The 72,089-nt window shown below is 46.5% G+C and overlaps 1 protein-coding gene across 1 annotated transcript; it reads left to right on the top strand.

Moving 5' to 3' along the window:
- The first annotated feature begins 31,634 nt into the window (after positions 1-31,634).
- On the top strand, positions 31,635-34,328 carry LOC123065452 (cytochrome P450 72A397). Its single transcript, XM_044488724.1, has 4 exons — positions 31,635-32,162; positions 32,269-32,513; positions 33,280-33,664; positions 33,748-34,328. Exons 1-4 carry the CDS (start codon positions 31,635-31,637, stop codon positions 34,171-34,173), a joined length of 1,584 nt encoding a protein of 527 aa, XP_044344659.1. The 3' UTR covers positions 34,174-34,328.
- Positions 34,329-72,089: the final 37,761 nt, after the last annotated feature.

Raw genomic sequence — 72,089 nt, 5'->3', positions numbered from 1 at the left:
CCACCGTAGAATACTTATGCTCTTGAGAGAAGCCACTAGTGAAACCTATGGCCCCCGGGTCTATTCTCATCATATCAATCTCTATCATTTTATTTACTTGCTTTGTTTTACTTTGCATTTTACTTTTTACTTTGCATCTATCTATCAAAAATATCAAAAATATTATCTCTATCAGATCTCACTCTCGTAAGTGACCGTGAAGGGATTGACAACCCCTAAGCGTTGGTTGCGAGTTGCTATTGTTTTGTGTAGGTACGAGGGACCTGTGCGTGGTCTCCTACTGGATTGATACCTTGGTTCTCAAAAACTAAGGGAAATACTTACGCTACTTTGCTGCATCATCCTCTCCTCTTCGGGGAAATCCAACGCAGTGCTCAAGAGGTAGCACCTCTCTTCGATGGAGAAGAAGAGTGCTTGGGCACTAGGGCTCGAGCAAAGGGGAATGGACTAGCGGAAGGGAAAAGCATGGGTAAAGAGGAAGAGACCTTATCTCTTTATAGAGGCGGTAGAAGTTTCTTGTGCCTCCCCACTTGCCTGGTGGAATCCGCTGTAGGATCGAAAGTATGTCTAGAGGGGGGTGATTAGACTACTTGACCAAATAAAAACTTATCCTTTTCCCATTTTTAGTCTTTGGCAGATTTTAGCTATCTTAGCACAAGTCAAGCAATCTTAACATAATTCTAGCAAGCATGCAAAGAGTACATGAGCAGCGGAAAGTAAAGCATGCAACTTGCAAGAATGTAAAGGGAGGGGTTTGGAGAATTCAAACACAATTGGAGACACGGATGTTTTTGTCGTGGTTCTGATAGGTGGTGCTATCATACATCCACGTTGATGGAGACTTCAACCCACGAAGGGTAATGGTTGCGCGAGTCCACGGAGGGCTCCACCCACGAAGGGTCCACGAAGAAGCAACCTTGTCTATCCCACCATGGCCGTCGCCCACGAAGGACTTGCCTCACTAGCGGTAGATCTTCACAAAGTAGGTGATCTCCTTGCCCTTACAAACTCCTTGGTTCAACTCGACAATCTTGTCGGAGGCTCCCAAGTGACACCTAGCTAATCTAGAAGACACCACTCTCCAAGAAGTAACAAATGGTGTGTTGATGATGAACTCCTTGCTCTTGTGCTTCAAATGATAGTCTCCCCAACACTCAACTCTCTCTCACAGGATTTGGATTTGGTGGAAAGAAGATTTGAGTGGAAAGCAACTTGGGGAAGGCTAGAGATCAAGATTCATATGGTAGGAATGGAATATCTTGGCCTCAACACATGAGTAGGTGGTTCTCTCTCAGAAACAGCAAGTTGGAAGTGTAGGTTTGTTCTGATGGCTCTCTCCACGAATGAAGAGGAGGTGGAGGGGTATATATAGCCTCCACACAAAATCTAACCGTTACACACAACTTGCCAAACTCGGTGAGACCGAATTGAGAAACTCGGTCGGACCGATTCAGCAAATCTAGTGACCGTTAGGATTTTCGGTGGGACCGACATGCAACTCGGTAGGACTGATATGGTTAGGGTTAGGGCTTAACGTAATCTCGGTGAGACCGATTAGACAAACTCGGTGGGACCGATTTTGGTAATAAGCTAACCAGAGAGTTGGTCAGGTAAACTTGGCAGGACCGATTCGCTCATTTCGGTGGGACCGAAATGTTACAAAAAGGAAATAGGGAGTTTACATTGCAATCTCGGTGGGACCGATCGCTCATCTTGGTGGTACCGAAATGGGAGAAGTGCTTAGCTTTGGGTTCAATCTTGCGGTGTCCTTACCTAGTGACAGAAAGGGTTGCAAGGCACGTATTGTATTGTTGCCATCGAGGATAACAAGATGGGGTTTTTATCATATTGCATGAATTTATCCCTCTACATCATATCATCTTGCTTAATGCGTTACTCAGTTTTTAACTTAATACTCTAGATGCATGCTGGATAGCGGTCGATGAGTGGAGTAATAGTAGTAGATGCAGAATCGTTTCGATCTACTTGTCTCGGACGTGATGCCTATATACATGATCATTGCCTAGATATACTCATAACTATGCTCAATTCTGTCAATTGCTCAACGGTAATTTGTTCACCCACCGTAGAATACTTATGCTCTTGAGAGAAGCCACTAGTGAAACCTATGCCCCCCGGGTCTATTATCATCATATCAATCTCTATCATTTTATTTAATTGCTTTGTTTTACTTTGCCTTTTACTTTTTACTTTGCATCTATCTATCAAAAATACCAAAAATATTATCTCTATCAGATCTCACTCTCGTAAGTGACCGTGAAGGGATTGACAACCCCTAAGCGTTGGTTGCGAGTTGCTATCGTTTTGTGTAGGTACGAGGGACTTGTGCGTGGTCTCCTACTGGATTGATACCTTGGTTCTCAAAAACTGAGGGAAATACTTATGCTACTTTGCTGCATCATCCTCTCCTCTTCGGGGAAATCCAATGCAGTGCTCAAGAGGTAGCAAGAAGAATTTCTAGCGCCGTTGCTGGGGAGGCTCACGCAAGCAAGTCAACCATACCAAGTACCCATCGCAATCCCTATCTCTCGCATTACATTATTTGCCATTTGCCTGTCATTTTCCTCTCCCCCACTTCACCCTTGCCATTTTATTTGTCCTCTCTTTCCCAATCTCCTCCTCTCTTTCCCGTTTGCCTTTTTCTCGTCGCCTTTCTGTTTGCTTGTGTGTTGGATTACTTGTTGCCATGGCGCAAGATAATACCAAATTGTGTGATTTCTCGAATACCAATAATAATGATTTCCTTAGTACTCCGATTGCTCCTCTTAATAATGATGAGTCTTGTGAAATCAATACCGCTTTGTTGAATCTTGTTATGAAAGATCAATTCGCCGGCCTTCCTAGTGAAGATGACGCTACTCATCTAAACAATTTTGTTGATTTGTGTGATATGCAAAAGAAGAAAGATACGGATAAAAATATTGTCAAATTGAAGTTATTTCCGTTTTCACTTAGAGATCGTGCTAAAGTTTGGTTTTCATCTTTGCCTAAAAATAGTATTGATTTTTGGAACAAGTGCAAAGATGCTTTTATCTCTAAGTATTTTCCTCCCGCTAAGATCATCACTCTTAGGAATGATATCATGAATTTTAAACAAATTGGTCATGAGCATGTTGCCCAATCTTGGGAAAGAATGAAATTAATGCTTCGCAATTGCCCTACTCATGGTTTGAATTTATGGATGATCATACAAATTTTTTATGCCGGATTGAATTTTGCTTCTAGAAATCTTTTAGATTCGGCCGTGGGAGGCACTTTTATGGAAATTACGTTAGGGGATGCTACCAAATTGCTTGATAATATTATGGCTAATTATTCTCAATGGCACACCGAAAGATCTTCTAGTAAAAAAGTGCATGCTATAGAAGAAATCAATGTTTTGAGTGAAAAGATGGATGAACTTATGAAGATCTTTGCTCCTAAAAATACTCCTCTTGATCCCAATGATATGCCTTTATCTACTTTGCTTGAGAATAATATTGAATCTATGGATGTGAATTTTGTTGGTAGGAATAGTTTTGGAAATAACGCTTATAGAGGGAATTTTAATCCTAGGCCTTATCCTAGTAATCCTTCGAATAATCATGGAAATTCCTACAACAACTCTTATGGAAATTTTAATAAGATGCCCTCTGAATTTGAGAGTAGTGTTAAAGAGTTTATGAATTCACAAAAGAATTTAATGCTTTGCTTGAAGAGAAATTGCTTAAAGTTGATGATTTGGCTAGGAACGTTGATAGAATTTCTCTTGAAATTGATTCTTTAAAGCTTAGATCTATTCCTCCTAAGAATGATATCAATTAGTCTCTCAAAGCCATGAGAATTTCCATTGATGAGTGCAAGGAAAGAACCGCTTGGATGCGTGCTTCCAAAGATGCCTTTATTAAAGTGTGTTCTTCCAATTCCTATGAAAATCAAGATGAAGATCTAAAAGTTATTGATGTGTCCCCCATCAAATCTTTGCTTTGCAATATGAATCTTGATGAATCTAAAGATTATCTTCCTTTACCTAGAAGGCGTTCTAAGAATTCGGAGTTTCTAGATCTTGATGATGAATTTGATGATAGTGGGATTGAAATAAATAAAAACCGTGATGTTGCTAAACCCACTATTTTGGATCTCAAGGAATTTAATTATGAAAATTGCTCTTTGATTGGTTGTATTTCCTTGTTGCAATCCGTGCTAGATTCTCCTCATGCTTATAGTCAAAATAAGGCCTTTATCGAACACATTGTTGATGCCTTGATGCAATCTTATGAAGAAAAATTTGAGTTGAAAGTTTCTATCCCTAGAAAACTCTATGATGAGTGGGAACCTACAATAAAAATTAAAATTAAAGATGATGAGTTTCATGCTTTGTGTGATTTGGGTGCTAGTGTCTCTACTATTCCCAAAACTTTATGTGATTTGCTAGATTTCTGTGATTTTGATGATTGCTCTCTAAACTTGCATCTTGCGGATTCCACTATTAAAAAGCCTATGGGAAGAATCAATGATGTTCTTATTGTTGCAAATAGGAATTATGTGCCCATAGATTTTATCGTTCTTGATATAGATTGCAATCCTTCATGTCCTATTATTCTTGGTAGACCTTTCCTTAGAACGATTGGTGCAATTATTGATATGAAGGAAGGGAATATTCGATTCCAATTTCCCTTAAAGAAGTGCATGGAACACTTCCCTAGAAAGAAAATAAAATTACCATATGAATCTATCATGAGATCCATTTATGGATTGCCTACCAAAGATGGCAATACCTAGATCTATCCTTGCTTTTATGCCTAGCTAGGGGCGTTAAACGGTAGCGCTTGTTGGGAGGCAACCCAATTTTATTTGTATTTTTTGTTTTTGCTTCTGTTTAGGAATAAATAATACATCTACCTTCTGTTTAGATGCGGTTCTATGTTTCAATTAGTGTTTGTGCCAAGTAGAACCTATAGGATAACCTACGATGACAGTTGATTTGATTCTGCTGAAAAACAGAAACTTTGCGCACACGAATTTAGTTATGATAAATCACAAGAACGTGCTTTTGCGTTGATTCTTTTAGCTGCTGTTCCATAAACAAATTTTCCAGGACTTCCTATTTTGGTAGAATTTTTAGAGTTCCAGAAGTTTGTGTTAGTTACAGATTGATACATACTATTCTGTTTTTGACAGATTCTGTTTTTCGTGTGTTGTTTGCTTATTTTGATGAATCTATGGCTAGTAAAATAGTTTATAAACCATAGAGAAGTTGTAATACAGTAGGTTTAACACCAATATAAATAAAGAATGAGTTAATTACAGTACCTTGAAGTAGTCGTTTGTTTTCTTTCTCTAACGGAGCTCACGAGATTTCTGTTGAGTTTTGTGTTGTGAAGTTTTCAAGTTTTGGGTGAATTCTTTTGATGGATTATGGAACAAGGAGTGGCAAGAGCCTAAGCTTGGGGATGCCCATGGCACCCCCAAGATAATCCAAGGACATCAAAAAGTTAAAGCTTGGGGATGCCCCAGAAGGCATCCCCTCTTTCGTCCACTTCCATCGGTAATTTACTTGGAGCTATATTTTTATTCACCAACATGATATGTGTTTTGCTTGGAGCGTCTTGTATTATTTGTGCCTTTGCTTGTTAGTCTACCACAATCATCCTTGCTGTACACACCTTTTGAGAGAGCCATATATGAATTGGAATTTATTAGAATACTCTATGTGCTTCACTTATATCTTTTGAGCTTGATAGTTTTGCCCTGTGTGCTTCACTTATATCTTTTGAGCGTGATAATTTTTGCTCTAGTGCTTCACTTATATCTTTTAGAGCACGGTGGTGGATTTGTTTTAAAGAAACTATTGATCTCTCATGCTTCACTTAGATTATTTTGAGAGTCATTAATAGCATGGTAATTTGCTTAATGATAATATACTTGGTGTTCAAGATATGTGAACCTTTCTTTTGAGTGCGTTGAATACTAGGATAAGTTTGATGCTTGATAATTGTTTTGAGATATGGAGGTGATAATATCAAAGTCGTGCTAGTTGGGTGATTATGAATTTGAGAAATACTTGTGTTGAAGTTTGCAAGTCTCGTAGCATGCACGTATGGTTAAAGTTGTGTAACAAATTTGAAACATGAAGTGTACCTGGCTTGTGCATCCTTATGAGTGGCGGTCGGGGACGAGCGATGGTCTTTTCCTATCAATCTATCCCCCTAGGAGCATGCGCGTAGTACTTGATTTTTGATGACTTCTAATTTTTTGCAATAAGTATATGAATTCTTTTGACTAATGTTGAGTCCATGGATTATACGCACTCTCACCTTTCCACCTTTGCTAGCCTCTTCGGTACCGTGCATTGCCCTTTCTCACCTTGAGAGTTGGTGCAAACTTTGCCGGTGCATCCCAACCCCGTGATACGATACGCTCTATCACACATAAACCTCCTTATATCTTCCTCAAAACAGCCACCATACCTACCTATCATGGCATTTCCATAGCCATTCCGAGATATATTGCCATGCAACTTCCACCATCATCATCATCATGACATACATTACTTTTGTCATATTGCCATTGCATGATCATGTAGTTGACATCGTTTTTGTGGCAAAGCCACCATGCATTATTTTCCATGCATGTCACTCTTGATTCATTGCACCATCCCGGTACACCGCCGGAGGCATTCATATAGAGTCATATCTTGTTCTAAGTTTCGAGTTGTAATCCTTATGTTGTAATCGATAGAAGTTGATGATCATCATTATTAGAGCATTGCCCAAATAAAAAAAGAAAGGCCCAAAAAAATAAAAAAATAAAAAGGGCAATGCTACTATCTTTTTCGACACTTGTGCTTCAAAGTAGCACCTTGTTCCTCATGTAGTGAGTCTCGTATATTGTGCTTCAAAGTAGCACCTTGTTCCTCATGTAGCGAGTCTCATAAAGTTGTCCTTTTCATACTAGTGGGAATTTTTCATTATATAACTTGGCTTGTATATTCCTATGATGGGATTCCTCAAATGCCCTAGGTCTTCATGAGCAAGCGAGTTGGATGCACACCCACTAGTTTTCTTTTGTTGAGCATTCATAGCTCTAGTGCATCCGTTGCATGGCAATCCCTACTCACTCACATCGATATCTATTGATGGGCATCCCCATAGCCCGTTGAATGCCTAGTTGATGTGAGACTTTCTCCTTTTTTGTCTTCTCCACACAATCCCCATCATCATATTCTATTCCACCCATAGTGCTATATCCATGGCTTACGCTCATGTATTGCGTGAAAGTTGAAAAAGTTTGAGATTATTTAAGTATGAAACAATTGTTTGGCTTGTCATCGGGGGTATAGAAGTTGGGAACATCTTTGTGTGACGAAAATGAAACATAGCCTAACTATATGATTTTGTAGGGATGAACTTTCTTTTGCCATGTTATTTTGAGAAGACATGATTGCTTTGATTAGTATGCTTGAAGTATTATTATTTTTGTGTCAATATGAACTTTCGTCTTGAATCTTTTGGATTTGAATATTTACATTGAAATTATGCCAAAGTATCACTCCGCATCAAAAATTCTTTTTTATCATTTACCTACTCGAGGACGAGCAGGAATTAAGCTTGGGGATGCCTGATACGTCTCCAACGTATCTATAATTTTTGATTGCTCCATGCTACTTTATCTACTGTTTGGACTATATTGGGATTTATTTTCCACTTTTATATTACTTTGGGACTAACCTATTAACCGGTGGCCCAGCCTAGAATTGCTGTTTTTTGCCTATTTCAGTGTTTCGGAGAAACGGAATATCAAACGGAGTCCAAACGGAATGAAACCTTCGGGAACGTGATTTTCCAACCGAACGTGATCCAGGAGACTTGGACCCTACTCCAAGAAGTGCCAGAGGCGGTCACGAGGGTGGAGGGCGCCCCCCTAGGCGCGCCCCCTACCTCGTGGCCCCCCTGACGCTCCACTGACGTACTCCTTACTCCTATATATACATGATGTCGCGAACAAAGGGGTGAAGGGGAAACCCGAGCCCGTGGACAAAATGAGAAAAGGAACATGACCCTCTCGTGGGGCTCAGGAGTGGGGACGATTTGTCCCGCCGGTGGAAGACGGTGGCCGATTTTCTTGGCCAAGTACCTGGCCTCTCGGAGCTTTTTGATATCGCTCTCCCGGACAGTGGAGGCCATCCATTTGCCTCCTGCTTCGGATCCGGACTTCTTCGGAGAACCTCTTGATACGTCTCCAACGTATCTATAAATTTTGATTGCTCCATGCTACTTTATCTACTGTTTTGGACTATATTGGGCTTTAATTTCCACTTTTATATTACTTTGGGACAAACCAATTAACCGGAGGCCCGACCCAGAATTGCTATTTTTTGCCTATTTCAGTGTTTCGAAGAAACGGAATATCAAACGGAGTCCAAACGGAATGAAACCTTCGGGAACGTGATTTTCCAACCGAACGTGATCCAGGAGACTTGAACCCTACTCCAAGAAGTGCCAGAGGCGGTCACGAGGGTGGAGAGCACCCCCCTGGGCATGCCCCCCTACCTCGTGGGCCCCCTGACGCTCCACCGACGTACTCCTTCCTCCTATATATACCTAGATATCCCCATACGATCGGGACCGGAGCCAAAAACCTAATTCCACCGCCGCAACCTTCTGTATCCACGAGATCCCATCTTGGGGCCTGTTCCGGAGCTCCGCCGAAGGGGGCATCCATCACGGAGGGCTTCTACATCATCACCATAGCCCCTCCGATGAAGTGTGAGTAGTTTACTTCAGACCTTCGGGTCCATAGCTAGTAGCTAGATGGCTTCTTCTCTCTTTTTGGATCTCAATACAATGTTCTCCCCCTCTCTCGTGGAGATCTATTCGATGTAATCTTCTCTTTGCGGTGTGTTTGTTGAGACTGATGAATTTTGGGTTTATGATCCAGTATTATCTATGGAAAATATTTGATTCTTCTCTGAATTCTTTTATGTATGATTGAGTTATCTTTGCAAGTCTCTTCGAATTATCCTTTTTGGTTTGGCCAACTAGATTGGTAGTTCTTGCAATGGGAGAAGTGCTTAGCTTTGGGTTCAATCTTGCGGTGTCCTTACCTAGTGACAGAAAGGGTTGCAAGGCACGTATTGTATTGTTGCCATCGAGGATAACAAGATGGGGTTTTTATCATATTGCATGAATTTATCCCTCTACATCATATCATCTTGCTTAAGGCGTTACTCAGTTTTTAACTTAATACTCTAGATGCATGCTGGATAGTGGTCGATGAGTGGAGTAATAGTAGTAGATGCAGAATCATTTCGATCTACTTGTCTCGGACGTGATGCCTATATACATGATCATTGCCTAGATATACTCATAACTATGCTCAATTCTGTCAATTGCTCAACGGTAATTTGTTCACCCACCGTAGAATACTTATGCTCTTGAGAGAAGCCACTAGTGAAACCTATGGCCCCCGGGTCTATTCTCATCATATCAATCTCTATCATTTTATTTACTTGCTTTGTTTTACTTTGCATTTTACTTTTTACTTTGCATCTATCTATCAAAAATATCAAAAATATTATCTCTATCAGATCTCACTCTCGTAAGTGACCGTGAAGGGATTGACAACCCCTAAGCGTTGGTTGCGAGTTGCTATTGTTTTGTGTAGGTACGAGGGACCTGTGCGTGGTCTCCTACTGGATTGATACCTTGGTTCTCAAAAACTAAGGGAAATACTTACGCTACTTTGCTGCATCATCCTCTCCTCTTCGGGGAAATCCAACGCAGTGCTCAAGAGGTAGCACCTCTCTTCGATGGAGAAGAAGAGTGCTTGGGCACTAGGGCTCGAGCAAAGGGGAATGGACTAGCGGAAGGGAAAAGCATGGGTAAAGAGGAAGAGACCTTATCTCTTTATAGAGGCGGTAGAAGTTTTTTGTGCCTCCCCACTTGCCTGGTGGAATCCGCTGTAGGATCGAAAGTATGTCTAGAGGGGGGTGATTAGACTACTTGACCAAATAAAAACTTATCCTTTTCCCATTTTTAGTCTTTGGCAGATTTTAGCTATCTTAGCACAAGTCAAGCAATCTTAACATAATTCTAGCAAGCATGGAAAGAGTACATGAGCAGCGGAAAGTAAAGCATGCAACTTGCAAGAATGTAAAGGGAGGGGTTTGGAGAATTCAAACGCAATTGGAGACACGGATGTTTTTGTCGTGGTTCTGATAGGTGGTGCTATCATACATCCACGTTGATGGAGACTTCAACCCACGAAGGGTAATGGTTGCGCGAGTCCACGGAGGGCTCCACCCACGAAGGGTCCACGAAGAAGCAACCTTGTCTATCCCACCATGGCCGTCGCCCACGAAGGACTTGCCTCACTAGCGGTAGATCTTCACAAAGTAGGTGATCTCCTTGCCCTTACAAACTCCTTGGTTCAACTCGACAATCTTGTCGGAGGCTCCCAAGTGACACCTAGCTAATCTAGAAGACACCACTCTCCAAGAAGTAACAAATGGTGTGTTGATGATGAACTCCTTGCTCTTGTGCTTCAAATGATAGTCTCCCCAACACTCAACTCTCTCTCACAGGATTTGGATTTGGTGGAAAGAAGATTTGAGTGGAAAGCAACTTGGGGAAGGCTAGAGATCAAGATTCATATGGTAGGAATGGAATATCTTGGCCTCAACACATGAGTAGGTGGTTCTCTCTCAGAAACAGCAAGTTGGAAGTGTAGGTTTGTTCTGATGGCTCTCTCCACGAATGAAGAGGAGGTGGAGGGGTATATATAGCCTCCACACAAAATCTAACCGTTACACACAACTTGCCAAACTCGGTGAGACCGAATTGAGAAACTCGGTCGGACCGATTCAGCAAATCTAGTGACCGTTAGGATTTTCGGTGGGACCGACATGCAACTCGGTAGGACTGATATGGTTAGGGTTAGGGCTTAACGTAATCTCGGTGAGATCAATTAGACAAACTCGGTGGGACCGATTTTGGTAATAAGCTAACCAGAGAGTTGGTCAGGTAAACTTGGCAGGACAGATTCGCTCATTTCGGTGGGACCGAAATGTTACAAAAAGGAAACAGGGAGTTTACATTGCAATCTCGGTGGGACCGATCGCTCATCTTGGTGGTACCGAAATGTTACGAAGGGAAACAGAGAGATTACAATCCCATCTCGGTGAGACCGAGATCCCTATCGGTGAGACCAATTTGCCTAGGGTTTGTGGCAGTGGCTATGACATCTGAACTCGGTGGTGCCGGATAGAAAGAATTGGTAGGGCCGAGTTTGACTTTTGGTTTAGGTCATATGTGGATGTGAGAAAGTAGTTGAGGGCTTTGGAGCATATCACTAAGCACTATGGAGCAAGAAACTCATAAAGCAACACCTCATCCCTCCTTGATAGTATTGGCTTTTCCTATAGACTCAATGTGATCTTGGATCACTAAAATATAAAATGTAGAGTCTTGAGCTTTTGAGCTTGAGCCAATCCTTTTGTCCTTAGCATTTTGAGGGGTCCACTTTTCTCATCCATGCCATGCCATTCATTGAGCTTTTCCAGAAATATTCATCTTGGAATGATGTTAGCTCAATGAACTTTTATCAAAACCACCTAGGGATAGTTCCACTTTCAATCTCCCCCTTTTTGGTAATTGATGATAACATATAGATCAAAGCTTCGACAAATGATAATAAGAGTGAAAAACATTGTCGCTTTGAGAAGTATGTGATAAGCAAGAGCTCCCCCTAAATTTGTGCATAGGTTAAGATTTGCTTTGGACTGCAAATGCACAAGAAGTTAGGCTCATGGGTTACTCTTCCATGTCACATACATCTTGGTGGAGCGCTCAAAAAGATAATGATTGAATACATGCACTCATCACCAAGCAAAGTGAATGATCATATAGAGATAAAAGGATAATGTCATCCAACAAGCATAAATGTAGCCTATGATCAAACACTTGATCAACCAAGTATCACACAGACATAAAGTATCTCAAACAAGCAAATAAAGTTCAACCAACCAAAGCAAGAGAGAATAAAAAGCAACACTCTCTCTCGAAGCCTATGATCTATACATTTTTCTCCCCCTTTGGCAACAAGTTACCAAAAAGTTCATAAAAAATGCATAGCACTAAATCATCTCTCAGGCTTGATCTTCAGGTGGTGGTGTAGAGATGGCTCCTTGGACGAAGACTTCAGCAGATGTGGATGGAGCTGGAGGAGTAGGTGCTGGAGCTGGTTGCACTGGAGCTGTAGCTGGTGCAGATGAAGTGGCTCGGGTGTCTATCACTGGCACTGTAGCTGATCTCTGAGCTCTAGGCACTCTGGCAAATGCATAAGTGGTTGTCTTGCCCTTCCTCTCCTGCATATCATCCTGAAGCTGTTCAACAACAAACTGGATCTCAGTTACCTTGACATACAAGTCATAGAACTTCTGCTCCATGATCCTCTCCAAAGTACTGAGATGCCTCTTCCATTGTTGGCATCTTGGTAGCCTTCTCTGTCCTTGCCTTCTCCTTCTTTGCTTGAGCTTGCACAGAAGATGGTTCATCTTCATCCATAACCACTTGGTTGTCCTCAAAGTCTGGATAGATAGGCATGTGATCCTTGTCCAACAAGTATGTGCTAGTGCCCATCTTGGAGTTAATCAGCTCCTGGATTTGTGGGGCATACCCACAACTTCTCTTTTGGTCAGCTGTTGTCCTCTTGATAGTTTCAACTATAAGGCTCATGACCTTGAACTTCCGTGGCACATCAAATAAGTGTAGCAGATTTATTGCATGGCCTCTAATCATGTTGTGATCACCTAACTTGGGCAAGAGAGTGTGCCTGAGGATCCAGTTGATGGTTGGCAGTCCTGACAGAAGGTAATGTACTGATCCAAACTTGTGTGTTTCAATAGCAGCATTTGGGATCTCCTTGTACATATGTGCCATAGAATTGTGATCCATCTTCTTCTTGGCATAGACATCCAAGTCATCCTCTTTCTCCTTAGGTGCATTGATCAGATTAGCCCATTCTTCAATTGTTGATTGGTACCTAGTACCTTCAGACATCCATACTATCCTGCCATCTGGATAGAAGTGTGCTGTGGAGTAGAATTGCATTATGAGCTCATCATTCCACTTTGTGAGCTTCTGCCAAACAAAGTCTGCCACTCCACAAGCACTGAAACTGTCATACACACTAGGATAGTGTTCTTCATTCTCCTTCATGTAGGTCCAGTCAACCCACCTCATGTCACACACTATTGGCTTCTTGTCCAGCAGCACTGTCTCATAGAAATCATGTTGTTCCTTTGTATGGAACCTGTAGTCAACAGCAGTCCTCCTCCTGACTGCATAAGGATCAGACAACCTCCACTGTCTGAGGACTGCATCCTTTCTCAGCTTCATGTTCTCAGCCACAGGATGAACATCATTGGAATTTTTGGCTTCAATTTTCTCAAGACATGCTCTTCATCATCTTCCTCTTCAGCAACGGTTTCAGGAACTGGGGCCTTGTTCTTCTCAGCAGCAGATATGTTCCTGGTATTCCTCTTAGGTGCAGTCTGGGGCTTGGAGGCAGCTTTGGGTGCTTCTTTGGGCTTTGATGAAGCAGCCCCTGACCTGATAGCATCACCCATAAGCTTCTGAGCCTTGGGTGCTGGTGCAGCAACCTCTTCTTCTTCCTCCTCTTCCATCATGGAAGGCTTTCCAACAACTCTGGCCATGGTCTTCTTAACCCTTTCCTTCCTCTTCTTCCCTTCTGCAGCAGCCTCTTTGGGTTCATACTCCAAAGGTACTTGAGTAGAGGCTCTGGCTTTAGACATGGGAGTTCTCTTTGCAGGTACTTTGGTCTTCATACCAGGCTTAATGGCAGCAGCTATGCCATACTCCTTTTTGAGCACCTTCTTCTTGGAAGTGGCCTCATCCTCAATTGCCACATAGTCTTCATCCTCAGATTCTGAGGTTTTCTTCTTTCTGGCCCTGGTGGCAGCTTTGGGTAAGTTGCTTGGGATGCTCCTGCTACCCTCATCAGAGCTGCTAGAGGGACTAGTGCCCTCACTCATTTGAACCTGCTCCTCTTCCCTGTTCTGGCTGTCACTTTGATCAGACATATTGCAAACACTGACTGCAGACCCTATGAATAGATATAGATGAGATAGAGTGGATGAGCATCACAAAATACAGAGGTGTTTGCAAAAGAATGAGTCAAAAACTTAGTTATAGTTTTCCACAGAAAGCATTTCGGATTAACCGATTTGTAAACTCGGTGATACGAAGCAGCTTTTGGAACCTAAACTAGTGAACTCGGTCATACCGAGTCACAGTTCGGTGGCACCGAGACTGCTAGGGTTTCACAAAGTCCTGAACTCGATCACACCGATTTGCAATTCTCGGTCAGACTGAGAATCACATGTGCAATGGCCTTAGCCGAATCGGTGGAACCGAGTTCTACAACTCGGTGGGTCCGAGATGGTTTCGGCGGAAACCTAACCCTAAATTTTCAATTCATCTCTAATCTACGGAGTGTTTTGACTAGATAGGATAGTTTCAATCGTGGCAAGATTCATGGCGAACATAATGTGCTAGGAATCAGACGGGGATAGCACAGTGATCGAGTCCATACCCTAGTTCGATGATGAACTCGCTACGGAGGCAACGGCGGGGTTGATTTCCGTTGACGGCAGCGGAGACCAACGACTGGAGGCAGCTGGCGATGAGGAGGACGATCCGGAGACCCTGGAGGCAGAGCGGGCTACGCGCGGGCGAAAGAGTTTGGAGAAAGTTTCCAAATTTTTCCCGTGGGTATATATAGTCCAACCCTGTCGGTGAGACTGAGTGGAACAACTCGATGGCACCGAGATGCGTAACTACTCACAGTTACAGCAACTCGGTGTGACCGAAAAGTTCAAATCAGTTGCACCGAGATTGAAAACCTATATCGACTTAGTGATCTCGGTATGACCGAAATGGAAGAATCGGTCAGACCGAAACACACAAATAAGTTTTGGAAGTTTAAGTCTATGACAAATCGGGGACTCCGAGTGCTCCTTACACAGAGTGGTTCGAATCTGACTTGATCAAATTTTGTGATGTGGCATGAATAGCGTTTGAGACAAGAAAAGCATAGATAGCTAGAGAAGTTTCTTAGGCATTCTTGTCCATCCACTTGGCAAAAGAAAAAGAATCCAATCAATCAAAGCAACAAGTGGATGTCCTCGAATGAGTAAATTATGCAACCAACATGCTCACACAATAAAATGGCAAATGAAATATGTGGCAAAGCATGCACAACCAATTCTAGCATCTATCAAGCAATTGGCGATGACTAGGTCATCTATATATGAGTATATTGACTTAGGAGTCAAATGAGAACATTTGATCATAGGTCATACTCATCATTTAAGCTCAAGTGGGGTTACCACTTTTACATAATGCATTGATGTGTTCACACCATTAGAGTTGCTTTGACTCAATTCTTAGAGTAAAGCTCCCCCTAGATGTGAGATCCCCCCTTAGAGGGATGAACTAACCTTGGGTTTTGTCGATGGTGACTTCGTGTAGGTGTTGAAGATGTGGATGCTCAATGTTGATGAAGATCATTTGGAGCAATCCTTTAGAGTGAGTTGCACTTTCAATACCTACACGGATTAGTCACACAAGGAACAAACAAGGATATCCATAGACATAGAGTGATGCACACATAAGATGATGTCTATGAAAACATTAGGTTACGTTGTCCCTTGTCTTACCAACAAGAGGGTTTGTGACTCCTTGAACTAGTGCAAGATGTGAAAGTTGATTGCACTTTTTGTTGCCAAAATGATGTGAGTGAAATATGTTGGCGGAGTCACCCTCAAGAACTCTCTAGTTCTTCTTCTGCGGGATCCACATCATCTTGATGGGAATCCTTGGTGTTGTAGTCGTACTTGATGAAGTAGAGCTTGATGTAGTCTTGGGAACCCACTTGACCAAGGCCTTAGGAGCTTCTTCAAATGCATCAATCTCCTCTTGAAGCTTATCCTTGCCTTTTTGCTTGTGGTCTTGTGGTGGAAGATCATCTTGAGCTTGTGTCCCCTTGAAGGAAGTAGGATCATACTTCTCTTGTTGAGGAACAAACTTCGTCTTGGGGTATTGATCTTCTTCCCACTCAACTCCATTGGCATTGAACTTTCGTTCAAAACCAACACCTTGGTTCTTCCGGTGCCTTCCTTGCTTGCGTACAATTTCCTCAAATTGCTTACTCTCGGCAAGGCTTTTGTAAACACCTTTCTTTATAATTCCCTTCAATAAGCTATTTTCTTGCTCAAGTGTAACTTGGCTAAGAGAATCATTAGTGGAATCAAGAGAACTACTAGAAGCAACAACATTGGATTTAGCATGATTATTGTTACTACTAGAGGAAGAATACTTCTTGTTCTTGTTAATAGACTTGACTTGAGGCATGTAAGTAGATAAGAGTAAATGATTGGCAATGTAAGAAGAACTTTTCTTACGTAGATCATCATTGATTGCCTTTAAGAACTCATGCTCTTGCTCAAGGTTGAGCTTTTCAAAGCGTAACTTCTCATGAGTCCTTAAAAGTTCTCGATGATCTTCTAAGATAGTTTCGTGAGCTAACTTAAGAGTGTTTAGTTCTTTAGTTAGAAGCTCAATCTTCTCCTTATCATTGTCATTCGTTTTATCTTGATTAGCATGATTAATTGACGTTTCATCATAGTATTCATCACTAGAGTTGTCAACATGTAAATCATCATCACCTAACAAGTCATCTTCATCACTATTGAAATCAACATACTCGGGGTGCATTACCTTTGGGCCTTTAGCCATGAAGCATCTTCCAAGTCCTTCATTTGGTGAATCAAATATGTCGTAGGAGTTGGTTGACACAAGTGCTAGACCGGCAACACCTTCATCTTGAGTATATTCGGAGTCGGAGTGATAGCTTCTCTCGGAGTAATTGTTGGAGTCGGAGCCGGATACCCATTCACCAACATGAGCTTGATGTCTTCGTTTTGTGTAGCTCCTTGATGATTTGTCCTTCCTTTCCGAATCCTTGCTTCTCCGGGATGTTCTTCGTTCATAACGATCATCTCTACTCCTCCTCTCTCTTGGTGGTGATTCTTCTCTTCTACTTCTTCTCTTGGGTGATTCTTCTCTTCTTTTGTAGGGTGTCGTACACTCATTGGAATAGTGTTCGGGTCTCCCACAATTGTAGAAGTTTCGCTCTTGACTAGAAGATCTTTTGCCATTGTAGGACCTTGACTTGGAGCTTCTCTCTTTACTTCTATTCTTGTAGAACTTGTTGAAGTTCTTCACCATTAAGCTCAATTCTTCATTGAAGGTTTGTTTCTCACTTGATGATGTGGGGGCTTCACATGAGGCTTTGTAAGCACCACTTGACTTGTTGTGAAGTTCCTCCTTATCCTTGAGTGACATCTCATGAGCAACAATTCTTCCAATGACTTCCGTTGGCTTGAGATCTTTGTAATTGGGCATCATTTGGATCAATGTGCACATGGTATCATATTTTCCGTCCAAAGCTCTTAGGATCTTCTTGATGATGAATTTGTCGGTCATCTCTTCACTACCTAAGCCGGCAATCTCATTTGTGATAAGAGCAAGCCTAGAGTGCATTTCAGCAACACCTTCACCATCCTTCATTTTGAACTTGTCAAGTTGACTTTGAAGCACATCCAACTTGGATTCCTTGACGGAGTCGGTACCTTCATGCATATCAGTCAAAGTATCCCAAATTTCCTTTGCATTCTCAAGACGCTGATTTTGTTGAATTCTTCGGGGCACAATCCGTTGAAGAGGATATCACAAGCTTGAGCGTTGTATTGTAGCATCTTCAACTCTTCCGCGCTAGCTTCACGGTCCGGTTCTCTCCCATCAAAGAATTCACCTTGCAAGCCAATACACACAATAGCCCAAACGGCGAGGTTATGTCCAAGAATATGCATTTTCATCTTATGCTTCCAACTAGCAAAATTAGTACCATCAAAGTAAGGACCTCTACGGTGATAATTTCCCTCACTAGATGCCATACTCTCCTAGGTTGTGAAGCCAAGGCTATGACCACCAAAAGCTATGGAAATCAAAGAAAATGGAGCCCAAAGCTCTGATACCACTTGTAGGATCGAAAGTATGTCTAGAGGGGGGTGATTAGACTACTTGACCAAATAAAAACTTATCCTTTTCCCAATTTTAGTCTTTGGAAGATTTTAGCTATCTTAGCACAAGTCAAGCAATCTTAACATAATTCTAGCAAGCATGCAAAGAGTATATGAGCAGCGGAAAGTAAAGCATGCAACTTGCAAGAATGTAAAGGAAGGGGTTTGGAGAATTCAAACGCAATTGGAGACACGTATGTTTTTGTCGTGGTTTCGATAGGTGGTGTTATCGTACATCCACGTTGATGGAGAGATCAACCCACGAAGGGTAACGGTTGCGCGAGTCCATGGAGGGCTCCACCCACGAAGGGTCCACGAAGAAGCAACCTTGTCTATCCCACCTGGCCATCGCCCACAAAGGACTTGCCTCACTAGTGGTAGATCTTCACGAAGTAGGCGATCTCCTTGCCCTTACAAACTCCTTGGTTCAACTCCACAATCTTGTTGGAGGCTCCCAAGTGACACCTAGCCAATCTAGGAGACACCACTCTCCAATAAGTAACAAATGGTGTGTTGATGATGAACTCCTTGCTCTTGTGCTTCAAATGATAGTCTCCCCAACACTCAACTCTCTCTCACAGGATTTGGATTTGATGGAAAGAAGATTTGAGTGGAAAGCAACTTGGGGAAGGCTAGAGATCAAGATTCATATGGTAGGAATGGAATATCTTGGCCTCAACACATGAGTAGGTGGTTCTCTCTCAGAAACAGCAAGTTGGAAGTGTAGGTTTGTTCTGATGGCTCTCTCCACGAATGAAGAGGAGGTGGATGGGTATATATAGCCTCCACATAAAATCTAACCGTTACACACAACTTGCCAAACTCGATGAGACCGAATTGAGAAACTCGGTCGGACCGATTCAGCAAATCTAGTGACCGTTAGGATTTTCGGTGGGACCGCATGCAACTCGGTAGGACCGATATGGTTAGGGTTAGGGCTTAACGTAATATCGGTGAGACTGATTACACAAACTCGGTGGGACCGATTTTGGTAATAAGCTAACCAGAGAGTTGGTATGGTAAACTCGGCGGGACCGATTCGCTCATTTCGGTGGGACTGAAATGTTACGGAAAGGAAACAGGGAGTTTACATTGCAATCTCGGTGGGACCGATCGCTCATCTCGATGGTACCGAAATGTTACGAAGGGAAACAGAGAGATTACAATCCCATCTCGGTGAGACCGAGATCCCTATCGGTGAGACCGATTTGCCTAGGGTTTGTGGCAGTGGCTATGACATCTGAACTCGGTGGCGCCGGATAGAAAGAATCGGTAGGGCCGAGTTTGACTTTTGGTTTAGGTCATATGTGGATGTGAGAAAGTAGTTGAGGGCTTTGGAGCATATCACTAAGCACTATGGAGCAAGAAACTCATTAAGCAACACCTCATCCCTCCTTGATAGTATTGGCTTTTCCTATAGACTCAATGTGATCTTGGATCACTAAAATATAAAATGTAGAGTCTTGAGTCCCTCGAACCGTAGATGAACTATCCCACAAACTACCCATGAATGATTCCTTGAACGTAAGACCGAAAATACGACCTCTCTACTTGGTTACAAACGTACGGTCTTCACGATCCGGCAGAGCTTCGCCGTCCAGAAATAATAGTCGTTGGAGAATTAGGGGGGAGATTAGAACCACTGTGGGATTCTAATTATGAGGATTAGAGGATCTTGGTCATGCTCTAATTGATCAACTAGGACAACTAGAACAGAACTAGAGGAACTAGAGGAGGCTCCAGAACTTGTGTATTTCCTCCATTTTTATATACAAGGGCACAAACTTATATTACAGATATGGAGATAAAAATTTATGCTTGCTTTGCAAGCCAACTTTTTTTGTTTACGGGGATCATTATACACCACATGCATGAAAAAAAGAATAGGAAACTGATTGGACGTTGTCGCTGAGTATCATTATGACTGCATGCACACAAGCATTAAACAGGTTGCTAGTATGAGGAAATATCATTAACTTTTGTCTCGATTACTATTGATGGCTTTGTATAGATGTAAATGTATTTTTCATAGTGGCCTTGTATAAGTAAATGGAGGGAGTATCCAAAAGCACCTTGAACATCTAGTATATATAGGTTGAGGGGAGAGGAAAGGGGCGCCACAAGGATGGGAAGGACTCCCTTCCTTGTGCCGGTCAAAGGGGGGAAGGAGTCCTTCCCCCACCCCAATTCAGCCTCCCTCAAGGGGGGAAGGGGTGCCTCCCCTACATGGGCCCTTGTGGCCCAATTCTCTCGCCACCATTTGGTATTTTAAGACCTGTTGATATTAAATTAAATATAAAGCCTTCTAACAATTACTAGAGCCTTTTATTATTAATTTAACATCAACAGAAACATTTTCCATCTATATATATTATTTATCGGTAATACCTATTATTACCCGATAAACTCTGAAACCCTTCTAGTGATCCCAAAATGCTTCCGGTTTCTCAATACTCTCGTCCTAGTAACACTCAGCAGATCGTGATTACCTTAAGCCTGTGACCCCGTAGGTTCGGTAAATCATATACATGAATGAAACTCCTTTGTTTAATGACCAATAGTAGAACCGTGGACATCCATATCAATCCCTATGATTACACGAATGGTATTCGAGTGAACCTTTGGATACGATGTGATGTTCCCTTTGCTTCACAATAATTAAAAAAATCTGAGATGCATCGGTATCCTCCTGAGCATACACATGCTCACTATATCTTCATCCTCGTAACTGGTTTTGTTCTTCTTTGTCGTTGATATGTTCCGACATCCCCGTGAGATAGTCACATGTATCTGGTCAGACAATGATGGATGGCGTCACACCGATAGGGCTCTAAGAATATTTCTCCATCGTCGGAGGAGCTAATCCCACTCTCGAGCTATCTAGTCCCTTGTCAAACTTTCGGATGAACGTGTAAGTTGTCGTTCGATCATTGTGTTATAGATGACGTTTGAGCAACCCCAAAGCCCAACATATGATAGGAAGTAACTACAATACTCTCATGGTCTATTATATTATGCGGGAAGTGGTTCACTGACGAGGAGATCCCACACGGCAACGAGAGGGCTCATTTCTAAGGGGAAACTACTGGCGTGACCAACTGAGCTAGCGCCAGCACTATCGCTCTAGCGGCATCTGGTCGTACGCCATCACCACTAGATTGAACCAACGTACAAACGAATTTAAATGCAGATTGTATAAACATCCCTAACTATATTGCCAGGGGTCATCAATAACCTCCTATGCGTATCTTAACTGTAGAGAAAATTGGAATTCCTAATCACAAGGAAAATCTATTAGTTTGCATTGAGGCATCGATCACACGTTTCCTAGGAATCTCAATCGTGTAGACGATATCGAAGGAATGTATGTCGGTTTTGCAAGCAACGTACATCACAAACTATGTGTAACACTTGTATTTAAACCAAAAACTATTAAGTTCTTAGCAACACGCATGCAATGTTTCAACATAGTTTTACTTCATTAACATACATCTTTTAATGGAAACCAAAACCTCCCAAATATACCAGGGGCACCTGGTGTTTGGCCAACGTTGTTGATACATAACATAACCCCGGTTGTGTTGGTTCTGCGGGCAATGCCAGTGATCCATTTTATATTTCCAAATCACCGTCGCCGACGAATCTTTTGGATTATGGAATTGTGAAGTAAAAGAAATCATTTTATCCACTAATAGTACCAAATTGGCGTATTACCAAACCACACCCCTATTAACACAATAGTAGATATGAGCCATTTGAGAATATGCCTCCTCAAGATGAATGGTTAGGGCGGTTCTGTGGAGCGGTTTTGCGAGAATAGTTAATAATGAGATCATCATCTTAGGAAATGATGCAAAACTGGGTAGTGATACGGTCGACGATGACACTATGATTTCAATTCGATTGATTCTTAACAAATTAGTATTTTCAATTTGTGAGGGTCGTTCTCTCTATATAAAAAATCGTTGGTTAAGAATATATAGTGAATTCTTGGGCAACTATGTAGATTTATGGAATCACTTACTATATCTTTTTTTAGCATTGAAAAAAATAAGGGGAATATTTATATACAATGGAGGGAATTGATATATATTATGATCTGATGTGCTTCCTATTCCCCAAAGTGAGAGACCGCATGCGTGGATTAGGGTTTGGGAGGCGCATCCTTTTCTGGAAAAAATGCGCCTCCCAAACCCTAATCCCCTACGTTGTAGCTCCCCCCACTTCCACCCAACCCCTAATCGAATCTGCAGCGGCTCCACAACGGCGTCCGTGCTCGCCCTCCTCGACGGTGGGGCGATTATGTGCCGCCCTCTTCTTCCCCACCGGCGTCCACGCCCACCCTTCCCCGACGGGGCGGCGAGTGCTCGTCGGCCCTCCCCCTAGCAGTTGGCGCGTGTCAACGGTGCCATCAACGGCCTCCCGGCAACATCTCCCTGGGCGGCGTGATCTCCATACTGCCGGCAGGTTATAAACCCCCCTCCCTGCCCCAAAACACACACACACACACACACACACACACACACACACACACACACACACACACACACACATGAATTATTTAAGACAGATCTGTATATTTTGTAAGATGGATCATGCATTTGTGATAGATCCCTACATTAATTTTTGATATTCCATCCGTGATATGTAATGCATATGTGATTTAGATCCATCACCTAAATATTTAAAAGATTTTTTTAGACTTCTATATTTGCGTTGACTGATGATGATTATTTGTAACATTATTTATCGGTCTTCTTTATGTACAACAAGTTGGAATGAGTTGTTTTAATTGCCTAATTATGTTGTACTGGTAAGAATATTAATGATCAGCACTACTTTAGACCTACAAGACCTGCTAAATGTTTTCCTATCTTTCGATTAAGTAGGAATAAGTTGAACTCCTAACTAAGTGTCGAAAGTTGGGCAAACATTTTTGGGTACGACATAAGATCCATAATACTTCGTGAGGTCAACTTGTAATTGTTTTGTAATAGATTTCTATTAATCGTTGTGCACCGCCGATGATGAAAAGTTGATAACCAGTAGCTCTATATATTTCAGTAGTTGTGCACCGCAGATGGGCAGTTCCGAGTCATTGTTACATTTTTGTTGAGACTTTTTTAAGTTCTCACATTCGAGTTGCTCTCCCGACTAACATGAATAGGCCGGTTTCAAACAATTCGCACGAATCATCAGTGGCTCTTCATTCTTTTAAATATGAATAACATAAAGTTGTTCCAAGTTAATTAAAAGTACGTCAGGCTGGGTACTTACGGTACTGGTTGTGGATTAATTCTTTTTAATATAGAACGAACGCACAACCCCCGTGTCGTCCTCCCCCTGGGGCGACTCGGGCGGAGCCCGAAACCTAGCCACCGCCGCCAAGTCCCTCCTCCTCTCCCTCCGCCCGGGGGCCGACGGCAGTGGCGGAGGATCTCCTCTCTCGTGCGTCTCCGGGGTGGGGCGGACCCCAAGGCGTGTGGTGGCACGACCGATCTGGGATCTGCGGCGCGGCCGATGGCTGCAGGCGGCGGGAGGCCGGCCCGTCCTCGGACAGCGACGGCTTGGCGCGGCGGAGACCAGGGTTGCGGGCGCTGCAGATGGCCCTTCGGGCGGCAGCGGCCGGCTTGGCTGCGGTGGCGTGCATGCTGCCTTCAGATCGGCGACAGCGGCGTCGAGGGCCTGGTGGTCTCATCGACGGCACCTCCAATCAGATCTGTTCTGACTGGTGCAGCCGGCGGTGGTGGTCATCTCTTTCGTCAGAGGTGGTCGGCCTGAGGCTGGGTGTTCGGATCTCGGGATCCGTCATCTGGCACCAGCTGTGAGTCGGGGAGACGTAGTTGCCGGTGAAAACCGAGCCGACGGCACGCAATGGCGGCGTTCCATGTCGTTACCTTGATGAAGGCATCGTCATGTGACTACCGTCGACCTACTCGTATTGCTCCGGGGGAAACCCTAGGATCTGGTGTTCCAGACCAGACGATGGCGGCACTGCGGTGTCGTTCTCTCTTGGGAGCATCGTTTTGTGGAGCAGCGCTGGAAGTCAGAGGTAGGAGGTGGAGCGGCTTCGTCTTGCACGGAGCTTCGGTGGAGATGTCAAGTCATGCCTGACCGACAGGTGCTACGCTTGGTCATGCCTGGTCGGCAGGTGCTACGCACGACAGATCCACCAAGGGCTTCAAGCTGTGTCGGCTGGTGGTACTTGGCAGCATGGCGCTGAGGTGTATCAGTGGCGACCGCGACGTGTTCAGCTGTTTGCGCGCAGGGAGGAGGTGTCGTTGGGCGCCGTGGTGACGTCGACGATAGTTGGACTTAGCAAGGTTGATGCATCAGTACAGTTCTAAAGATGGAGCGGCGACAGTTGGCGGCGGCGGCCTCTGCGAGCACGCCGGACCAGTGTGTGCCCCAGACCCAGCAAGTGGCTAGGTTAGGGTCTCAGGTCTTAGATGTTAGGCTTGGCTGCGATGTCTGTTTGGTATTAGGCCCAGGCTATCTGCGCCCCTTCATCAACTCGATAGGTGTAGCGATAGTTTGTTGCTTAGACGGCGGCTTTAGTCTTACTGTTTTATGACTTTGTAATGTCCTGTGAGAATAATTAATAAAGTGGCCGTATGCATCGCCCAGATACAAAGGCCGGGGCTAAAAAAAGTTAATTAACTATGTTTAGAAGAACCATGAGTCTCTTACGATCCGAGCGACTGTGGCAACGGCAAGTTCAGGTGGGTGCAGCGAGATGGGTACAGTGGCTGAGCAAATATAGTTCGCAGCCATGCGTGACGACTATATTTGGTCCGAATGAATGCATTTTAGGGAGTCAATTATTTTAAAGGATTATATCTTTTCTGAACCACGCATCGCCCCTTTTCATTACTTGCATAATGGAAATACATCAGTTCTAGCCCATTCCGTCTCGGAAAAAAAAATTCTGACCCAGCACAACAACAAAGAAAACGGGAAAGAGAAGAGCGAGCTCAGCACCACTGGGGTACCAGTGTGAGGCCAACTCCACCGTACGATCCCAAACGGACGTTTGATTTGACCGGATTTTGTCCCTTTGGGCGGCGATGGGTTCGTCCGTATCCGGTCTTGTCCGTTGGATCGTGCGTGCGCCCACCGCGCGGCCGCACCCCAAATCACGTCCGCGTTGGATATGATTTAAAAAAACAGAAAAAGTAAATAAAATGGCTAAAATAAATAAATAAGCGCAGTTTGAAAAACATAAGGTTAGGGGGGTTACAGCCACAAAACGGCCCAGTTTAGCAGTTCACTTAACGGCCCAGTGCCATAATTAACATAAAAAGAAAATAAAAAATGCCTCCGCGCGCTCCTGCCGCGCCCATCGATGCCATGGCCCTCGCCGTCTTCAGTGGCCGCCGGTGTTGTCGTTGTCGGTTCGTCGTCGCTGACGAGATCGACATAGGCCGGCGGCGTCCAGAGGTGGGACGGCGGCGTGTGGTACACGGGGGCGGCCTGGAAGGCCGGAGGTGCCTGCACCACCTCCTCCCGTGGCGAGGCCTCCCGCTCCGATGACCGCGGCGGCGTGGGGCACCAGTTCACTGTGACGCCCGGATAATTAAGCTACAGTAATTTCCCCTGCTAATGATGCAACGTCATCATGATTACTGTTGTTAAACTCGCAATGGTTCGAATCCGGTCCAATTTCAATTTTAAATTAAAGTAAAAAAAAGCTTTCACATGTCTAAAATAAATTGTTCATCATGTGGCAATTTTTCCAGTTGTTAATATTCGTGGTGAACCAACAATTTGCAAAGTGGCTCGATGCCTTAGTCTAAATAAAACAGAAAATGTAAAAAAATTAAAGAATAGAAATTGCAAGATTAAAAAAAGGGGAGAAAGGCCTCCCCTGACCCCTGGGCCTCGGCCCATCTCATTGAGCCGGCCCGACCCAACTCCCCCTCGGTCGCCTTCCACCTCGCTACAGGCTTCGTCAGCTCCCCCCACCAGATATTTTAACCACTCCCTCGCTCTCTCCGCCTCTCCCCTCCTCAGACCCCCTTCGCCGAACAACACCATCGCCATCACCGAGCTTGTTCTCGCGGCCACCGCGCCCTTCGCGCGGCTTCTCCGTGCCCGTCCGCCTCGCCGCAGACCGCCTCGTCCACTGGTGCAACCCGTTGGAGACGGGGAGCACTGCAGCGCCGGAACGCCGTCGTCGTCCTCCTCGGACCACCGCGGCTCCGCCACCCCGATCCGTCCTCTGCGCTCCTAAGCCCTCGCCGAGCCACCCGTGAGCTCCCCGGTGAGCACCGCGTCCTTCCCCTCTCTTTCCCGCTCGCATCCGTGCCCGTAGATGCATCGCCGTCGCGACTGAAGCGCGTCGTCGCTCGCTACCGCGACCCCGTGCCCGCACTCGCCTCGCTCTCTGCGTCCTGCTCGCGTCGCTGGGCCCCTGTCCTCGCGCCCACGGACGCGTCCGGCTGGGCGCGGCCGCGTTCCCCCGCACACACCCAACCCCCGCGGCGAGCCCGACCGCGGCCTCCGCTCGCTCGCCGCCATCCCGTACCGCTGTTGCTGCCCCGCTCGGCGTCGACGCCTCGCACTCACGCCGCTCGCGACCAACGCGCCCGCCGCTCCCTTCTACACGCCATCCCCGCTCGCCCCTGTCCGTCGCGGGCGCAACCCGCCTGCCGACGCTGCTGTCGGCCGCTGCTGCTTCGTATTGCTGTCGCTACTGCCTCCTGTTGCTTGCTTTTACTATGCTGATGCTTTGCTTGCTACCGCCGTCGCTCGTTGTCGTTGCTACCTGCTGCTACTACCTCAACGCCCCTGCCGCTGCTGATGCTCGTTGACTGCTGCTGCTCTTGCTTCCTACTGCTGCTTATTGCTGCTGTACCCGCTAGTTGCCGCCGCTGCTGCTCCGTGCTTATGCCGCTGCTCGGTTGCTGGTGCTACTGCAGCCTGCTACCTTCGGCTGCGGCTGCTACGCCATGGCCAAGGCCTTGGTATGTGTGAGTGTTCTGTGTGTGTATGCAGCGTGGTGTGTGTGAGTGTGCTATGTGAGTGCACGTGTGTGTGAGTGTGTGTGGTGCTGGCCCAAACTAGTTTAGGTCGGTTTAGCTAGATTAGTTCTAGGATTAATTCTGCTGTTTAGATAGTATCAGTTTAGTGCTAGATTAGCCTAATAGCTTATGACATGTGGCCCTTTGTTTTAAATTAGTTTAGTTAATTCTCTTTTTGCACAAGGGCAAATGACAAATGGGCCCCGCTTTGACCCTGTTGACTGGTCAACCCTGACTGGTCAACTATTGACTTTGACCCAGGCCCCACTGTCATACACATGGCTAGCCCAAAGTAGGTGTAAAAGGGATTATGCCTTTTTAGTATAAACGAATTAGATTAATAAAAGAAATGTAGACAATGCTTAAAACTTTGATCATTCATAGAAAGACAATGGTAACTCGGATGAAAATACTTTGTACGTGAAAGTTGCTCAGAAGGACGAGACGAATCTGAATACGCAGTCCGTTCGTCTGCCACACGTCCCTAGCATAGCGAACACGTAACTTTCCCCTCCGGTTCATCTGTCCGAAAACATCAAACACCGGGGATACTTTCTCGGATGTTTCCCCCTTTCACCAGTATCGCTTACTACCGCGTTAGGTCACCCCTAGCACCGCGTATTGCCATGTTACGCTTTGTGATGATTTGATTGCTCTGTTATTTATTGTGTTCTCCCTCTTCTCTTCGGTAGACCTCGAGACCGATGCTGCCGCTATGATCGACTACGTCGACGACGACCCCTTCTTGCCAAAGCAACCAGGCAAGCCCCCCCTTTGATCATCCCGATATCGCTCATTCCATTCTCTCATGCTTGCATTAGATTTTGCTATTGTTATTGTTTGCTCCTATTCTGATGCATAGCCTGCTTTTGTAACATGCTTATTGTTATCTTACCTGCTTATCCTAAACTGCTTAGTATAGGTTAATTAGTGATCCATCAGTGACCCCCACCTTGTCCTTGTTGCCCCTGCTTCATCATTGAAGACCCGATCAACGGGATTGAAGACCAGGCCACGGCACCGCACATCACTTTCCCCTTAGTTGCTCGACACTGCTGGGTAACTATCGAGTGCCGAGGGTGAGACCTCTACAGCACTTTTGATGTTAACCATGTAGTGTAGCTATTCGGTTGTGGTCATCGAGGATGATTCCGCCTTAACCACTTCCGATACGACTCTGTCGTGCAACCCCTCAAGTGTGAACCTTGGGGGTGATTCCTCTTACGTTCATCTTGATGATTACATCGAGTGGAATTCACCGGGGGTGATTCCTCGGGTTTTCTCCTTGATGTTTAGACACACAGTTACTATGATTACTATGACTTTACACTAAACCATGTTACTAAAGACGGGTCGACCCTGAGGGGTACCCGCGCGAGCATAATTGCGAGTGATGTGGAGTCGGGTTGACCTGGAAGGTGCCCGAGAGATAATTACGAGGCGTGGCCGGGCATTCTTAGCCCTTGCTGCAAGTGCTCGAGACGGGGCAACGAGGTCACATCTTTCGTGAGTCTCTGCTTGTTACCGCGCGTTCCTAATCCACTATGATTTGGATATTTGATCCGAGGGGTCTCTGGCCTGATAGCACTAACCATCACGTGGGCATAGTATGGGCGTTTTGCGTCATAGGTTGGACTGGTAAGCACCTGCCTTTTTTAAGGAGGTAGCTAGGTCTGCTCACCGGCCGCGTACGCAACGTGCAGGAATTTTCGGGGAGATGGCCCATGACCCCTGGGGGCATAGGTTTAGTCCGGCGTGCTGATCTCTCTATTAAGCCTAGGTCGGGTTGCGGCGTATTGTTTGGCCGAGGCTGGGCATGACCCAGGAAAGTGTGTCCGGCCGGAGTTAATCGAGCGTGGTGGGTAAGTTGGTGCACCCCTGTAGGGAAGAAAACATCTATCAATAGCCTATCCTATGGTAACGGACACTTGGAGTTGTATCCCGATCGATACAATTAGAACTGGATACTTGTGATGAGAATTGGATTGTGATGACAATTGGATAGTATGGCTCTGGGATTGCTTTCTCACAGGGAGTCGAGAAAGGATCTCTGGCCGAGGTTGACAACACTACTACTACTTTACTTTATGCTACTCTACTTCCTCCTGTTTGCTGCAAGATGGTGGTTTCCAGAAGATGCTAGTCTTCGATAGGACTAGGCCTTCTCTTTATTCTAGCATTTCTGCAGCCCAGTCCACATATACAGTCTTCCTTTGATAATGTTGCATATGTAGTGTAGATCCTTGCTTGCGAGTACTTTGGATGAGTACGCAAGGTTGCTTTGCTCCCTCTTTTCCCCCTTTTCCATTCTTCTCGGACGACGCAACCAGATGACGAAGTCCAGGAGCCAGATGAAACCTTTGACGACTGCTACTACCCCGAGGGTGCCTACTACCACGTGACGGACGCCGACGACCAGGAGTAGTTAGGAGGCTCCTAGGCAGGAGGCCTTGCCTTTTCGATCGATGTTGCTTTTGTGCTAGCCTTCTTAAGGCATACTTGTTTAACTCATGTCTGTACTCAGATATTGTTGCTTCCGCTGACTCGTTTGTATTCGAGCTGATGTATTCGAGCCCTCGAGGCTCCTGGCTTGTAATATAAAGTTTGTATTATTTTAATTTGTGTCTAGAGTTGTGTTGTGATATCTTCCCGTGGGTCCTTGATCTTGATCGTACACATTTGCGTGCATGATTAGTGTATGATTGAATCAAGGGCGTCACATTCACACCCCCCACGGCGTCGGGCATCTCCGGCGCGGTGCACGACCAGCTCCATTGCTGGCCCACCAGGCCGGGGTGGAACGTGGCCACCGGCTCCTCCTTCGCCTTTTCCCTCCTCTCCTCCTCCTTGATGGCCACCATCTCCAGCTCGGGGAAGGCGACGTCACCGGCGGCAGAGAGTGCCAACGCCTCCTCCAAGCTGTCCCATTGGCGCTCGTCGTGCGTGTTCATGGAGTCCTCCATGACATGCTGCATGAGCCGGGCCTCCTCCTCCGCTGTCATGCGAGGAGGTGGAGGTGGAGGTGGTGACGGAGACGGGGAAGGCGACGACGTGGGTGTGAGGCCGCGCACCCGCGTACGCCCGCGCACCTCTCGACGTGGCCGTCGCGGCCCCGACACCGTGCCGACGAAGTAGGACGCGCGGCGCGTGTCGTGCTTGTCCTGGAGCCACGTGTCCCAGAGCACGGAATCGGGGGTGTACCTGTCGTCGTAGTACAGGTCGTCGGGGAGGAGGCGGCGACGACGCTCGATCTCATCGCGGCGCGCACGGCCGCCCATCGGCACCAGCGGGATCAGGACCCAGTCGGCGCTGAGGTGCCAGTTGTTGGAGGGGGGGGGGGGTGGACGTCACTCCACGGGACCGGCGTCCTCGTCTCCCAGTAGCGTCGGCACACGTCCGCGCTGAGGTACTGCCGTCGCGCTCACCGGCGGGCCTAGGGGCGATGGTGAAGGGGGCCGGCGCGGGGGCTCGACGGGAGGAGCGCGGCGGTGACGCGGGCTCCTCCTTCTTCACGGAGCCGCGGCGGCGGTCCGAGGAGGATCCGGCCTCGCGGTCGTGCTTTCCCTTGCGGCCATAGTTCCATAGCTCTGCGGCCGGCCGGCGAGTTCGAGGACGGGGAGCGGCTAGGGTTTGGGCGTGTCGGCTTTCGAGGGGGCAGAGAGGGGCCAGAGTGGGAACTGATGAGGACGACGACCGGTCCACGGATCCCATTTAAGAAGGACGGCGACCATTCAATGGCCGGATGACAGGTGGGGCCACCTGCCTGTGCGCATTGATGTTGACAGATGGGAGGTAGGTGGCCGACTGCCACGCGGCCCCGACGCGGACGAGCGCACATCCGTTTGCCGTCCGCCGCGATTCAAACCAGGCGCGAGTTTGCGCTCGAAATGGGTCGATCCGGATACAAAACGGATAAGATGGGTCAGGGCCGTCGCGCGCTGGGCCACCCGGTTCGTTCCATTTACCCCAAACAAACGGGGCCGAACAAAATGGGGTCGCGCGGTGGAGTTGGCCCGAATGCAGGTCATGGACACATCCACTACGGGAGATATGTTTCAGTGATCCGCTAGCTAATGCTTAACTCTATCAACTCATCTTAAAAAAAAATGAGACCAACTTATCAAATATAGATTTGCTAGAGATCCCCTTATTATACATCCAGTGGTATTGTCCTTGTCTTGGCAGACCGTTGACTGGCCCTTGAGGCCATGAGTGCCCATGCCGCGTCACCGCGCTCACTTTAATTTAACTAATAATAATCAGATCTCCATCTCAGTTTCTTTTCTGCCAAGTTCCTTCGGAGAGAGGCATGGACCAGAGTTCCCCACAGCCATGATTTCTCTCCATATATATTGTGATGCATTCATCTCTACCATACTCATTCAATCGAATCAGTCATCCAACCAATCTTCCCCCAATCAAGAGAGAGAGAGAGAGAGAGAGACATGGTTCTTAGAGCGTTGATTAGTCCAGCTTTAGTGCAATGGAGCTTCCTGGTATGCGGCAGCCTGGGCTTTGTGCTTCTCTGGCAAGCTGCCAAGCTAATAGACCGGCTGTGGTGGCACCCGCGGCGGCTGGAGCGGGCACTGCGCGCCGAGGGTCTCCGCGGCACCTCGTACCGCTTCCTCGTCGGCGACGTCATTGACTATGAGCGGCGGAGCAAGGAGGCGCGTTCAAGGTCGATGCCGCTGCGCTGCCACAACATAGCCCCTCTCGTCGCGCCGCTGCTCCACGACATTGTCCGGGAGCACGGCAAGGCGTGCATATGTTGGTTTGGTCCGTACCCCAAGGTGACCATCAGCGACCCTGAGCAGACCAAGGAGGTGATGTCCAACAAGTTCGGCCACTTCGAGAAGCTCAAGTTTCCGGCGCTGTCCAGGCTGCTCGCCGGAGGCGTGGCGACGTACGAGGGCGAGCAATGGGTCAAGCACAGGAGGATCCTCAACCCTGCATTCCATCTCGAGAAGCTTAAGGTACGTGCACTGCTCCTAATTTTTTATTGTTCCATGTGTAGTAGTACTTCAATCAAATGCTGGCGAAATTATAAATTTAATGGAATCGTGTGTATTAAATTTGCAGCTCATGATGCCAGCGTTTTCTACTTGCTGCCAAGAACTTGTGAGCAGATGGACGCAATCTCTTGGTTCTGATGGTACATATGAGGTGGATGTATGTCCGGAGTTCCAGAGACTCACTGGAGATGTCATTTCTCGCACCGCATTTGGCAGTAACTACGCTGAAGGTGCCAGGATATTCCAGTTGCAGTCCGAGCAAACTGCACGCATCCTGGCCAGGGTTAAGAAGATTATCATTCCCGGCTACTTGTGAGTACTCTTTACTACGTAATCATCTTTCCGGCTAATATTTGTGTCTACGGCATACTCTATCTGTTTTCTTTGTGTTATGGTACACGAGCTCAAGTTCCAAAATACAAACTTTCTACCCCAAAACTATTCTGCCAATATTTATTAAAAAAAAAACATGGCCTAGCAAATCGGCTTACCCAAAATGACTTATGCATAGCTGGTCCTGATTAATAAACCAACATCAATCATAGGGATCATGCTGATCTTTAATATTTAAATAGCTAGCCCCCACTAATATATTTGTTTCAACATACGAGCATGACACCTAAGCATGCAACATGCATGAAAATGACCCACCTTAACATGCAACCATTCAAATCAAAAGGTCCACCTCAACATGGGAACATGCATGATAATTTACATTCTTTTATTCTATTTATATATAATAAATATTTTACAACTATAGAGTAGAGACACAACAAATCATATGTATTTTTAATTTTAGTTTCTATATTACTATTTCAAATGTTCATGTCCCATAAAACTAAATATTATTCAAATATATTGCAAAATATTTCCACTGCAACGTGTGTGTGTGTGTGTGTGTGGTGGTGGTGGGGGGGGGGGGTCCAGTTTAGACTAACACCAGAGACCATGTTTTGTCAATTCGCGTTATATTATATTATGCGTATCACGAGATTTAGTAGCGCATAGACAAATTAATTAATTAAGTATAGTTAGTTTGTACGTGCTAATAGTAATTTGTTGGGGTGTCATTTTTCAGGTCCTTGCCAACCAGAAACAATAGAAGGATGAGTGAAATTAATAACGAAATTGAATCAATTCTGCTCAATCTAATCGGAGAAAGAATGCAAGCTATGCAAGAAGGAGAAAATACCAAAAATGACTTGCTCGGTTTGATGCTTGAGTCCAACATGAGGGGCACAGATGAGAATGGCCAATGCATCTCAGGAATGACTATTGATGAGGTCGTGGAGGAATGCAAGTTGTTCTATTTTGCAGGAACAGAAACAACATCAATATTACTCACATGGACAATGGTCATACTAAGTATGCACCCCGAGTGGCAAGATCGTGCAAGGGAGGAGGTCCTCGGCCTATTTGGAAAGAATAAAATTGAGTACGAAGGCTTTGGCCGGCTAAAAACGGTGAGTAGTGTTTTATTTACTTGATTTCGTTGTTCTTATGAAATATATATTCGGAAGCATAAGTTGTTTTGTCTACAGTGTAGGTGACCATGATTCTTTATGAGGTGCTCCGATTATACCCACCGGCTGTCGCTTTCATCCGAAAAACATACAACGAAATGGAGATTGGAGGTATCACATACCCTGCTGGTGTGCTCATCGAGCTTCCTGTGTTGTTAATGCACCATGACCTAGACATATGGGGAAGCGACGTGCATGAGTTCAAACCGGAGAGGTTTGCCGACGGGATATCCAAGGCATCCAAGAATCCATGTGCGTTCCTACCATTTGGTTGGGGGCCACGTATTTGCATTGGCCAACAGTTTGCAATGCTTGAGGCCAAGATTTCCTTGTGCATGATCCTTCAATGCTTTGAGTTCGAGCTTGCGCCGTCATACACTCATGCTCTAGATAACACGAAAATGCTACTTCCTATGCATGGTGCGCAAATTAAGCTCAGGGTAATTTAATCGTTACACACGAAAGTATGCATGTTCACTATTTACCGTCATCTGGCTCATTATGTAATCAGGCATAAAATTACGACAAGGATGGGCCTTTTCATATGACCCTTCCATTTTATTCTCGTAGACAGAGACTGCCACATCTGACCTCTGTCACATGGTGCCACTTCATCTCAACTATTGTTTCAAGAATCTTATAAATTAGTTGCACCAATCTTCCCTTTAATGCGGTGAGCTCCAATGCTTTATTCTCAAAATAATAGGCTCTCTATAGAAAACCAAAGCGTGAACAAATATCAATCTTTAATTTAATTATTACTGCTATGGTTCAGAATTGATGTTTTTTCATGTATGATTATATTATGAAAGAAGTATGTGTTTTGGTCCCCACAACTATTGTCAACCACTACTGGAATTGTTGCAATTGTCGAATTCCTAGGGAGCTCAGCAAAGCCCAGAAAAAACTCGGCATTGTGTTTGCCAAGTTTCATTCTCGGTAAACAACACTCGGCTGAACAAGGGTCGGCAATCATTAACTTTGCCGAGTTTCTATTATCGGGCACTCACCAAACATTTAAAAATCCATTGCCGAGTTTCAAAAACGAGAACTCGGCAAAGTACCATGTTTGGTGAAACGATCATTAATGGCGGTGCCATGTGGCTAGCAACCTTTGTCGAGCGTGGAACTTGGCAGTCCAATGATGACTAGGGGTAATATGTGTGGCACATTTTCTGTCGAGTTCCCTTTTGCTGAAACTCGTCATACCTTTGACGACTGTGAAACTCGGCAGACCTTCGACAAGTATGTGCGGGCCACGTGTCATATGTGCTTGCTTAGTCTTTTCTTTGCCGAGCTCCGCACTCAACAAAGCCAGCCTGGTGATGCTAGTTGATGAGTTGGTTTTGTTTTGCCCATAGAGTATATCCTGGTGCTAAAACCCATCACATCATGTATGGCCGATAATTCTTTGGGGTAAACATTCTTGGTTCGGTTGCCTCGGAAAAAATCATTAATGACATTTTTTTGCTAAGTACACATGAAGACACAAACAAAGTTAATGAGTGATATTATGTTCATCCCCTATTTTACAAAAAAAAGTCTCACAAAAAATTATTTTATTTCGAATAAATAACAAGAGGGGCCAAACTCTCAAACCTTGAAAAACTTTGAATCCTCTAGCTTAAAGGTGGCCAGTTGGAAGATGTTCATCCTCGTCGATGAAGACGACGGAGCTACGCCGCCCGTTGTTTTCCATGGAGAAAGGTGGTCGATGGACGACCTCCACATCAGTGGAGCTACGCTGCCCCATGATTTTCTTGAACAATGATGGTAGATGGGAGGTCTTTTTTGATTCGTCGATGAATTTTCTGGTCAAAGCGAGGCCAATCCCATGGACTGGGACGGTCTCGTGAAGGAGGAATCCGATGAGGAGGAGCTTGCACTCTGGATCGCAATCCAGTGCTCGCACGTGAACACCGACGAGAGCCCGAGCTCTGTCGCATTCGCAACAAGCTCCTTCATGCCCGACGGCCAAATGTTGGCTGCACCCGCCCTTCTAGCTCCACGACGCTCTATATATGGAGCAGGGTCTCCGCTTCCCCTCCGATTTCAGCCCGCCCAGGCAGTGGTAGGCGCTCGTGTTGGGGAACGTTGCAGAAAATTAAAATTTTTCCTACGGTTTCATCAAGATCCATCTATGAGTTCATCTAAGCAACGAGTCAAGGGAGAGAGTTTGCATCTACATACCACTTGTAGATCACGAGCGGAAGCTAGCCAAGGGGATGGTGATGATGGAGTCGTACTCGAACGTGATTCGGATCACCGATGTCCAAGTGCTGAATGGACAGCACCTCCGCGTTCAACACACGTACGGGACGGGAGACGTCTCCTCCTTCTTGATCCAGCAAGGGGGAAGGAGAGGTTGAGGAAGATTGCTCCAACGGCAGCACGACGGCGTGGTGTAGTTGGTGCAGCAGTACTCCGACAGGGCTTCGCCAAGCATATACGGAGGAGGAGAGGTGTTGGGGAGGGGAGGGGCTGCGCCTTGGCTTGTGTTAAGCTCCCATGCGCCTCCCCACTATATATAGGGGTGGAGGGGCTGGTTTCTTGCCCTCCAAGTCCATTGGGGCGTTGGCCAAGGTGGGAGGAAAGAAATCCCATCATTTCCTTCCCCACCGATTGTTATCCCCCCTTTTTAGGGATCTTGATCTTATCCCTTCGGGATATGATCTTATTCCTTCTAAGGGGGGATCTTGGTGCGCCTTGACCAGGGGTGTGGGGCCTTTCCCCCACTACTCACGTTCATGTGGGTCCCCCCATGCAGGTGGGCCCCACTCCGGAACCTTCTAGAACCTTCCCGGTACAATACCGAAAAATCCCGAACATTTTCCGGTGGCCAAAATAGGACTTCCCATATATAAATCTTTACCTCCGGACCATTCCGGAACTCCTCGTGACGTCCGGGATCTCATCCGGGACTCCGAACAACATTCGGTAACCACATACAAACTTCCTTTATAACCCTAGCGTCATCGAACCTTAAGTGTGTAGACCCTACGGGTTCGGGAGACATGTAGACATGACCGAGACGTTCTCCGGTCAATAACCAACAGCGGGATCTGGATACCCATGTTGGCTCCCACATGCTTCTCGATGTTGTCATCGGATGAACCACGATGTCGAGGATTCGATCAAACCCTGTATACAATTCCCTTTGTCAATCGGTACGTTACTTGCCCGAGACTCGATCGTCGGTATCCCAATACCTTGTTCAGTCTCGTTACCGGCAAGTCACTTTACTCGTACCGTAATGCATGATCTCGTGGCCAACACTTTGGTCACCTTGAGCTCATTATGATGATGCATTACCGAGTGGGCCCAGAGATACCTCTCCGTCATACGGAGTGACAAATCCCAGTCTCGATCCGTGTCAACCCAACAGCTACTTTCGGAGATACCTGTAATGCACCTTTATAGTCACCCAGTTACGTTGTGACGTTTGATACACCCAAGGCACTCCTACGGTATCCGGGAGTTACACGATCTCATGGTCTAAGGAAGAGATACTTGACATTGGCAAAGCTCTAGCAAACGAACTAAACGACCTTTGTGCTATGCTTAGGATTGGGTCTTGTCCATCACATCATTCTCCTAATGATGTGATCCCGTTATCAACGACATCCAATGTCCATAGCCAGGAAATCATGACTATCTGTTGATCACAACGAGCTAGTCAACTAGAGGCTCACTAGGGACATATTGAGGTCTATGTATTCACACGTGTATTACGATTTCCGGATAATACAGTTATAGCATGAATAAAAGACAATTATCATGAACAATGAAATATAATAATACTTTTATTATTGCCTCTAGGGCATATTTCCAACAGTCTCCCACTTGCACTAGAGTCACCAATCTAGTTACATTGTGATGAATCGAACACCCATAGAGTTCTGGTGTTGATCATGTTTAGCTCGCGAGAGAGGTTTAGTCAACGGATCTGCGACATTCAGATCCGTATGTACTTTGCAAATTTCTATGTCTCCATCTTGAACATTTTCACGGATGGAGTTGAAACGACGCTTGATGTGCCTGGTCTTCTTGTGAAACCTGGGCTCCTTGGCAAGGGCAATAGCTCCAGTGTTGTCACAGAAGAGTTTGATTGGCCCCGACGCATTGGGTATGACTCCTAGGTCGGTGATGAACTCCTTCACCCAAATCGCTTCATGCGCTGCCTCCGAGGCTGCCATGTACTCCGCTTCACACGTAGATCCCGCCACGACGCTCTGCTTGCAGCTGCACCAGCTTACTGCTCCACCATTCAACATATACACGTATCCGGTTTGTGACTTAGAGTCATCCGGATCTGAGTCGAAGCTAGCGTCGACGTAACCCTTTACGACAAGCTCTTCGTCTCCTCCATAAACGAGAAACATGTCCTTTGTCCTTTTCAGGTACTTCAGGATATTCTTGACTGCTGTCCAGTGTTCCTTGCCGGGATTACTTTGGTATCTAGCTACCAAACTCACGGCAAGGTTTACATCAGGTCTGGTACACAGCATGGCATACATAATAGATCCTATGGCTGAAGCATAGGGGATGACACTCATCTCTTCTTTATCTTTTGCCGTGGTCGGTGACTGAGCCGAGCTCAATCTCACACCTTGTAACATAGGCAAGAACCCCTTCTTGGACTGATCCATTTTGAACCTCTTCAAAATCTTATCAAGGTATGTGCTTTGTGAAAGACCTATGAGGCGTCTCGATCTATCTCTATAGATCTTGATGCCTAATATGTAAGCAGCTTCTCCAAGGTCCTTCATTGAAAAACACTTATTCAAGTAGGCCTTAATGCTGTCCAGAAATTCTATATTATTTCCCATCAAGAGTATGTCATCTACATATAATATGAGAAATGCTACAGAGCTCCCACTCACTTTCTTGTAAACGCAGGCTTCTCCATAAGTCTGCATAAACCCAAACGCTTTGATCATCTCATCAAAGCGAATATTCCAACTCCGAGATGCTTGCACCAGCCCATAAATGGATCGCTGGAGCTTGCATACTTTGTTAGCGTTCTTAGGATCGACAAAACCTTCCGGCTGCATCATATACAGTTCTTCCTTAAGATGCCCGTTAAGGAATGCTGTTTTGACGTCCATCTGCCATATCTCATAATCATAGTATGCGGCAATTGCTAACATGATTCGGACGGACTTTAGCTTCGCTACGGGAGAGAATGTCTCGTCGTAGTCAATCCCTTGAACCTGTCGATAACCCTTAGCGACAAGTCGAGCTTTATAGATGGTGACATTACCATCCGCGTCTGTCTTCTTCTTAAAGATCCATTTGTTTTCTATCGCTCGCCGATCATCGGGCAAGTCTGTCAAAGTCCATACTTTGTTTTCATACATGGATTCTATCTCGGATTTCATGGCTTCAAGCCATTTGTTGGAATCTGGGCCCGCCATCGCTTCTTCATAGTTCGAAGGTTCACCGTTGTCTAACAACATGATTTCCAGGACGGGGTTGCCGTACCACTCTGGTGCGGAACGTGTCCTTGTGGACCTACGAAGTTCAGTAGCAACTTGATCCGAAGTACCTTGATCATCATCATTGGTTTCCTCTTCAGTTGGTGTGGGCATCACAGGAACATTTTCCTGAGCTGCACCACTTTCCCGTTCGAGAGGTAGTACTTCATCGAGTTCTACTTTCCTCCCACTTACTTCTTTCGAGAGAAACTCTTTTTCCAGAAAGCATCCGTTCTTGGCAACAAAGATTTTGCCCTCGGATCTTAAGTAGAAGGTATACCCGACAGTTTCCTTAGGGTATCCTATGAAGACGCATTTTTCCGACTTGGGTTCGAGCTTTTCAGGTTGAAGTTTCTTGACATAAGCATCGCATCCCCAAACTTTTAGAAACGACAGCTTAGGTTTCTTCCCAAACCATAATTCATACGGTGTCGTCTCAACGGATTTAGACGGTGCCCTATTTAAAGTGAATGTAGCTGTCTCTAGAGCGTATCCCCAAAATGATAGCGGTAAATCAGTAAGAGACATCATAGACCGCACCATATCCAATAGAGTGCGATTACGACGTTCGGACACACCGTTTCGCTGAGGTGTTCCAGGCGGCGTGAGTTGTGAAACGATTCCACATTTCCTTAAGTGTGTGCCAAATTCGTGACTTAAATATTCTCCTCCACGATCTGATCGTAGGCACTTTATCTTTCGGTCACGTTGATTCTCCACCTCATTCTGAAATTCCTTGAACTTTTCAAAGGTCTCAGACTTGTGTTTCATTAAGTAGACATACCCATATCTACTTAAGTCATCAGTGAGAGTGAGAACATAACGATATCCTCCGCGAGCCTCAACGCTCATTGGACCGCACACATCGGTATGTATGATTTCCAATAAGTTGGTTGCTCGCTCCATTGTTCCGGAGAACGGAGTCTTGGTCATCTTGCCCATGAGGCATGGTTCGCACGTGTCAAACGATTCATAATCAAGAGACTCTAAAAGTCCATCGGCATGGAGCTTCTTCATGCGCTTGACACCAATGTGACCAAGGCGGCAGTGCCACAAGTATGTGGGACTATCGTTATCAACTTTACATCTTTTGGCATCTACACTATGAACATGTGTAATATTACGCTCGAGATTCATTAAGAATAAACCATTGACCATCGGAGCATGACCATAAAACATATCTCTCATATAAATCGAACAACCATTATTCTCAGACTTAAATGAGTAGCCATCTCGTATTAAACGAGATCCAGATACAATGTTCATGCTCAAACTTGGCACTAAATAACAATTATTAAGGTTCAAAACTAATCCCGTAGGTAAATGTAGAGGCAGCGTGCCGACGGCGATCACATCGACTCTGGAACCATTCCCGACGCGCATCGTCACCTCGTCCTTCGCCAGTCTCCGTTTATTCCGCAGCTCCTGCTGTGAGTTACAAATATGAGCAACGGCACCGGTATCAAATACCCAGGAGTTACTACGAGTACTGGTAAGGTACACATCAATTACATGTATATCAAATATACCTTTGGTTTTGCCGGCCTTCTTATCTGCTAAGTATTTGGGGCAGTTCCGCTTCCAGTGACCCTTCCCCTTGCAATAAAAGCACTCAGTCTCAGGCTTAGGTCCATTCTTTGACTTCTTCCCGGTAACTGGCTTACCAGGCGCGGCAACCTCCTTGCCGTCCTTCTTGAAGTTCTTCTTACCCTTGCCCTTCTTGAACTTAGTGGTCTTATTGACCATCAACACTTGATGTTCTTTCTTGATTTCAGCCTCTGCTGACTTCAGCATCGAGAACACTTCAGGAATGGTCTTTTCCATCCCCTGCATGTTGTAGTTCATCACAAAGCTCTTGTAGCTTGGTGGGAGCGACTGGAGGATTCTGTCAATGACCGCCTCATCTGGGAGGTTAATGTTCAGCTGGGTCATACGGTTGTGCAACCCAGACATCTTCAGGATGTGCTCACTGACAGAACTGTTTTCCTCCATCTTACAACTGTAGAACTTGTCGGAGACATCATATCTCTCGACCCGGGCATGAGCTTGGAAAACTAGTTTCAGCTCTTCGAACATCTCATATGCTCCGTGATGCTCAAAACGCTTTTGGAGCCCCGGTTCTAAGCTGTAAAGCATGCCGCACTGAACGAGGGAGTAATCATCAGCGCGAGTTTGCCAAGCATTCATAATGTCTTGGTTCTCTGGGACGGGAGCGTCACCTAGCGGTCCTTCTAGGACATATTGTTTCCTGGCAGCTATGAGGATGATCCTCAGGTTCCGGACCCAGTCCGTATAGTTGCTGCCATCATCTTTCAGCTTGGTTTTCTCTAGGAACGCGTTGAAGTTCATGTTGACATGAGCGTTGGCCATTTGATCTACAAGACATATTTGCAAAGGTTTTAGACTAAGTTCATGATAATTAAGTTCTAATCAAATTATGAACTCCCACTCAGATTAGACATCCCTTTAGTCATCTAAGTGTTACACGATCCGAGTCGACTAGGCCGTGTCCGATCATCACGTGAGACGGACTAGTCATCGTCGGTGAACATTCTCATGTTGATCGTATCTTCCATACGACTCGTGTTCGACCTTTCGGTCTCCGTGTTCCGAGGCCATGTCTGCACATGCTAGGCTCGTCAAGTTAACCCTAAGTGTTTTCGCTGTGTAAAACTGTCTTACACCCGTTGTATGTGAACGTAAGAATCCATCACACCCGATCATCACGTGGTGCTTAGAAGCGACGAACTGTAGCAACGGTGCACAGTTAGGGGAGAACACTTCTTGAAATTTTTGTAAGGGATCATCTTATTTACTACCGTCGTCCTAAGTAAACAAGATGCATAAACATAATAAACATCACATGCAATTATATAGTTGTGACATGATATGGCCAATATCATATAGCTCCATTGATCTTCATCTTCGGGGCTCCATGATCATCTTGTCACCGGCTTGACACCATGATCTCCATCATCGTGTCTTCATGAAGTTGTCACGCCAACGACTACTTCTACTTCTATGGCTAACGCGTTTAGCAATAAAGTAAAGTGAGTTACATGGCGTTCTTCAATGACACGCAGGTCATACAAAAAATAAAGACAACTCCTATGGCTCCTGCCGGTTGTCATACTCATCGACATGCAAGTCGTGAATCCTATTACAAAGAACATGATCTCATACATCACAATTCATCATTCATCACAACTTCTGGCCATATCACATCACATGATCAATCGCTGCAAAAACAAGTTAGACGTCCTCTAATTGTTGTTGCATCTTTTACGTGGCTGCAATTGGGTTCTAGCAAGAACGTTTTCTTACCTACGAATAACCACAACGTGATTTTGTCAACTTCTATTTACCCTTCATAAGGGCCCTTTTCATCGAATCCGCTCCAACTAAAGTGGGAGAGACAGACACCCGCCAGCCACCTTATGCAACTAGTGCATGTCAGTCGGTGGAACCGGTCTCACGTAAGCGTACGTGTAAGGTTGGTCCGGGCCGCTTCATCCCACAATACCGCCGAAGCAAGAAAAGACTAGTAGAGGCAAGTAAGATGACAAAATCCACGCCCACAACAAAATTGTGTTCTACTCGTGCAAAGAGAACTACGCATAGACCTAGCTCATGATGCCACTGTTGGGGAACGTTGCAGAAAATTAAAATTTTTCCTACGGTTTCACCAAGATCCATCTATGAGTTCATCTAAGCAACGAGTCAAGGGAGAGAGTTTGCATCTACATACCACTTGTAGATCACGAGCGGAAGCTAGCCAAGGGGATGGTGATGATGGAGTCGTACTCGAACGTGATTCGGATCACCGATGTCCAAGTGCTGAACGGACAGCACCTCCGCGTTCAACACACGTACGGGACGGGAGACGTCTCCTCCTTCTTGATCCAGCAAGGGGGAAGGAGAGGTTGAGGAAGATTGCTCCAACGGCAGCACGACGGCGTGGTGTAGTTGGTGCAGCAGTACTCCGACAGGGCTTCGCCAAGCATATACGGAGGAGGAGAGGTGTTGGGGAGGGGAGGGGCTGCGCCTTGGCTTGTGTTAAGCTCCCATGCGCCTCCCCACTATATATAGGGGTGGAGGGGCTGGTTTCTTGCCCTCCAAGTCCATTGGGGCGTTGGCCAAGGTGGGAGGAAAGAAATCCCATCATTTCCTTCCCCACCGATTGTTATCCCCCCTTTTTAGGGATCTTGATCTTATCCCTTCGGGATATGATCTTATTCCTTCTAAGGGGGGATCTTGGTGCGCCTTGACCAGGGGTGTGGGGCCTTTCCCCCACTACTCACGTTCATGTGGGTCCCCCCATGCAGGTGGGCCCCACTCCGGAACCTTCTAGAACCTTCCCGGTACAATACCGAAAAATCCCGAACATTTTCCGGTGGCCAAAATAGGACTTCCCATATATAAATCTTTACCTCCGGACCATTCCGGAACTCCTCGTGACGTCCGGGATCTCATCCGGGACTCCGAACAACATTCGGTAACCACATACAAACTTCCTTTATAACCCTAGCGTCATCGAACCTTAAGTGTGTAGACCCTACGGGTTCGGGAGACATGTAGACATGACCGAGACGTTCTCCGGTCAATAACCAACAGCGGGATCTGGATACCCATGTTGGCTCCCACATGCTTCTCGATGTTGTCATCGGATGAACCACGATGTCGAGGATTCGATCAAACCCTGTATACAATTCCCTTTGTCAATCGGTACGTTACTTGCCCGAGACTCGATCGTCGGTATCCCAATACCTTGTTCAGTCTCGTTACCGGCAAGTCACTTTACTCGTACCGTAATGCATGATCTCGTGGCCAACACTTTGGTCACCTTGAGCTCATTATGATGATGCATTACCGAGTGGGCCCAGAGATACCTCTCCGTCATACGGAGTGACAAATCCCAGTCTCGATCCGTGTCAACCCAACAGCTACTTTCGGAGATACCTGTAATGCACCTTTATAGTCACCCAGTTACGTTGTGACGTTTGATACACCCAAGGCACTCCTACGGTATCCGGGAGTTACACGATCTCATGGTCTAAGGAAGAGATACTTGACATTGGCAAAGCTCTAGCAAACGAACTAAACGACCTTTGTGCTATGCTTAGGATTGGGTCTTGTCCATCACATCATTCTCCTAATGATGTGATCCCGTTATCAACGACATCCAATGTCCATAGCCAGGAAATCATGACTATCTGTTGATCACAACGAGCTAGTCAACTAGAGGCTCACTAGGGACAAATTGAGGTCTATGTATTCACACGTGTATTACGATTTCCGGATAATACAGTTATAGCATGAATAAAAGACAATTATCATGAACAATGAAATATAATAATACTTTTATTATTGCCTCTAGGGCATATTTCCAACAGCTCGTGCCCGCGACTCCCGTGCGAATGCGCATGCCGAAGTCAGAGGCGATGGCGGACCCGCATGAGCCGCAGCAGGCGGCGGCCGCGGGGGAGCCCGGCTCTTCTCGCCACTGGACGCGCTCAGTTCCCGTGACCCCGGAGGAGGCGGTCCTTCGCGAGGTGATGCGGAGGTCACTGACCATAGTGGAGTCCGATATGCGTGCCTCCAGTGCAAGAACGCTGTGACGCCCCCGATTCAATCGTACACTAATCATGCACGCAAATGTGTACGATCAAGATCAGGGACTCACGGGAAGATATCACAACACAACTCTAAAACATAAATAAGTCATACAAGCATCATAATACAAGCCAGGGGCCTCGAGGGCTCGAATACAAGTGCTCGATCATGGACGAGTCAGCGGAAGCAACAATATCTGAGTACAGACATAAGTTAAACAAGTTTGCCTTAAGAAGGCTAGCACAAACTGGGATACAGATCGAAAGAGGTGCAGGCCTCTTGCCTGGGATCCTCCAAACTACTCCTGGTCGTCGTCAACGGGCAGCACGTAGTAGTAGGCACCTCCGGTGTAGTAGGGGGTCGTCGTCGACGGTGGCGTCTGACTCCTGGACTCCAGCATCTGGTTGCGTCAACCAGAAAGAAAGGAAAGGGGAAAGGGGGGGGGAGAAAGCAACCGTGAGTACTCATCCAAAGTACTCGCAAGCAAGGAGCTACACTACATATGCATGGGTATATGTGTAAAGGGCCATATCGGTGGACTGAACTGCAGAATGCCAGAATAAAAGGAGGATAGCTAATCCTGTCGAAGACTACGCTTCTGGCAGCCTCCGTCTTGCAGCATGTAGGAGAGAGTAGATTGAAGTCCTCCAAGTAGCATCTTCAAGTAGCATCTCCAAGCAGCATCTCCAAGTAGCATTGCATAGCATAACCCTACCCGGCGATCCTCCTCTCGTCGCCCTGTAGAAAAGCGATCACCGGTTTGTCTGTGGAACTTGGAAGGGTGTGTTTTATTAAGTATCCGGTTCTAGTTGTCACAAGGTCAAGGTACAACTCCAAGTCGTCCTGTTACCGAAGATCACGGCTATCCGAATAGATTAACTTCCCTGCAGGGGTGCACCAACTTACCCAACACGCTTGATCCCATTTGGCCGCACACACTTTCCTGGGTCATGCCCGGCCGCGGAAGATCAACACGTCGCAGCCCCACCTAGGCACAACAAAGAGGCCAGCACGCCGGTCTAAACCTAAGCGCGCAGGGGTTTGGGCCCATCGCCCATAGCACACCTGCACGTTGCGTACGCGGCCGAAAACAGAACTAGCCCCCTTAATACAAGAGCAGGCTTACGTTCCAATCCGGCGCGCGCCACTCAGTCGCTGGCGTCACGAAGTGGTTCGGCTGATACCACGACGCCGAGTGCCCATATCTTTCCCACGTAGTTGGTTAGTGCGTATAGGCTCGTAGCCAACTCAGATCAAATACCAAGATCTCGTTAAGCGTGTTAAGTATCCGCGAACGCCGAACAGGGCCAGGCCCACCTCTCTCCTAGGCGGTCTTAACCTGCCCTGTTGCTCCGCCACAAAGATCCACACAGAGGGCCGTCGGGACAAAGGTCCTTTCAGCCCCCAATCTGTGATCACTCGCGGGTACTCTTCGAGCTGACCCGACTTTAGTCACCATCTGTAAAGTATGTATGTATGTACAGTATATACCCGTGATCACCTCCCGAGTGATCACGGCCCAATAGTATAGCAAGGCAGACTGACAAGAATGTAGGGCCACAGATGAATGTACTAGCATCCTATACTAAGCATATAGGATTGCAGGTAAGGTAACAACAGAAGTAACAAGGACAGGCTATGCAGCAGTATAGGAGTATCTGAAAGCAGTAACATGCTACACTACTCTAATGCAAGCAGTATAGAGAAGAGTAGGCGATATCTGGTGATCAAGGGGGGGGGGCTTGCCTGGTTGCTCTGGCAAGAGAGAGGGGTCGTCAACATCGTAGTCGAACTGGGAAGCAGCAGCGTCGGTCTCGTAGTCTACCGGAGAGAAGAGGGGGAAGAAACAATGAATACCAAGTAAACAGATGCATATCGATGCATGACATGTCAAGGAGCGATGCTAGGCGTGCCCTAACGTGGTATGAGGTGGTACTGGTTAAGGGGGGAATCATCCGGGAAAGTATTCCCGGTGTTTTGTGTTTTCGGGCAGAGGAGCCGGAGGGGGAAAGTTGCGGGTTCGATAGGTTAGGGGGGGTGTGGCGGACGAACGGACTGCGTATCCGAATTCGTCTCGTCGTTCTGAGCAACTTTCATGTTGAAAATATTTTAATCCGAGTTACGGATTAAAAGATATGATTTTCTAAAGATTTAATTAATTTCTGAAATTTAATTAATTATTTAATTTAATTCGAAAATGGAATTATGACATCAGCATGATGTCATGCTGACGTCAGCAGTCAACAGGGTTGACTGGTCAACCTGACCAGTGGGACCCACTGGTCAGTGACACATTTTAATTAGTCATCTAATTTAACCTAATTAGTATTAATTAGGAGGGGGCCACTGTCATTGAGTAATTAATTAATTGACTAACAGTTTAGTTAGTTTAGTTATTTGATTAGTTTAATTAATCAAAATTAATTAAGTTAATTATTTCTTTAATTAATTATTTTTATTTTTATTTTTTTATTTTTTTTAAATACGTTCTGGGCGTGGGCCCCATCTGTCATTGGGCCAGGGGCCTTAGCGGGTGTGGGGTTTATGGGCGCCGGGCGTGGGCACCCGAACGGGCGAGTCCCGAGCGGAGCCAGCCGAGGCGCTGTGGGTGGCTCGCCGGAGCGCGGCCACGGCGAGCAGACGAGGGAGGGCGCAAGGAGGAGCCGAGGCGCGTGAGAGGAACGACGGAGGCAGGGGCACAGGAGCACTCCGCGAGCGGGCGCGACCACGGTGAGTGGGCGAGCGCGGGGACTGCAGTGGTGCTGGCGGCAGTGCCGCAGCACAGTAGCAGCTGCTGCAGCTCGTGGCGGGGCACGACCAGGAGCGGCAAGTGGGGCGACGGCGTGGCCGACGCAGTCGTCGAGCAGGAGGGTGTGCGGGCCTGGACGGGCCTGGAGCGCACGGGGTACGGGGCATGGCGTGCTCGACCGCAAGGCAGAGATGGGCCGGAGGCGAGCGGACTGCACGGGCGCGAGGTGGACGAGCGCGGTGTCCGCAGATGAAAAGAAGGGGAGAGGGGAGGCCGAGGCCGAGGGCCTCACCGGCGTTTGTAGGGGCACATGGGCGTCGAGGCTCGGGGGCGACCCGTGGGGAGGAGGACGGGGACGATCGACGGAGACGGGAGGCGAGGTAGTCGAGGCAGAGAGGCTCCGGGAGGGTGGCTCCGGCGACTGGACCTCCAGGCGGCGGCGATTGGTGTCGAAGGGGGCTCGGGAATGCTCCCTCGGTCCAGATCGGATCGAGAGGGGGGAGAGCGGCGTGGGGAGTGGGGGATGGGTGCGGTCGGGAGTTAGGGTTTCTGGGATGGGGGATAAGGGGGTGGGGTGTGGGGCGGTTGGGCCGGCCCGTTCAAGCGGCAGAGGCCAGTGGCCACTTGGCCCAGCGGGGGGGGGGTCTGTTGTTTTACTTTTGTTTTGTTTTTTCCTTTTCTATTTTCTTTTCTATTTTATTCTTTTAATTTCTGTTTTATAAAATATAAATACAACTCCTAAATTGACGTTATAATTTATTCTACTACCCCAAAAATTTGACACCTAATTAAAATAGTTTGCATTATTATTATTTTTAAAAGGCATTTAATTAATTGTCTTAGCTGCTGTTTTAATTAGTTTGGAGCCTTTACACATTTTATAAAAGTGTGGTTTCTCCACTAGTATTATCCATGATTTATTTGACACATTTTGGACATTTTAGTTTTAATGTTTGAAAACTTTTATTGTTTGCCTTGATTTTGAATTTTGAATTCGGACGGGATTGAATCATCGCGAGGTTTACGACAGTAAGAGCGGGGACGTGGCATCATTAGCGTGGGACCACTGTAGCTTAATTATCCGGGCGTCACAATTCTCCTCCACTACAAGAAATCTCGTCCCGAGATTTAAGAGGTAGTGAAAGGGGGGAAGGTTTGGTAACGAATCTAGCGGGTCTTCTCATCCTGGCTTGCTCTTCTCGAAGAGATCAATCCATTACGTTGATGTCTTCATTTTTCTGCTTCAGGTCATCATGATGAAGTCGTCATCCTTTCTTCGGGATCTCCATCGTACTTACGAAAGAATAAGGGGGTATTCCGGGAGAATGAACCGCTACAAGGTTGACTATCTGGTCGATAACACCGGGGAAGGTGGCAGAACGTAACTCTCGAATTGAAACTTAAGAAAATATCGAGAGCAAGGTAATGAGGTTTCATGGGAAGTTTCGAGCGAGCAGGCAACCGTTCGATGCCTGAAACAGGGCGTGAAAGGGGCTCAAAGCAATCGGGAATAAGTATTGTGTCCGGTAACAGATTTGATGATCCCTCGGAAGATGGCTCGTGAATTACTTACGAGGCCACACGCGAGGAACGATCTTGGGAACAGGGGGGTGCAGGAGAGTCAGGTTTCAATCCAGTGGACCAGTGGGTTATGGGCCCACCATGTGGGTTGAAAGTAGGAAGGGTGGTGACATCTTGCACAGCCGCGACAGGGAGGCATGTCAGTGAATAGCTTGCCAGCTATGTTGGCAACAACGTTGGTTCCAAGGGCGAGGGACGAAGAGAACCATTTTCCTGCTCGTTGAAACGAGGCGGGCCAAGAGGCAAAGTTCTCATCCATCGGCGGATACCGAAATGTCATCAACAATAGAAACAGGGTCTCACTAGCAGAGTTGTACACCGAGGTGTTTACATAAGCAGTGAATTATTACTGCTTAGATTATATAGATCACAAGAAAGGTCAAACAAACCAATGGAAAGTAAAATGTGATCATCAGGTTAAACAGAACAATGGAAGGGAAATTTAAACACATAATTCAGGGGTATATCCTTCCCAAGGATAAGCAGAGCATGATATTCATGACGGGATATAATCATAGAAAACCCTTTAGGAAAGGGGAGAGAAATTTCATGCCATTACCCATCAGCGGTGTTTGGATAATTGATAAAGAGAATTTAGTATTGTGCTTCAAATGCTCTTATTGAAAATCGGAGTAACACAGACATGCTTCAGGTAGCAATGATATGGTGTTTCAACCAAGGGCCAGACTTTGGATACACAAATGATCCATCAGGAGTAACTTATAAAATAAGTCCTACAATTTCCTCTAGGAGGAATGGTTATCCTTGCAAAAGAATTTATAATGATCGGTCCTCCAGCCGGGGGGGGGGGTGTGCTAGGCATGACATCATGTTACCGGGTCATCAAAGGATCAACATCATAACTCTTGGAAAGTTGTCCCAACCATCATATCTGACCGAGATTCATATCCAATTGGTGTCATGATACCTCAAACTCAGGGGGTCCGAGAGGAAAAGGTGCAACACAATCGACGAAATGACATTGCAAGATTCTCGAGAAATGAACTATGTGAGCGGGTTTCTGAAGCAATAGTTCATCATTAAACCAAGGAGGGGATGAGAAGGTGGCTGATGGGCTCAGCGACAATTCATCGAGAATTCCAAACAGATGGATTTCCACGATAATGTGAACAAGAAGATGACATTTGTTAGATCAAATGATATAATGTTGTATGCTCGAGGAAAACATACAGCATTAATCATTAGTTGAAAGGTGTGCCCGAAATATGACCTTAGGCAGCAAGATCACTGTTAGAGTGACGATTCAATAACCAACAGTCTAAGAACGAACTGTCAATCATTAACTTCAAAGCAATAGGGTTGCTAAAAGTACAGAATCCAAGCAGCATCATTCCCTTGTTGGAATCCCGGTTAGAATCAACACAGGGAACAAGAAGGAATGGTGATGGTGAGAAGTATCACTTGCATCAAGAATTCTCAAGAGGTGGTGAAATTACCACGACATTTTCACATAAAAGATGGTAATATTCCAAGCTAAAGAAGAACAAACGTTGGATAGCAAGGAACTCAAGGTATAACACAAAACACGAACAAGTTTTGTGTTGAACGGAAGGCAATAAAGTGGTCACTGATAACACAAATCATCGAGGGCAAGGATGGTATTACTCAACATGAATTCAACTGGTATCCTGGAAGTGCTCAGAATGCTGATGATGATCACGACACATTTGTCGAGAGATTTCATGAAGATGTAATCGATCAGTGACGACATCAAGTCAAAGGAATAATGAAGCGGAAGGTTATTGGAACCATGGGTAGGACACAAACTTGAAATCAAGCTTGTTGATCAAGGCGAACTGATATGACGAGGAAGATCGACGTAAGTTTAGCTCATCATCGAAAATTGTGCTCCGAAAAGGAGGACCAGGTAGTACGGTTTAAAATTTAGCCGATCAGGCTAGGAAAGACTTAAAGGATTAATAAAATGGTAAGCAACGAAAATTACTTAGGGTTATCGAACCAAAATGTGGAATCGTTGTTCTCGATTGACGACAACCCAGAACCCGAGAAAATTGGAATCTGTGAGAAATAATAGTTGATGAAGAACCCATAATAAGTTATGCAGCCCCATGATATTCTTGAGATACCAAGGGGTAATACTCGACGACAAATCAAAGTAGAGGTTGGACTGGGGTATTACTCTGTAGAAGACAAGTGCTTAAACTTGCACGAGAAATGGTATTTAAAGGAGATCATGGTCAGAACCACGATTACAAAAGGCCAGATCCTAGATATAAGATGAACTTATACCAAAGGAATAATTTATTTAAGAGAAGCTTTAATGATAAGATCTACATCGTGTCCATGGGCATGAACACAAGTTCAAGGTTGACTCCCACTTCTCCAATGCATAACCTTTCATTCACTTCTCACGTTCGATGATGTTGCAGTGTTGAAATTTTATCTGGTGAAGCACCAGAAGAGTATGACTCGCGAAAACTTTTGGGTTCACACGGTTTAGAGAAGCCATATGTTCAACCCATAGGGGCTTCTTAGAAACATATACCACAAGTTTCAAGAGTAAATAACACAAGCCCGAAAGCAGAGCATGGTTGACCAAGCAGAGGATACAACTTAACAAAGGCATTATGTATCAGGGGAAGAACTCACAAGGTGATCAAATGTGAAGGACACTATCGGATAACAATCCAACAAAGGACTTGATGGTCCACAAAGGATCTGATACGAGTATCGGTACTCAACTAGAGGAAGAAGAATGCAAGGAGATCAGATTATAGAAACAACTGACTAACTCATTTGTCAAATGCAAAGGAAATATGATTTCCAAATCAAGGGATCAGAAGCAATGCTCTGATTAGGGATGGATAAGTTGAATAGCCTTATGGTACAATCAACGGCAATTGGATTGGTCGAGAACCAATTCCAGTTAAAAGAATGGCAGCTCAGCCGGAAAAGTAACTTATAAGGATCAAAGATGATTGCGTGTATTCGCAAACATATTGAGTCAACAGACTCAAAAATGATAATGACAAGGAATGTCAATAAGACTACGAGAGTTATGGGATTAACCATAATGCAAGCAAGCAAGAATTTCAAGAGCCAAAGACTGCTCGGGATTTTCGGAAGATCGAATGGCATTTCGAAGACTTTTGTGAAATACATGAATCAACTGGGGATGAGCGGATACTGGATAAGTGCGAGAAATTATCCGTATGGGTATTCAGGTGGTAAGAAACTGCAAGGCAGTAGGCATAAGTATTCTAAGAACAACAACGAGTATTTCGGGGCGTCTTGTAATAAAAGACAACTGGGGACTAAGTAAGAACGGTGTATGAATTTATTCATAGGGATATTTCAATGGTAGTGAATTGCAAAAGCAAGGGGCAGTCCCGAAAGAGTATCGGAAAGTAACTTTGAAATCTTCATGTGCAGTCAGCGATCATCTAGACTGAAGGGGCTCTCCGGGAGAAAGCGTTTTCGAGAACCTAAAGTTAGATTTTAGAAAATCATTTAACCCGAATAGAAGAGAGATCAGAGTCCCAGAGTATAGACGAGGAGTAAAAGATCCTAATACCACCCAATGGCGACGTGGGCCCGTAAGGCACACAGCCAAGTTAGTAAAAGTTTTGCAATGACTAGACTCAACTTCGGCCAAGGATTGTGGAAGGGGGAGTCCTACAGGCAGTCGGCTCTGATACCAACTTGTCACGCCCCCGATTCAACCGTACACTAACCATGCATGCAAATGTGTACGATCAAGATCAGGGACTCACGGGAAGATATCACAACACAACTCTAAAACATAAATAAGTCATACAAGCATCATAATACAAGCCAGGGGCCTCGAGGGCTCGAATACAAGTGCTCGATCATAGACGAGTCAGCGGAAGCAACAATATCTGAGTACAGACATAAGTTAAACAAGTTTGCCTTAAGAAGGCTAGCACAAACTGGGATACAGATCGAAAGAGGCGCAGGCCTCATGCCTGGGATCCTCCAAACTACTCCTGGTCGTCGTCAGCGGGCAGCACGTAGTAGTAGGCACCTCCGGTGTAGTAGGGGGTCGTCGTCGACGGTGGCGTCTGACTCCTGGACTCCAGCATCTGGTTGCGTCGACCAGAAAGAAAGGAAAGGGGAAAAAAGGGGGGGAGAAAGCAACCGTGAGTACTCATCCAAAGTACTCGCAAGCAAGGAGCTACACTACATATGCATGGGTATATGTGTAAAGGACCATATCGGTGGACTGAACTGCAGAATGCCAGAATAAAAGGGGGATAGCTAATCCTGTCGAAGACTACGCTTCTGGCAGCCTCCGTCTTGCAGCATGTAGGAGAGAGTAGATTGAAGTCCTCCAAGTAGCATCTTCAAGTAGCATCTCCAAGCAGCATCTCCAAGTAGCATCGCATAGCATAACCCTACCCGGCGATCCTCCTCTCGTCGCCCTGTAGAAAAGCGATCACCAGGTTGTCTGTGGAACTTGGAAGGGTGTGTTTTATTAAGTATCCGGTTCTAGTTGTCATAAGGTCAAGGTACAACTCCAAGTCGTCCTGTTACCGAAGATCACGGCTATTCGAATAGATTAACTTCCCTGCAGGGGTGCACCAACTTACCCAACACGCTTGATCCCATTTGGCCGCACACACTTTCCTGGGTCATGCCCGGCCACGGAAGATCAACACGTCGCAGCCCCACCTAGGCACAACAGAGAGGCCAGCACGCCGGTCTAAACCTAAGCGCGCAGGGGTCTGGGCCCATCGCCCATAGCACACCTGCACGTTGCGTACGCGGCCGAAAACAGAACTAGCCCCCTTAATACAAGAGCAGGCTTACGTTCCAATTCGGCGCGCGCCACTCAGTCGCTGGCGTCACGAAGTGCTTCGGCTGATACCACGACGCCGAGTGCCCATATCTTTCCCACGTAGTTGGTTAGTGCGTATAGGCTCGTAGCCAACTCAGATCAAATACCAAGATCTCGTTAAGCGTGTTAAGTATCCGCGAACGCCGAACAGGGCCAGGCCCACCTCTCTCCTAGGCGGTCTTAACCTGCCCTGTCGCTCCGCCACAAAGATCCACACAGAGGGCCGTCGGGACAAAGGTCCTTTCAGCCCCCAATCCGTGAATCACTCGCGGGTACTCTTCGAGCTGACCCGACTTTAGTCACCATCTGTAAAGTATGTATGTATGTATAGTATATACCCGTGATCACCTCCCGAGTGATCACGGCCCAATAGTATAGCAAGGCAGACTGACAAGAATGTAGGGCCACAGATGAATGTACTAGCATCCTATACTAAGCATATAGGATTGCAGGTAAGGTAACAACAGAAGTAACAAGGACAGGCTATGCAGCAGTATAGGAGTATCTGAAAGCAGTAACATGCTACACTACTCTAATGCAAGCAGTATAGAGAAGAGTAGGCGATATCTGGTGATCAAGGGGGGGGGGCTTGCCTGGTTGCTCTGGCAAGAGAGAGGGGTCGTCAACACCGTAGTCGAACTGGGCAGCAGAAGCGTCGGTCTCGTAGTCTACCAGAGAGAAGAGGGGGAAGAAACAATGAATACCAAGTAAACAGATGCATATCGATGCATGACATGTCAAGGAGCGATGCTAGGCATGCCCTAACGTGGTATGAGGTGGTACTGGTTAAGGGGGGAATCATCCGGGAAAGTATTCCCGGTGTTTCGTGTTTTCGGGCAGAGGAGCCGGAGGGGGAAAGTTGCGGGTTCGATAGGTTAGGGGGGTGTGGCGGACGAACGGACTGCGTATCCGAATTCGTCTCGTCGTTCTGAGCAACTTTCATTGGGCCAGGGGCCTTAGCGGGTGTGGGGTTTACGGGCGCCGGGCGTGGGCACCCGAACGGGCGAGTCCCGAGCGGAGCCAGCCGAGGCGCTGTGGGTGGCTCGCCGGAGCGCGGCCACGGCGAGCAGACGAGGGAGGGCGCAAGGAGGAGCCGAGGCGCGTGAGAGGAACGACGGAGGCAGGGGCACAGGAGCACTCCGCGAGCGGGCGCGACCACGGTGAGTGGGCGAGCGCGGGGACTGCAGTGGTGCTGGCGGCAGTGCCGCAGCACAGTAGCAGCTGCTGCAGCTCGTGGCGGGGCACGACCAGGAGCGGCAAGTGGGGCGACGGCGTGGCCGACGCAGTCGTCGAGCAGGAGGGTGTGCGGGCCTGGACGGGCCTGGAGCGCACGGGGTACGGGGCATGGCGTGCTCGACCGCAAGGCAGAGATGGGCCGGAGGCGAGCGGACTGCACGGGCGCGAGGTGGACGAGCGCGGTGTCCGCAGACGAAAAGAAGGGGAGAGGGGAGGCCGAGGCCGAGGGCCTCACCGGCGTTTGCAGGGGCACATGGGCGTCGAGGCTCGGGGGCGACCCGTGGGGAGGAGGACGGGGACGATCGACGGAGACGGGAGGCGAGGTAGTTGAGGCAGAGAGGCTCCGGGAGGGTGGCTCCGGCGACTGGACCTCCAGGCGGCGGCGATTGGTGTCGAAGGGGGCTCGGGAATGCTCCCTTGGTCCAGATCGGATCGAGAGGGGGGAGAGCGGCGTGGGGAGTGGGGGATGGGTGCGGTCGGGAGTTAGGGTTTCTGGGATGGGGGGATAAGGGGGTAGGGTGTGGGGCGGTTGGGCCGGCCCGTTCAAGCGGCGGAGGCCAGTGGCCACTTGGCCCAGCGGGGGGGGGGTCTGTTGTTTTACTTTTGTTTTGTTTTTTTCCTTTTCTATTTTCTTTTCTATTTTATTCTTTTAATTTCTGTTTTATAAAATATAAATACAACTCCTAAATTAACGTTATAATTTATTCTACTACCCCAAAAGTTTGACACCTAATTAAAATAGTTTGCATTATTATTATTTTTAAAAGGCATTTAATTAATTGTCTTAGCTGCTGTTTTAATTAGTTTGGAGCCTTTACACATTTTATAAAAGTGTGGTTTCTCCACTAGTATTATCCATGATTTATTTGACACATTTTGGACATTTTAGTTTTAATGTTTGAAAACTTTTATTGTTTGCCTTGATTTTGAATTTTGAATTCGGACGGGATTGAATCATCGCGAGGTTTACGACAGTAAGAGCGGGGACGTGGCATCATTAGCGTGGGACCACTGTAGCTTAATTATCCGGGCGTCACAAACGCGAAGGTGTTCCACCTCGGTCTTGAGGCATCCGAGCGCCTTACACAGGAGAAGGAGACCGCTGCCTTCAAGGCCGCCCGTTACGCAAAGGGCAGCAGCGCCTCCTCCGCCACCTCTCTGGCCATGACTTTGCATCGGAGAGCGGCACCACCTCGAACGATGATGATGACCCTCCCGCCACCGACGTGTAAACGGAGGAGATGGACCGTCGCGCCCGACTGCAAGGGCAGGGCCCACCCAAAGCGGTAAACTCCGGCCGCCACCCTCCTAGCCATGTTTATATTTTACTTGTTTCATCTATCTTGGCCTTTTTGGATGAACTAATTGCATGTCCATGTCCGCTCTATGATCTACATAGACTGCATGATTTTGTATGAAATAGACTGCATGATTTCAAGCTTCTGTTGGCTCGGGGCTTCCTGGACGTAACGCCTGGCTGCATGATGAGCCCAGCTTGTACACCATTGTTTCAGTTGGTGACATCAAAATAGCGGGCCCGACGGTCCTAGGGCCCAAGAAAGGAAAAAGTCTAAACAAATCTTGAACCTGTAGACAAAAACTAAATGGAAAAGTCTTCTTTTCAACCGACTGATTTCTCATCTCGTTAAGTCACCTCTGCCTTGCGCCACGTGTCCCAGCGGACCGCCGTACCGCTTACCTCTCGCTTCCTTATCTTCTCGGGGGAAGCAATCACATCCGCTCCACACGCTCGATCCCCTTCTCTAGCTCTCGCTTCCTTCTCTTTCTTTTCAAATCGACTTTGCCATTGGCGAGCTGGTGCTCCCAGGCCCGGCCAGCCACCACTGATTGCCAACGCTTCATGTTGCAGGGACTCTGCGAGCTGCCGGATGGGGCGCGACGCCGTCGAGGTCACCGGTGCTGCAATGGCAGCGGGGCTACAGCAGTTGGCATCTCGCAGCTGAGGCGCTGCCGGCCGGTGCTGCAGAACGTCAAAGGACGACGCGGAGGGGGCGCCTAGCAAGCTGCATTGCAGCATCCACCTTGCTGCATACCGGATGGGGCGGGCCACCGTCAGGTAACCGGTATTGCGATGTCGGCGGGACTGCAGCAGCTGATGAAGCAGAAAGGGCTCGTCGGCGTTGCGATGAAGCATCGCGTGGGGGTTGCCGGAGCTGCAATGAAGCGCGCGGGGTCGTTGAAGCCCCGCCCACGTTACAATGAAGCACCGTCGGAGCTACAGTGATGTGTCACTGGAGTTGCAATGAAGCGCCGGGGGACGTTGAAGCTCGCCGTCGCGGCAAAGAAGCTAATGCCGGAGCTGCAATGAAGCTTTCGCGCGGCGGCGGCGTGCTCGGTGCTGCCACGGAGCAGCCCCCGGTGCTGCGATGCAGCGGTCACGCTCGCCGGCGTCGAGGTGACGGCAGGTGCGTCGGTGCTGCACTCGTCGGTGTAACAGGGGTGTGCAGTCGTCGTCGTTGCTGAGAGGAAGTGGGTGTCGCAGCAGCGTCAGGGGCTTGTGGATGCAAGACGAGAGGAGAGAATCACGACGTGAGGAGCTGACTTGTTCTAATCGGACGGGCCACATGCGCCTAACCAAACAGTTGGCCAGGCATCCGGCTGATTCGTAGCAGCCGCCAAACTAAATTGAACCATGGACTTGTAATTCCCAAAATCAGCATACCTAACCATTTGATGCGGTCTATTTTAAACTTTGAGGGTGTTTAACCAGTATTAGCCGACGTGGCAGGTCAAATCCCTAGTATCATTGACTAGATGGCTGGACATTAGAACAAATTGGGCCGGCCCAGTTGTGTAGTTGCACGCGCGTTCACTCTGCTTTGATTTTTCATTGTTTTTTCTTCAATTTCTTTTGTTTTTCCATATTTTTTCCTTTTTCCTTGTTTTCCATTTCTGTAATGATAAAAAATAACATTTTTGTAATGACAATAAACATTTTTTAAACTGCACAAAGCCACCTGTCTTCTATAACGAGCGATGAAAAATTACTGGGCGGCTAAAAATACTAGCCAACCGGGCCCGCCCTGCCGGTACATGGGCCTTTTTTTCATTTTTATTTTGTCTTTCCTTTTATTTTATTTTTTTGGTTCTTTGTTTTTCATTTTCGTAATGATAATAACATTTTTAAGATTTTTGTAATGACAATAAACATCTTCTAACTAAACAAGGCCATTTGTCTTCTATAAGGGGCAATTGAAAAAAGAGCTAGGCGACTAAAAAAATACTCCCTCCCACCGAAAAGACTAGTCGGAGAAATAGATGTATCTAGACGTATTTTAGTTCTAAAATTCCGGACGGGCCACATGCGCCTAACCAAACAGTTGGCCAGGCATCCGGCTGATTCGTAGCAGCCGCCAAACTAAATTGAACCATGGACTTGTAATTCCCAAAATCAGCATACCTAACCATTTGATGCGGTCTATTTTAAACTTTGAGGGTGTTTAACCAGTATTAGCCGACGTGGCAGGTCAAATCCCTAGTATCATTGACTAGATGGCTGGACATTAGAACAAATTGGGCCGGCCCAGTTGTGTAGTTGCACGCGCGTTCACTCTGCTTTGATTTTTCATTGTTTTTTCTTCAATTTCTTTTGTTTTTCCATATTTTTTCCTTGTTCCTTGTTTTCCATTTCTGTAATGATAAAAAATAACATTTTTGTAATGACAATAAACATTTTTTAAACTGCACAAAGCCACCTGTCTTCTATAACGAGCGATGAAAAATTACTGGGCGGCTAAAAATACTAGCCAACCGGGCCCGCCCTGCCGGTACATGGGCCTTTTTTTCATTTTTATTTTGTCTTTCCTTTTATTTTATTTTTTTGGTTCTTTGTTTTTCATTTTCGTAATGATAATAACATTTTTAAGATTTTTGTAATGACAATAAACATCTTCTAACTAAACAAGGCCATTTGTCTTCTATAAGGGGCGATTGAAAAAAGAGCTAGGCGACTAAAAAAATACTCCCTCCCACCGAAAAGACTAGTCGGAGAAATAGATGTATCTAGACGTATTTTAGTTCTAAAATTCCGGACGGAGGGAGTATTAGCCAATACTCGAACTCAGGGTCTCACACTAGCAGCGCCCACATCTATCCACTCGCCCTGAAGGATGCCCGTGTTGATAGATAGTGCGACGCCTATAAGAAGGTAAGAACAAACAAGAGCGTTCATATACGTAAACATTTTTCAAAAAATTCTAAACATTTCCTGAAAAAGGGTGAACAATTTTAAATCCGGAGTATATTTTTTTAATGCAAATAGTTTACGAAATTCGAAAAACATTTTCTAAAAATGTTACACAATATTTGAAAATCCAAATATTTTTCGAACATCTTCTGACATCTGTGAACAATTTATGAAACTCTGGACATTTTTAAAAAGTGCAAACCGAAATTGAAAATTCCAAACACTTTTTGAAAACCAGGAAACTTTTTTTATATATAAAAAATAGTAATCATAGACATTTTTTAAACTTCTATTTTTTTGAAAAGCGCAAACATTTTTTTAGATTCTCGGACATTTGGAATTTATGAACAAGATTTTTTAAAACCGAACATGTTTTGAAACTTTGTACAATTTTTGTTCTGGATTAAAAAATTGTTCCCATTTTTTTTAGATGTTGATGTTTCAGAAAGTGTTCACTTTTCAAAATTCACTGAGTTTCCAAAAAATGTTCTTATTTTCAAAAGGTGTTTGTACTTTAAAAATGTTCGGGGATTGCAAAAACTGTTTACAGTTTCAAAATGTATTAGCCCTTAAAAAATGTATTCAAATATTGATGTTGTGGCCTTCAAAAATTGTTTACGTTTTCAAAAAAAAATTGCCCTTAAAACATGTTTTCAAAATATATCCAGGTTTCTCACTATATAATTATAACAGTAATTTGGAGTCATTTGGTCCAGTGGCTAGTAGGTGGAGTTCAGCAGCGCTACGTTCGCAAGTTTGATTCCCCGTAGTGTTCTTTTGTTATTTTTACGTCGCATGTTGGGGGGAAACTCACTTCGTGTCTGGTGGGCCGGCTCAGTTGCATCCGCAGCCAACTATCCCGGGATTTGACCTGCCACATCAACAATTCATATTTGGGAACGCCATCAAGGTTTGAAATAGACCGGAATCATGAGTATTTGGTGTGCTGATTTTCGGAATTACAAGTTTAGGGTTCTCTTTCACTTTTGTCTACAAGTTCAATGTTTCTTTTTTTGTTTGCTAGCTAGCTTGTTGCCTTTGCTTACCTAGTATATTAGCTTGCGCCACTAAAGGTAAATCTTTCATTTGTATTCAAACCATGCTGGAGTCATCCCTAGAAAGAGCCACATCTTTCGAGTAAATATTTGCTGCGCTATCTTTTCTAGGAGGATTCTCTTGTGATGTGAAACTTGACATTACACAGCAGGTTTTAGGCATTCTTCCAGTGACAGATGTTAAAAGCATTTCCCGGGTGACAGGACTTATATTATAGGACGGAGGGAGCGAAAAAGCACCCAGAGGCCGGTCTGCAGGCCGCTCTTAATCCACCCCGCCGAACAAGCACGCGGATGTGTGCCGAAGATATGTATTGCAATATGCAGACCCGCCTGAAAAGGCCGTATATCACTATTGAGTTACACGTATGAACAAGTGGGTTGGCGACAGGCACATGCGGACATGCCAGATGCCACTGATGTGGCTTCATTTTCTTCCACGGAACGAGACATCATATGTACTTCCTCCGTTTTAAAATAAGTGTCTTAACTTTGTACTAGCTCTAATATAAATATATACTAAGCTCAAGACACTTATTTTGAAACGGAGGAAGTATGTGTTTGTGTTTAATCTGTGGATACACTTGAGACGATGGATTAAGCCGAGTTTTGTTAAGGAGGCACATCATTCTAAAAAAAGAGGAACAGTTATCTAATTACTTCCTCCGTCCGAAAATACTTGTCATCAAAATGAATAAAAGGGAATGTATCTAGATGTATTTTAGTTCTAGATGCATCCCTTTTTGCCCATTTTAATGACAAGTATTTTCGGACGGTGTAACACCCACGATGCGGCTATATCTCCCACGTGTCGAAGCACGACTTAGAGGCATAACCGCATAGTGGTTTTGTCGCAAGAAGGGTCATCTTCACACAATCCCATGTAATGAACAAGAATGAGATAAAGAGAGTTGGCTTACAATCGCCACTTCACACAATACATAATTTAAGATCATACATCATTCAAATACACTCATAGACCGGCTACGGTTAAGTTCAAATGAAAAGAAGACAACCCCAAATGCTAGATCCCCGATCGTCCCGACTGGGCTCCTCTACTGATCATCTGGAAACGATACATAGTAACGACCAAGGGCCTCATCAAATTCCCACTTCAGCTCAGTTGCGCCATCTGCGCCAGTATCCTCGGCACCTGCATCTGTTTTGGTAGAATCTGTGAGCCACGGGGACTCAGCAATCTCACACCCGCGAGATCAAGACTATTTAAGCTCATAGGTAGGAAAGGTGTAATATGGTGGAGCTGCGGCAAGCACTAAGCATATATGGTGGCTAACATACGCAAATGAGAGCGAGAAGAGAAGCAACGCGCCGGTCGAGGAGCTAGAAGCGATCAAGAAGTGATCCTGAAACTACTTACGTCAAGCATAACACAAACCGTGTTCACTTCCCGGACTCCGCCGAGAAGAGACCATCACGGCTACACACTCGGTTGATGCATTTTAATGAAGTCAAGTGTCAAGTTATCTACAACTGGACATTAACAAATTCCCATCCGCCTCATAACCGCGGGCACGACTTTCGAAAGATTATATACCCTGCAGGGGTGTCCCAACTCAGCCCATCACAAGCTCTCACGGTCAACGAAGGAATAGACCTTCTCCCGGGAAGACCCGATCAGTCTCGGAATCCCGGTTCGCAAAACATTTCGACAATGGTAAAACAAGACCAGCAAAGCCGCCCGAAGTGCCGAAAAATCCCGATAGGAGCTGCACATATCTCGTTCTCAGGGCACACCGGATAAGCGAAGCGTACAGGAACCGACGAATCCAAGTTGCCAAGGAATGGTCCCGCACGGTGCTCTAGTTTGGACCAACACTCGGAGGAGCACTGGTCCGGGGGGTTAAATAAAGATGACCCTTGGGCTCGCGAAAACCCAAGGGAAAAGGGCTTAGGTGGCAAATGGTAAAACCAAGTTTGGGCCTTGCTGGAGGAGTTTTATTCAAAGCGAACTGTTAAGGGGGTCCCATAAATCATCCAACCGTGTAAGGAACGCAAAATCAAGGAACATAACACCGGTAAACGGAACTAGGGCGGCAAGAGTGGAACAAGTCACGAGGTGTAAGGCCGAGCCTTCCACCCTTTACCAAGTATATAAGGTGCATTAATTTAAACATGAGATATTGTGATATCCCAAAATATCCGTGTTCCGACCAGGAACAAACTTCATCTTCACCTGCAGCTAACAATGCTATAAGAGGGGCTGAGCAAAAGCGGTGACATAGCCAATCAACGGTTGCTAGGACAGAATGGTTAGAGGTTTGACATGGCAATAGGTAGGCATGGTAACCAATGGCAGGTAGAGCTAACATAGTGATAGAGCGAGTACTTGTTGGGGAACGTAGTAATTTCAAAAAATTTCCTACGCACACGCAAGATCATGGTGATGATATAGCAACGAGGGGAGAGTGTTGTCTACGTACCCTCGTAGACCGAAGCGGAAGCATTGACGCAACGTAGAGGAAGTAGTCGTACGTCCTCTGGTTCAACCGATCCAAGTACCGTTACTCCGGCACCTCCGAGTTCTTGACACGCGTACAGCTCGATGACGCACCCTCGATCTCCGATCCAGCAGAGGCGCCGAGGGGGAGTTCCGTCAGCACGACGGCGTGGTGACGATCTTGATGTTCTCCTATTGCAGGGCTTCGCCTAAGCACCGCTACAATATGACCGATGTGTAATATCGTGGAGGGGGGCACCGCACACGGCTAAGGAATGATCAATGATCAACTTGTGTGTCCTAGGGTGCCCCCTTACCCCCGTATATAAAGGAGGGAGGGAGGAGGTGGCCGGCCCTAGGGGGGCGCGCCATGAGGAGGGGGAAACCTACTCCAAGTAGGTTTCCCTCTCTTTTCCTTATCTTATTTGGAGGGGGAAGGAAAGAGTACTAGTATTAGGAAGTAGTACTAGTAGTAGTAATAGGAAGAGGGGGAAGGAGAAAGAAAAGGGGGGCCGGCCCCCCTCCCCAATTCGGATTGGGCTTGGGGGGCGCGCCCCCCTCCCTTGCTCCTTCTCTCTTCCTCCTACATGGGCCCAATAAGGCCCATATACCTCCCGGGGGGTTCCGGTAACCTCCCGGGGCTCCAAACTTCTCCGGAACCTTTTCGGTGTCCAAATATATCCGTCCAATATATCAATCTTTATGTCTCGATCATTTCGAGACTCCTCGTCATGTCCGTAATCATATCCGGGACTCCGAACAACCTTCGGTACATCAAAATACATAAACTCATAATATAACTGTCATCGAAACCTTAAGCGTGCGGACCCTACGGTTCGAGAACGATGTAGACATGACTGAGACACATCTCTGGTCAATAACCAATAGCGGGACCTGGATGCCCATATTGGTTCCTACATATTCTACGAAGATCTTTATCGGTCAAACCGCATAACAACATACGTTGTTCCCTTTGTCATCGGTATGTTACTTGTCCGAGATTCGATCGTCAGTATCCAATACCTAGTTCAATCTCGTTATCGACAAGTCTCTTTACTCGTTCTGTAATATTTCATCTTATAACTAACTCATTAGTTACATGCTTGCAAGGCTTAGGTGATGAGCATTGCCGAGAGGGCCCAGAGATACCTCTCCGACAATCGGAGTGACAAAACCTAATCTCGAATTATGCTAACTCAACATGTACCTTCGGAGACACCTGTAGTACTCCTTTATAATCACCCAGTTACGTTGTGACATTTGGTAGTACCCAAAGTGTTCCTCCGGTAAACGGGAGTTACACAATTCTCATAGTTACAGGAACATGTATAAGTCATGAAGGAAGCAATAGCAGAATACTAAACGATCAAGTGCTAAGCTAACGGGATGGGTCATGTCAATCACCTCATTCTCCTAATGATGTGATCCCATTAATCAAATGACAACACATGTCAATGGTTAGGAAACATAACCATCTTTGATTAATGAGCTAGTCAAGTAGAGGCATACTAGTGACTATATGTTTGTCTATGTATTCACACATGTATCATGTTTCCGGTTAATACAATTCTAGCATGAATAATAAACATTTATCATGATATGAGGAAATAAATAATAACATTATTATTGCCTCTAGGGCATATTTCCATCAGTACTAGCAAGCAGAGATAGAAGTGATATCGAAGGTATGATCATCTTGCCTGCAAGGTTCTCAGAGTTGTCGAAGGCTGGATCCTCGTAAGCGTACTCAACAGGTTCCTCGTGCACGTACTCGTCTCCCGTCTCTACCCAAAGCAAGAATATAAGCAAGGAACCACAATAAATCACGGTGCAATGCACAAACAACATGATGCAATACATGTCATGATATGCGAGATGTGATATGCAATGCATATGCGTGCTTCGGAAGGAAAGATGATGAACAAGGCATCAACTTGGCAAACCAAGTATGCCGCTGGAAAGATGAGATGATTTTGGTTGAAATCGATATAAAGATCACCGGATTCGGATGCACGGTTTGCAAATGGCAAGCAAGACAAGTATGGCACAAAGCTGCGATTAACAGCATGATGCTACTTAGCATGCAACAAGAAATAATGCTACAGCACCCCAACATAAAAACAAAGCATATGGCAGCGATCTACAGGAGATGCTTTACAAAAGAAGAACACTGAGCTACGGCTAATTCACATCATAACAGGTTCAAACAAGCATGGAGAAAGTGCAAAAAAATTATCAGGTTGAACATGGCATAAACAACAGCACGAAGCAATGTCAGAGCAAGTTATCAACATGCTACAGAAACTTATAATAGCAAAATAAGACATGGCATGAATCTACTCAAAGCATAGATCAAAAGTTCCTTACTGACCATAAGCCAAAAAGGACCAGAAAATATAATGGCACCCACGTAAACATAGCAAGTTTCGTTAACAGATTTCAGCAAACAAAGCATGACATTGAAATAATTATGAAGGCACCTTCGTGAGCTCGATGCACTCACTACAGAGCATCTCATGATAAACTAAGCATACATCCATCAAGAAGACATGACATAGAAGCTATACATGGCAAGAAACAACATCATAGCATATCCGGATCAACTACAACAACCTCGGCCAAATTGAATAACCTGTAAACAATCTGCCAGGAAATATTTTGAAGCAAAAGTAGAGCACGAAAATGACATTCTAGACTACTCCATAATTGCAACCAGGACCATTGATGGATAGAACAAAACAATGTTTTCAAAACACCCTTACTGAAGTATCTCAAATTATGCATGGATCTCTCTGTAGCAACATGTTCACATGGCATCAAAATTACAGCAGAACAAGAACTAAAATCAGCATTAACATGAAGCCTAGTTTGCATGCTTGTGCTAGTCACCACATTGATCACAAAAATACATGGTAAGAACCTCTGTAAAGAAGACATAGCCTAGTTCAAAACACATTTAGGGACCAAGTTCATAGGATGCACACATCAATCATGGCAAAAATGACAAAAGAGCTCGTGCTGATAAGATTCTGAAACTAATAGTATGAAGCCCTCTTCCAACAGAATTTCGGGCATCAAGATGACCTCAAACGCAAATGATGCAATGGAATGAAATGATGTACACTTCGAAGCGAACAATTTGACATATTACATGCCCAAAACGGAGCTACGGATGCGAAGATGTGATGCGATGAAGATGCAACAAAATAATGGTAGAATATGACTTAGTGAAAAACGATGGAGAAGAAAGTCAACCGCTGATCAGATCCGATCTGGCCGGATCCGAGGCTCGCCGGAGTTGGGGAAGCCGGAGCGGTCGGAGTCGGGAGGGGACGAGGCCGGGGACGAGGAGGGTGGCCGGCGACGGGGCGGCGCGGCGGCCGGGCGGAGGCGGCGAGCTGCGGGTGGACGGCGACGCGGCGGCGAGCTTCGGCGCGGGGCGCGTGGATCCGGGGCGGCGCGGGATCCGGCGGCCACCGGGCGAGCGGCGGCGGAGGGACGGGTCGCGCGGCGGCGACCGGGCGGCCAGGGCGGCGCCGGTGAGCGGGAGGCCGCGGGGCGGCGGCGCCGGGGCACTCCGGCGAGGCCGGTGGGGAACTCCGGCGAAGCGCGGGCACGGGAGGAGGCGGGCGGAGGCGCGGGCCGGCTCGGGCCCAGCGCGGGCGCGGGCGGGCCGGCCGTGGGCCTCGCGGGACGCGGCGGCGATGTGGGCGCGGCTGCCCACGTGGCAACCCCTGATTCGCCGGGGCGCGGCGGCGGACGCGTCCGGCTCCGTCCGGACGTGTCCGGCGGCGCGGAGAGGGATTCGTCTAGGGTTTCGTCCGGAAATTCGGAGGTGAAGGCATATTTATAGGTAGAGGAAGCTAGGAGTGTCCAAATGAGGTGTAGTTTTCGCCCACACGATCGTGATCGAACGACCGAGAGCATGGAGGGGAGTTAGATGTGTTATTGGGCTGTTTTGGAGGGGTGTTGGGCTGCAACTTAAAAGAGGCCTTTGCGGATATGCGGATAACCGTTGGAGTACCAAACGATCTCCAAATGACCCGAAACTTGACAGGTGGTCTACCGGTGCTATACCAGGGCCACTTGGCAAGGCTCGGTCCATTCCGAGAACGTTCAACACCCGCACACGAAAGGAGACAAGAGGGGTGCGCCGGTGCATGTGGGAGTGTCGGATTGCGAAACGGACAACGGGGAAAATGCTCGGATGCATGAGACGAACACGTATGCAAATGAGATGCATGATATGATATGCATGACATGAATAAAATGCAAGACAAAAGACAAAACCCAACCACGGAGGGAATAACATATCACATGGCCGAAAATGGCAAGAGTTGGAGTTACAAAGATGGAAAGTTACATCCGGGGTGTTACAACACTCCACCACTACAAGAGGATCTCGTCCCGAGATCTAGGACTGAAAGAACTCCGGATATTCAGAACGGAGGTGATCCTCGCCCTCCCAGGTGGCTTCTCAGTCGGAATGGTGTGACCACTTCACTTTCAGGAATTTGATTGACTTGTTGCGAGTCTTGCGCTTGGTTTCTTCAAGAATAGCAATGGGGTGCTCATGATAAGAGAGATCTTCTTGGAGGTCGATCTCTTCAAAGTTGATAGTGCGCTCAGGAGTCTTGAAGCACTTGCGAAGCTGTGACACGTGAAACACATCGTGCACGTTTGCAAAGTTGGATGGAAGCTCAAGTTGATAGGCGAGATCGCCTCTTTTGCCAATGATCTTGAAAGGACCCACGTATCTAGGGGCAAGCTTCCCTTTGATACCGAAGCGACGAGTGCCTTTCATTGGAGAGATGCTGAGATAGACATGGTCTTCGATTTCAAAAGCCAAGTCACGGTGCTTGCTATCATAGTAACTCTTCTGTCGCGATTGCGCTGTTGGGGAACGTTGCAGAAAATTAAAAATTTTCCTATGGTTTCACCAAGATCCATCTATGAGTTCATCTAAGCAACGAGTCAAGGGAGAGAGTTTGCATCTACATACCACTTGTAGATTGCGTGCGGAAGCTTGCAAGGTGATGATGTAGTCGTACTCGACGTGATTCGAATCACCGATGACCAAGTGCTGAACGGACAGCACCTGCGCGTTCAACACACGTACGGGACGGGAGACATCTCCTCCTTCTTGATCCAGCAAGGGGGAAGGAGAGGTTGAGGAAGACAGCTCCACCGGCAGCACGACGGCGTGGTGATGGTGGAGAGGCAGTACTCCGACAGGGCTTCGCCGAGCACACAACGGAGGAGGAGAGGTGTTGGGGAGGGGAGGGCTGTGCCTTGGAGGATGGTGCGGCTGCCCTCCCCTCACCCCTCTATTTATAGGGGGAAGGGAGAAGGGGGCCGGCCCCCTAGAACCCATCTAGGGGGGTGCGGCGGCCAAGGGGAGAGGGGGAGAGGGTGGCTTGCCCCCCAAGTCAAGGGGGGGGGCGCCCCCTCTAGAGTTCCCCCTCAACCCTAGGCGCATGGGCCCAAGGGAGGGGGCTGCGGCCAGCCCACCAGGGGCTGGCTCCCTGCCCCACGCAGCCCATGTGGCCCCCCGGGAGGGGTGGCCCCTCCCGGTGGACCCCCGGAACCCTTCCGGTGGCCCCGGTACAATACCGGTATGACCCCGAATCTTCCCGGTGTCCGTTTGACAACTTCCTATATATAAATCTTTACCTCCGAACCCTTCCGGATCTCCTCATGACGTCCAGGATCCCATCCGGGACTCCGAACAACATTCGGTAGTCACATACTAGTCTTCCTAATAACCCTAGCGTCACCGAACCTTAAGTGTGTAGACCCTACGGGTTCGGGAGACATGCAGACATGACCGAGACGCTCTTAGGCCAATAACCAACAGCGGGATCTGGATACCCATGATGGCTCCCACATGCTCCTCGATGTTGTCATCGGATGAACCACTATGTCGAGGATTCGATCAAACCCTGCATACAATTCCCTTTGTCAATCGGTACGTTACTTGCCCGAGACTCGATCGTCGGTATCCCAATACCTTGTTCAGTCTCGTTACCGGCAAGTCACTTTACTCGTACCGCAACGCATGATCCCGTGTCCAACACCTTGGTCACATTGAGCTCATAATGATGATGCATTACCGAGTGGGCCCAGTGATACCTCTCCGTCATACGGAGTAACAAATCCCAGTCTCGATCCGTGTCAACCCAACAGCTACTTTCGGAGATACCTGTAATGCACCTTTATAGTCACCCAGTTACGTTGTGACGTTTGATACACCCAAGGCACTCTTACGGTATCCGGGAGTTACACGATCTCATGGTCTAAGGAAGAGATACTTGACATTGGCAAAGCTCTAGCAAAACGAACTACACGATCTTTTATGCTATGCTTAGGATTGGGTCTTGTCCATCACATCATTCTCCTAATGATGTGATCCCGTTATCAACGACATCCAATGTCCATAGTCAGGAAACCATGACTATCTGTTGATCACAACGAGCTGGTCAACTAGAGGCTCACCAGGGACATATTGTGGTCTAAGTATTCACACGTGTATTATGATTTCCGGATAATACAGTTATAGCATGAATAAAAGACATTTATCATGAACATTGAAATATAATAATACTTTTATTATTGCCTCTAGGGCATATTTCCAACAGTCTCCCACTTGCACTAGAGTCACCAATCTAGTTACATTGTGATGAATCGAACACCCATAGAGTTCTGGTGTTGATCATGTTTTGCACGCGAGAGAGGTTTAGTCAGCGGATCTGCGACATTCAGATCCGTGTGCACTTTGCAAATCTCTATGTCTCCATCTTGAACATTTTCATGGATGGAGTTGAAACGACGCTTGATGTGCCTGGTCTTCTTGTGAAATCTGGGCTCCTTGGCAAGGGCAATAGCTCCAGTGTTGTCACAGAAGAGTTTGATCGGCCCCGACGCATTGGGTATGACTCCTAGGTCAGTGATGAACTCCTTCACCCAAATCGCTTCATGCGCTGCCTCCGAGGCTGCCATGTACTCCGCTTCACATGTAGATCCCGCCACGACGCTCTGCTTGCAGCTGCACCAGCTTACTGCTCCACCATTCAACATATACACGTATCCGGTTTGTGACTTAGAGTCATCCAGATTTGAGTCGAAGCTAGCGTCGACGTAACCCTTTACGACGAGCTCTTCGTCTCCTCCATAAACGAGAAACATGTCCTTCGTCCTTTTCAGGTACTTCAGGATATTCTTGACCGCTGTCTAGTGTTCCTTGCCGGGATTACTTTGGTATCTTGCTACCAAACTTACGGCAAGGTTTACATCGGGTCTGGTACACAGCATGGCATACATAATAGATCCTATGGCTGAAGCATAGGGGATGACACTCATCTCTTCTTTATCTTTTGCCGTGGTCGGTGACTGAGCCGAGCTCAGTCTCACACCTTGCAACATAGGCAAGAACCCCTTCTTGGACTGATCCATTTTGAATTTCTTCAAAATCTTGTCAAGGTATGTGCTTTGTGAAAGACCTATGAGGCGTCTCGATCTATCTCTATAGATCTTGATGCCTAATATATAAGCAGCTTCTCCAAGGTCCTTCATTGAAAAACACTTATTCAAGTAGGCCTTAATGCTGTCCAGAAATTCTATATTATTTCCCATCAAGAGTATGTCATCTACATATAATATGAGAAATGCTACAGAGCTCCCACTCACTTTCTTGTAAACGCAGGCTTCTCCATAAGTCTGCATAAACCCAAACGCTTTGATCATCTCATCAAAGCGAATATTCCAACTCCGAGATGCTTGCACCAGCCCATAAATGGATCGCTGGAGCTTGCACACTTTGTTAGCGTTCTTAGGATCGACAAAACCTTCCGGCTGCATCATATACAACTCTTCCTTAAGATGCCCGTTAAGGAATGCCGTTTTGACGTCCATCTGCCATATCTCATAATCATAGTATGCGGCAATTGCTAACATGATTCGGACGGACTTTAGCTTCGCTACGGGAGAGAATGTCTCGTCGTAGTCAATCCCTTGAACTTGTCGATAACCCTTAGCGACAAGTCGAGCTTTATAGATGGTGACATTACCATCCGCGTCCGTCTTCTTCTTAAAGATCCATTTGTTTTCTATCGCTCGCCGATCATCGGGCAAGTCTGTCAAAGTCCATACTTTGTTTTCATACATGGATTCTATCTCGGATTTCATGGCTTCAAGCCATTTGTTGGAATCTGGGCCCGCCATCGCTTCTTCATAGTTCGAAGGTTCACCGTTGTCTAACAACATGATTTCCAGGACAGGGTTGCCGTACCACTCTGGTGCGGAACGTGTCCTTGTAGACCTACGAAGTTCAGTAGTAACTTGATCCGAAGTACCTTGATCATCATCATTGTTTTCCTCTTCAGTTGGAGTGGGCATCACAGGAACGGTTTCCTGTGCTGCGCCACTTTCCCGCTCAAGAGGTAGTACTTCATCGAGTTCTACTTTCCTCCCACTTACTTCTTTCGAGAGAAACTCTTTTTCCAGAAAGCATCCGTTCTTGGCAACAAAGATCTTGTCTTCGGATCTTAAGTAGAAGGTATACCCGACAGTTTCCTTAGGGTATCCTATGAAGACGTATTTTTCCGACTTGGGTTCGAGCTTTTCAGGTTGGAGTTTCTTGACATAAGCATCGCATCCCCAAACTTTTAGAAACGACAGCTTAGGTTTCTTTCCAAACCATAATTCATACGGTGTCGTCTCAACGGATTTAGACGGTGCCCTATTTAAAGTGAATGTAGCTGTCTCTAGAGCGTATCCCCAAAATGATAGCGGTAAATCGGTAAGAGACATCATAGACCGCACCATATCCAATAGAGTGCGATTACGACGTTCGGACACACCGTTTCGCTGAGGTGTTCCAGGCGGCGTGAGTTGTGAAACGATTCCACATTTCCTTAAGTGTGTGCCAAATTCGTGACTTAATATTCTCCTCCACGATCTGATCGTAGGAACTTTATCTTTCGGTCACGTTGATTCTCCACCTCATTCTGAAATTCCTTGAACTTTTCAAAAGTCTCAGACTTGTGTTTCATTAAGTAGACATACCCATATCTACTCAAGTCATCAGTGAGAGTGAGAACATAACGATATCCTCCGCGAGCCTCAACGCTCATTGGACCGCACACATCAGT

This window comes from Triticum aestivum, chromosome 3B (assembly GCF_018294505.1).
Source record: "Triticum aestivum cultivar Chinese Spring chromosome 3B, IWGSC CS RefSeq v2.1, whole genome shotgun sequence".
Classification (NCBI taxonomy): Eukaryota; Viridiplantae; Streptophyta; class Magnoliopsida; order Poales; family Poaceae; genus Triticum; species Triticum aestivum.
The sequence above is the reverse complement of the archived record's forward strand: the minus strand, read 5'-3'. Positions and strand labels throughout refer to the sequence as shown.

What these genes read in the sequence shown, in the direction of transcription:
- LOC123065452 (XM_044488724.1), top strand. Translation starts at nt 31,635, where the DNA reads ATGGTTCTTAGAGCGTTGATTAGTCCAGCTTTAGTGCAATGGAGCTTC. An exon ending in ATTATCATTCCCGGCTACTT is followed by an intron (nt 32,514 to 33,279) that starts GTGAGTACTCTT and finishes GTCATTTTTCAG; the next exon opens with GTCCTTGCCAACCAGAAACA. An exon ending in GCTTTGGCCGGCTAAAAACG is followed by an intron (nt 33,665 to 33,747) that starts GTGAGTAGTGTT and finishes TCTACAGTGTAG; the next exon opens with GTGACCATGATTCTTTATGA.